Source organism: Trichinella spiralis (assembly GCF_000181795.1).
Source record: "Trichinella spiralis strain ISS 195 chromosome Unknown Scfld9, whole genome shotgun sequence".
Taxonomy (NCBI): domain Eukaryota; kingdom Metazoa; phylum Nematoda; class Enoplea; order Trichinellida; family Trichinellidae; genus Trichinella; species Trichinella spiralis.
This window is the reverse complement of record NW_003526948.1, coordinates 5,370,895-5,437,839: the sequence shown is the minus strand read 5'-3', so window position 1 is coordinate 5,437,839 and position 66,945 is coordinate 5,370,895. Positions and strand designations below refer to the sequence as shown.

Sequence of the window (66,945 nt, the reverse complement as noted above, 5' to 3'; positions counted from 1 at the left end):
TCCTTGAAAAATTTTTCAATAGTACATAAGAGAATGCAAATTCAGGCAAGTAATCTTCATATCATAAAATAAAAGGCTTTAAATTAAAAATAAAATGAAAATAAATTAAAAAGGTTATCATTCAATAATGAACCTTTTCAAGAAAGATAAACTGTAGGAACTCTTTGAATTACTGCAATCCAACATTCTAAGATTTTGCAAAACACATTAGGGGAGTCAGTATTATGAGCAGTGCTGTCAAACGTGAACGTTTTTCATAAAACAAGAATGCATATTACTAAATGGCAATATACTTGAAATAGTATATTGTGTCATGACTGTCTTATTTGTATACAGCAGCATGAATATAGGGGGGAGGAACGATTTGGGCGGCCGCCTCCACCCCCCCCCCTAGTGGTCACTGAATAATTTTTTTCACTGAAATAACTATTGATGACTGGTTTCAGCAAGTTTTTTTGCATTTAGTTAAATGATTGCCATGTGATGAATGAGAATATGATAAGCAACATAGACAATATTATCGACAATATTCGTTCTAAAAACCATAATGTATTATTCAAAAACAATGTTTATATTGATCGAAGACTTTAAAGTTTTATCTGCAGCTCAGAAACACACTATGTCCTTGTATCCGCCCCTCTCCCACACTGGATGTTCCCTGCATCAACGCCAATGTTTGTATATAAATCGTAACTATGTATAACTTACATAAACATATATGAAATTATATAAAATGAAATTTTTGTTGTGTAAAGTCTTACTGACACTTCGATAAAAATAAAACAGTATACAAAAATCATAAATTCAATCATGATACGATAACAATCAAATAATTGCATCATATACATACTGTAGCAGATGTGACAATCAACTCATGTTTTCAACATCTGAAACAGATTGAAAAAACACTTGAATTATCTGCAAATAATTCAGTTTGTTAGCATAATATTCAATGTAAGGTTTTTTATGATGGTAAAATTTCCGATCTTATGCTAAAATCAAACAAATTGAAACCTTAAACCTGCAAATTTCATACTGTACACATGATTTCCCAAATTGATTGAATATTAAAATCTGAATGAAAAGCAGTCTCTGAAGCTAAAAAAAAATCTCAGCTGATGTAAAAAAGAAATAAAATGCATGATGTGCACATAAGCAGTAATATGTTAAATACTTCAGAATTATTCATGCAGATTACTGAATTTATATAAAATTTTGTAATCATAATACATGAAATACATGTAGATAATTTATTTAAAACGCATGGCAGAAACTGCATGCACATAATCAACACTTCTTGAGTATTGTGAAGTAATAACCTAATCCATTGGTTACGTCCAAAACAATACATTGGCCATTTGATATTACAGAAATGTCAATGATTCATTATTACATGCATTTTTAACTTACTTCAGAAAAAGACTTGATCCCAAAGATGCAAAAGTAAAGGATGAGTTAAGCGATGTTATAACTATAAACGCATTTAGTAATTTCACGTTACTCATTTTATCAAGACTTCTATAACTGAGAAAAGTTTTTGTTGATTATAATATTCAATATTTTCTATGTTGTCTCTCCCACATACGTATGTGCTATCAGAAGTGTAACTGTTTTAACAAGAAATTTTTAGACTGTTAGTATACATTGTATTTTACAATACTTATTAAAAATATTAATATTTAATGAACATTACAACTGTTTTTCACTACATAATTGAATGGTAAGTTTTCAGGTCATCAGAGATGCCATTTATTGTCGTAAAGTTAGAACATTCATTTCCAACAGAAGGAAAATATGATTTACTGCTAGATTGATGTGTATGCAAGAACGCATCCCATTATTGGCTCTTGATTGTCACGTTACTGTAGGATACTGTATTACATTGATATATCTTTGATTTTCGTTTCTAATAATACATAATACTTCCCCAATACATTATGCACTGCTCATATAATACTTTAAATTAATCGAAGAATAAAACTCTTGTGCCAGTAAGAAAAGATTTATAATAAACTACAGTATGCCAATAAATTAATCTGCATTTTAAATTATTATCACTGTTACTATTATTACACGTCACATTTGTTGTTCTTTTTGTCTTATTTTTGCAACTTCTGTTCTATATACTGTTTTATTTATAAATGGAACTTTTGTGCACCTAGCTTATATTCTTATTTTAACTTATTCTGCTTTTGGAGTGATGTTTAATACTTTATATACATTTTTCATTTATTAATAATACTTCTTTGCAAATTGCATGTACAGTTAACAGTTTTAGTTGTACTTATATCTTATTTCGGCATGTTGTTTGTAGTAACATTGTCGTTATTTACTGATTTATATATATCATGGTAATTTAATTTTTTTTCTTGGAGGAGGTCAAATGGTAAGTCTGATGTTTGTTCTTGTTTACAATGCGTTGTTTAGGAGTGAATATGGCAACTGAAGAGAAGGCAAAGAAAGATAAGAAACAATGTAAATGCATGATTGGAAAAGGCTGTCCGGTGCTTCCGGGCGCTCACATATCCTTGAGTCGTATTGAGTTCACTCTGTGTGATATGTATCCTTTGGAAATAACCAAAGTGTTAGATATGCTGTGCAAATCTCACCACTGTAAGCAGTGCGAGGCGAAGGAAATGGCTATCGAGAAAAATAGGAAGCAGCGCGAAGAAGATTTAGCTGATGCTCGGGCTTCGATTTTTACCTCCTTTGGACAAATTCGATAATTTATTTTGACATGCAGAGTTTGAAATACATCCATGCGCATTTCTTTATATATAATTTATAATATTGTAATTTTTTAAAATATAAATTGAATAATAGCATATATTTTTTAATGATTATTGCGTTATTAATTGTCAAGTGAATGTACAATGATTTATTTTTTTATGAAATTAATTTATTTTTAAATTCATTTATCTACTTTCCCATGTTTCGTGTGCGTTCATTTATTGTGTTGCACGTTCGTTCAATAAAGTCTGTGTTTCTACCGGCTTATCCTGCTTTGTGTCGCGTTCAGAAGCGAACGTGAGTCGGATTGCTGTTAAGTGGTCATTGTTGATTTGACCTACCGCCGAATAAAAATTGCAATCCACTAGCTCACAGGCGAGGACGGTTTTGCCGCTAACAATAATGTTTACAATGAAATTTCAGGGTAAATCTTAAATTGCTTTTACTACGTGATGAATTAAAATGAAAATTAAATATTTCCAATAAAACATTGACAATTTGAAAACTTTTGTGTCAAGAATGTAATGCAAAAAATCAAAAATACACGATACTACACATTTTTAGATGCTTTCTTGGCTCTTTGATGGATTGTTGGCGTTAGGTACGTTGTCGGATTGTTGGGGTGTGGCCCACCCCACTTTAGAAAAGCACGTGTAAAAAGCTGGAAGTATGTTCAATTTTTATGAAATTTGTTTTATTGGATAGTACGAAGAATGCTGTACATGATGGTATCAAAGTTTTTCAATTTTAATAATTTTAAAGCCTTTTATTGGCAAAAAATGCGACAAATTTTTCGTTAAAAAATCGTCATTTTTCTTTTTTTTTCTTTGTGTGGCCTTAGTTTTTTAAAATTCGTGAAACAAATTACAAACTTGAGTACAGTACTATAAAAATGAAAATTGACAGAATGCGACGAAAAGAAAACCCCCTGGGGTGGGCTACACGCCAACAATCCATCAAAGGGTTAACGGTAAAACCATGCCACTTACTGATTGTGCACTATTTTAATCAATTCATAGAAGTATTCTCTAAAAATACAATTTCAAAATTTCAAATTTTTGATCCATGCCTTTTCTTTACACTTTAAAATTCATCTATATATAGTAATTCATAATCATAAGTTTCGTTTTTTGCTTTTTTAATTTTTTATTTGGTAATTGTTTAAGAAAATTATTTTAATTTTTTATTATCATAAAACGTTCGTAATTTTTTAATAGGATAATGAACTTCATACTGTAATACAGTAAAGTAAATTAGGATGGCGGGTATTCAGCGAATGTGGACAAATTTTGTTGACGTTTATTTGACAGCGTTGGCCTGTTTTCTTTGTTGTTGTCTATTATAACGGGAAACGACGTTATTCAGTTTGTTTCATTTTACCAGAATTTTGAGGTATTAAAAAATACTGTTTTTGTTTTCATGTTTTAAATTTTATTTTAACAATTCGTTTATATTTATAAGTCTGTGGAAAATGTTTTGTATTGTTCAATAAAGTGTAGTATAATTGTAATTGTAAATTCAGTAGTATTATTTTTTAATTCATTTATTAAATTTTTAAACTTTATTTAAAAGATAAATTTTATTCCAAGAGTGTTATATCTAGACAGTAAAGTATTTCATCAGAAGCAATCAAGGTCAACCGAAAATAGTGGCATTATTGCAAATGCTAAATTTCGTGTTTTTTTAGGTATATTGTTCGCATATACAAGAATAAGTCATTTCACCGAGGAATTTGCATTTTATGTGTGTAAGTCGATAAATTTAATATAGCATTTTTTCACATGCTTTAACATAATACTTTTTTTGCTTTTTCGTCAAATTACTTTTGATTAGGTATTGATAGTCGTGAGCATGTTGTTTCATTTATCCAAATAAGAATTTGATTATTGTAAAGGATCGGTAATTAAATTTATAAACTAGCCCTTCTTCAATGAATTCTTCATTAAGATAGCATTGAAGTTTCAAAAAAGGGAGTTGATCTTTAGTAAAGTATTATTTATTATGAACACATTGCAAAGATTTCTATTCTCCTATCATTCACATTTTCACTTGCACATTGCAACATGGAATTAGGATAGTTGTACAGTAAGAACTAGATGAGCAGGTATTGATTGATTATGGTTAATGGTGGTGCACAATGAACAATTTGGTAATCTCTTTGGTTGGCATTGTAAAATTAGGTGTTCGTTGTGGTCGAGCAGAGAAGTATACTTTCGTGGCTTGCGGTTTTGTTTTTTCTCATTCATTGCTACTGGCATCAATCGCGCTTATTTACCAACTGGTTTCGAAACTTTTCCCAACAGACTCTGCATCTGGTAAATCCGTCGAAGACAACGCTAGCGTTGTTGATCCTCGACTGACAATAATGGATGGTTTTTTTTATTCTTTTCACTTTTCGATTCTGTCATAATGATGCGAGATGATTCAGAGTTGAGAAATTTGGAGAAGGCATAATTTTGATTTGTGTCCGCTTTGAAACGGTGCAAACGGACGCGTCAATTCTCCGCGGGCTGCGAAAATTTGAAACTTTCGTATTCATTTTTATTTAAACAACTGTTTAATTTTTTCCATAGTTATCGATGCATGATATTGATGATAGGAAAAATGTCATTATAAGAGGGGATTTCTTTTTTGATTTCACATTGTTATGTGGATACTTGTGCGTGGACATGTATATCGACCGATTGACTGACTCCTAAGCCAATCTATATCTATTTATTATGCTTTTTCAGTTCAGGGCAGAATTATTTTTTTTAAGAAAACTGAGGTTTTTTTTCATTTCTATTATTAAAATTGTAAATTGTGATTAATTTGAAATGAATATAAAAAGAAGATGCAAAAGGTATAAAAAAAAATTTCAAACTACACCAATCGAGTAAATTGTTTTCGTATGTGATGCAGTTCAATTCAGCGAATAGATTTGTTATTTCTCATCTCCTGTCAAACCATCGATGCTAATAATAATTGTAATATTTTTGCAAAAAGTAACATCGCATTACGGTGTAGATTTGTGTTTGTTCGATTGATTTGTTCTTCTTGCTTGTTCACGGTGAGTCACGCGAATGAGAAAAAGTCGATTGCGCATAATTTGAGATTGAAAAAAAGCATTTTCCATTGAAAAACAGCTCAATTCATTTTATGATTTGAAAATTTTTTACTTGATTTTCTTTGTTGTTCATTTTCACCAAACTTCATCAGCATGATTATTATTATTAAATGAAATCATTTGTTCGTATATAACTTCTTTTTTTCCCAAATATATAATGCAATGATTTTTTGTTAAATGAATTGGTGTTAAGAGAATTGTGTTCATTGAAATGGAATTGAATGGACATTTTTCCACGCAATCGTTTTCATCATTGCTTATAATATACTACAACAGATCTGCTTATAAAGCAGGCGAGAGGAGAACAAGAAAAAAACATGGAATGGCGAAAGACGAAGAAAAAAATTGAAATAAGTTGCCATTTGGAAAATATGAGATTGCGTTTCAGAATGTTTCGATGGCGTTTTGTGTCGACTTGTTTGTTTTGTTTGTTAGCTTGCCTGCTTCTCAGCTTGGGACGTGAAGCGCAGAATGTTGAGAAGCAGAATCGACGACGAGAACGGCAGATTTTTTCCCACCGTCCAAAATTTCCGGCCGCATCTGCTCTTTCGTTTGCACTTGTGTGTTTGCAAGCCGGTGACAAATTGTCTCGTTTGAATTTAAAAGTCAAGCCGCTAAAAGCTTGCCAATTTGTCATCCCAGACCACCCTACTCAGTGATGATGGAAATGGGAATAACGTGATGTTGTTGTTGTTATTTTTTTGATTTGGTTGGTTTTCTCAATTCCCATGCATGAACAACATGCGCGCACGTGTGTTATTTATTTGTTTATTTATTTATTTATTTATTGGTGTGATGAAGTTTTCGTTGACGTGAAAATTTTCATCATAATAATAATGACGACGTCACTGATGTTATTTATTCCACGCGTTGCTTTCCTTTCGGTGTTGAATTCAATTTAGACCAAGTGGAGAAATTGCATTTTGCAAAAGAAAATTTTACCTGAGGATAAGTTTGGCATATTTTAATTTTTTTAAGCAGTATAATTTATTAGTTGTTGTTAAGGATAGAAAATGGGATTGGGGAGCATTTTTGCAGTACGTACATGCTTTACGGAGTGTAGATTTGTTGTCTATAAGTCAAGCATTGTTTTCCATTCAAATGTTGTTGTTGTTGTTGTTGTTGTTCTGATATGAGCATTTGTAACTTTCACTTTCAGCACTGGTGAATGATGATCTCTTGTTTGGTTTTTGACATCTCGCTTGCAGCTGTGTAGCGGCTGTTGGCAACGCGGAAGGGAAATTGCTAAATTGGTCCCAAGTTTTGCTTGTTTGACGGTGGACCAGTGCCATTAAGTGGGCGAGCGCTTTACTTTCTCCTAAACAGCCATGCTGCTTTCTGCTTCTATCCGCTTATCTTACGCTGCTTGTGCTGTTGCTTGCTTTTCCAATGTTGAGGTGAAGTGTACTGATTGATTGGTTGATTGATTTTTATTTATTATCATTATCATTATTAATCTTTATCCAAGTTTGATGTTTTATTATTGTGATGTTAATGTTCTTGGTCATCTTTGTTGGTCAAATCACAATAGTTGTCACTTTTGGAATTCAATTGTCCGCTGTGAAAATGCACGCACCCCACCCACGGCCGATATCATTTGACCAAATTGTCCATTCATTACCACTTCCATTATTGCCCGCTTGCGTTTTTGGGGACTTTATTTTATATCTTTTCTTTTTTATCATTACAGTGCAAATGATTCGCATCTTCCGCTTGGTCGTGTTCGAAATTTATTGATCAATTAACCGACCTGTAATTTATTCAGTTGGAACCGTTACCTTCGTTACGCCCGTGCGCCATGTATATATATACACATATGTACTTACTTGCGTTAATTTTCCATTTATGAAAATGCCCCCCTCCCTCTCAGTCTTTGAATAATCTTTTCTGCACTCGGCTTGGTTTGGGTTGGTTTGTATTTTTCTCTACTGTTGACAGAGAATTTATACGATAATTTTCATATATTTATAATCGTTTAGCTGATTAATTTTTTTCCATTCCAATTTCGAATTCAGTCACCGCTGTCGCTGTGCTGCCAACAACCATATTTATTTGCAAAATGTGAGATATTTCAAAATTCAATTTTCACATATTGAAAAAACATCCAAACCATCCATCCATCATGGTTGATGAATTGTTCTTCAATTTTTTTTCTTCATTTTTTCGAACGCAATATCTGTTGAATTACACTTTTGGACAAGTGTATTTTTCATAATTTGGGGTTGCTTTTCTTTACGATTGATATTCTTTCTGGTTTTTTATTCACTTCATAAAAATATGAAAAATGATCCGATCAAAGATAAAGATATACATTCGTGCACAACGAGATGTCTGTATAATATTTGTATGTACGTGATTTGATTAGTTGGTTCAATTTACCGAGTTGCAAATTTGTAAATCAATTTTTTTCAACTTTTATCAAGAATAATAGCAATTAATGTTGCTTTTGTTAATTAATGCTCGCGAATTTGATCAGGATTGTTCGTTTGACAAAAAGGGCAAAATTTATATTAAATTATTATTGTGCTTGGAGAGAGAAAGAGAGAGAGAGAATTTGTTTGTAGTCGTGAAAAGAATTTTCAATTTCCCCTCAAGTGATTTATTTCTTTTAGTAGTATTATTTTGTTCAATATATATATATATATATATATATACAAGTATAGCACATTTTTTATGGTTTCGATTTCGAAGCAATTGCTTGGCAAATGGTAATTCATTGTTTAATTAAATTTGACGTGTTGATTTTGAAGAAGGAAGCAGAGAGGGGTATAATTGGAAAACGGTCGGTTTTCATTGTTCTGTTCATTTAAGCACCAATTTTTGAATATTATCTACGCTAACACAGCTTCTGTTCTGTGTTCTGTGCTTCAGCTATTTCCCTCACAATGGCTCCAACGGCGGGCGGGTGTTCTGTTCTCTGTTGTTTCTGCTTTACGAATTTGGTTTGTGCATATTGCAAAAATCGAAAATTGCTACTTGTTCGCGTTTGACTGGCCAATTTGGTCGATAAATTTTTGCAAATTTCCTCCCGACCAAGCCAGACGCGTGCTTCTCTTTTTCCACATTGCCTTGTTTAATTGCTTGCAGCTTTGAACTGCGATCTGATTTCGATCCAGCCTCCTCCACCTCCTCCTCTGACCCTTGTTCTTCAACCAAAAGCAAGTGTGCTTTTGTTATCGTTTTTTATGTATTTTTTACGGAGGGTAATGAGAAACAAAATAACTTTATTTGTGGATTGTTTTTTTTCATTCTTTCTCTTTCGTATTTAAATTTAAGCACCATTATATTATGTATTATGTACAGGGTTGAGATTGGGTGGAAGATTCTGCTTTGGATGGATAATTTGGGAATATTTTTTAAAATTCCACCAAGCTGTTGTTCACTTGATCACATTCAGCGGGTTGTATGTTTCTCTTCCACCAGGCGAAGCTAAATTGTATATATATATATATATATATATATATATATATCGCCGCGTTGGGTCATTTTTGTCAGCTTGAGGATCAATATTGGACAGGCTTGTTGTTTTTGTCAACGTGCCGGGCTTATTTTCTGACCAATCGCCGGTCGCGTCTGCACGCTAATATATCTATTCTTTCACGACTTGTTAGGGCAAAATCACTTGCCTTTTTTTATAATTGTTCCCCCTCTCATTTACGCCATGTTCGGTAACGCAACGCGACGCAGAAATTTTTTCCATTCCTCTATCCTATTTATATGATATTCTTTCTTATTTATCCATCATCAGCTTGAAGTTAATCTTCTTTGAGCAGCTGCGACAAGCAGTGATTTATTATTAATTTTGTTTTTCTCCTTCATTATTATAATTATTATCACTATATTTTGATGTATTTAATTGAGCGACAACCCCTGTTTGTTAAGTGTATATGCTATGTTTCAGATATAGATTTTTTCCTTTTCTTTCTTCTTCTTCTTCCAGTGTTTTATTGTTAGCTAATTTTCGGGTAAGTAATAAACTTGAGACAAATAACAATGACGAATTGAAGATTTATTGCTTTTTCCATCGCTTCCCTCTACTGGTTGACCACCAATTGGAAACAGCCAACTTGATTGTGAATGATTTTTGTTCTTCACACCACTTTTTCTTCAACATTATTATATTTATTGCATTGGAAGAGAGGACGAAAAAAAAGAACAGCACAACACAACTAAGCAAACGCATTCAAACTTTTTGCAATATTATTCTTCGTTTTTATAATGCAATTTTTTGTATCAAATTGAAATGAGACAACCGTCGCAATTTATTATTTTAATATTTGAGTATTAATTTGGACAGTTTTATTTGAAAAATAAATTTTCTTTTGTTTCAGTGAATTTTGCTTCCAATAGAGAAAAATATGGACGACGTTGAATTGGGCAAATTGGAATTGTCACCAGCGACTCTGCTTATTACCGGAGTTGAATCGCACAAAGATTATGAAGAGGTGAAAGTGCCAAATAGATATTTATTATTAATTTTTAATATTTCTCTTTCCGGTCAGGTCCGGGTGGATACAGCATTTGGGAAGGTGAGCGTGTATGTAGTTGGCGACGGCAAGAAACCGGCTATTGTGACGTTTCACGATTTGGGGTTGAGCGGTAGGCGGTGGCGGCGATTTGTCTGTTTTGCAATAAATTCATCTGTTTTTTTTTAAATATTTTAGCCAATCCTTGTTTTCAAAGCTTTTTCCACTTCAGCGAGATGTCGGTAATTAGTGAAAAATTTTGCGTCTACCACATCAACGCACCAGGCCAAGAGGAAGATGCTGAACCATTGCCTGAGAAGTTGGTTTAAAATTTAAAAACTAATAATAATAATAATAATAATACTAAAACAAATTTCCACAACTGAGCATTGTATATTTATTTCCTTTTTAATTTTCAGCTATATTTATCCCACAATGGACGAGCTGGCCGTTGTGGTCGAAAATGTGGTTGATCATTTCAAGTAAGCAAATTGTGAATTGAATCATTCTTTGTATAAATACTAGTTGCTAGTTTTATTTCACGCAATATAATATGCTGCTTTTCTTTCATTCGATAATACGGCACTGTTGTTGCAGGTTGCTGTGTTCACAAATCACATTTGAGGTTGATATATATAGAAAAAAAAGATAATAATCATACTAGTAATAATTTCATCCATTGTATATTCATTTTAGTTCCAAATAAGTAACGATGGATAAGAATAATTAATAAATGCAGAAAGAAAGAAAAAATTGTTTACTTTTATTTATTAAAACGATGACGTAATAATAGTAATAAATAAGATTAAAATGGATTGGAGGGGGTGGGAGTTTGAGAGGGGTAGGGATGGAGGGAGGTAGAGGTTTATTGAGGGGGTTTTATGTTGTTGTTGTGTTAGTTTTATTATTTATATATTTTTGCTCTGATACAATTGGCAATAAATTATTCTTACTTTTTTTCTCAGCATCATCAGCTTAGGACGAGGCAAGTGTTTGTTTGTGAGCAAATGTTTTGCCGCGATTAGCATTCAATAATTTTATACACTAGTTATTCGAAGCCAGCTTTAATATGAGACATTTTTCAACGGCAAGAATGTTCCAATAGCAACAGGGATTGGTTTACTGGCTTATGATAATAAAAAGATTGAATTTATTGTTTTTTTTCAAAGTTCATAATTCTATTTGTTGCACTTGATTTCAATAATTTCCTCGGTCATTTTTGAACTGATGGCGATAAATCAGCTCAGTGTCACTGGCTATAATTATAATTCCACCCTTTGTTGTTTGCCTCCTGTTTCTGATTTTTGAAAATGCTTTTAATCTTTTTCAAATTTGTTCCTCTGATGCGATTAGATTTTCAGACAAGCGGAGAGTTTGTTTTGATCGCATCAATTATTAAAATTGATTTTTCCTTTTCTTTTGTTGTTGTTGTTTTTTCTTTTTGTTTCTTTGTTTGTTTGTTTGTTTTCAACTTGCAGTAGCTAACAACAGTTGCAAGCAGATGAGGGTGTGGTGGGTGAGAATTTTGACTGTGCGAAGAGACTAAAATTGTTACTGATTTTGACGGAAATTATTTTATTTTTTGCAAATATTTTCCATTTTGTTGAACATTTCAATTGAATTACAAGACGGAAACTATTTATTATTCTCTTCTCCATTTTTTTTGAATATAGTAATTAGTTGCATGTGTAAACAAGTCGAACAATATGTATATTTATTTATTTATTTATTTATTTATTTATTTATTATTGATAAAATGTATTCTCACATTAAAAAAATGATTTTCTAGGTTGAAAACGTTCATCGGTTTTGGCGTTGGAGTTGGGGCGAATGTTTTAGCTCGTTATGCGGTATGTATTTTGTTTTCTTCCATATTCATAATATTTGAAAGTGAATTTGTAAAGATGAAAAAGCAAATGATGAAAGTAATATTGCAATTTCAGCTGAAGAATGCGAAACGTGTCGACGCGTTGATTTTAGTCAACTGCGTTTGCACAGCACCTGGATGGATCGAGTGGGGCTATCAGAAGGCGAATATTTATTATTTGAAAAATCGCGGCATGACTTCATTGACGATTGATTATTTGATGTGGCATCATTTTGGGCGAAATTTGGATCAGTATTCGAGCGATTTGGTCAGCTCATACAAGCAGTACTTTTCACGATTGCATAATCCGCGTAATTTGGCCGCGTTTATTATGTCTTATTTGAGGTAATCAATCACAACCGGATCATGGGAATTTTATTCTAATTTAAAAATGCATTTATTACTGTTGGTTTTATTTTTAGAAGAACAGATTTGAATATACGACGTGAAGGACCCACCATTGAGTAGATATATTTTCTTTTAGCCTGTTTTTGTTCTTCTACTTATTTTTCTTATTGCTTTGCTTTTCCAGATGTCCCGTATTGCAAATAGTTGGAAGTGGATCGCCGCACATCAACGACACTGTAGAGCTGAACTCGAAACTCGATCCGACCAAATCCAACTGGATGAAAGTATATGAATATTTTAAAAAGCATAATTTTTTTTCTTTTCAATTTATCACTTTTGTAAACTTGAAAAAACCAACAGTCAACGAAATCACTTTCTATTCAAGGTATCCGACTCTAGTGGTTTGGTTTTGGAAGAAAAGCCGGAAAAAGTGACTGAAGCAATTTTGCTCTTTTTGCAAGGAGAAGGACATTGTATGATATTTGCATATCAATATATTTCTTTTGTTTTGTTCATTTCAATTTGTTCTCCATTGTTGCTTATCTTTGCTTTTTCAGTGCCTTCGTTGAGCTATCTGAAATGGCGTCAGTCGAGGTCGGAATCCATCTGCCAGACTAGGTCGAACTCGATCTGCGTTAAAGAGCCAGAATCTAGTCAAGTGCAGGGAAGGACGGAGGTTATTTTTGAAAACGAAACATCGAAAGAAGCATTTGCGGCTGCTTGAATTATGCTATTCAACAAAAGCAAACGAAGCCAACCAGAAACACCACCTTCACCACCAACAACAGCAACAACATCAATTCACAACTACTCGCACATTGCATACCATGCACACATACACACGCCTGTGTATGTGTGAGATTTGCATGTTTTTATTTTTTAAATTATTATTTCTCTCTGTATGTCGTCTTAATAATAATAATAATAATAATTTATAATTTGTTTTCAATCTTAAAGTAATGATTTATTCAGGGAGATCTTTTGTCGTGATTACTGTCTTTTGTCTTATTGTCTTGTTAATTTTATTTTAGTAGCACTCAGTAACACCTATATATATATATATATATATATGTGCATAAATGTAGATTTTTATTCACTGAGAATACCATCCATCATTCAATATCGTCACATATTTGTATGTTTTTATTATTTCAACAATTATTTCATCAATTGAAACGAAAATTCATATTGTTATTCAAAGTTTTTAAAAATATTTTTTAGCACTCAATTTGTTAGATTCGACAAAATTCTACGTATGTCTGTCTCTGTCTGTCTGTTTGTTTGTCTCTATGCTTGTTCGAATGTATTTTTCTTTCCCGTCGTGCTTTGTCGAGTGGCGTGCCAAGCAATTTTTATTTGCACGCAAGCCGTGCAGAAATGCTCTATCATCATCATCATTATTATTATTCCCATTTAATAATAATAAATCAACTGAATAAAACTGAAAAACAACTCTATGAAACTAATACAACACTCCCTAGCAACAGTGAGAATTAACGAAAATTTGCATTAACAAATTGCAATCATAATTTCAATAATATGTAAATTTATCAACAATTATTCAATTAAAATGCTAGACTGATTTATGTGGAATTAGAGAGTGAATAGTCGACTGAAATTTCCATAGCGGTTCTCCACTAACAAAATGTTTTGTTTAACACAGGTGAATAAATTATTTCTATGCATATATATCATTTTTTCTTTTTAATAATAATACGTTTTATTTATTTGTTTCCTAAAATTAAAATATTTTAGATTTTAGTTGATGTTTTTTGCATAAATAATAAACATAAAATGATACACATAAAATATGCAAGTTTTGAACGATTAAATTTCGTTGAATAAATTTAAAAATGCATTACATAAAATTATTGTTGATATTTCAAAATTGTTATTGTGATATAAAGTAATGCAAACATATAATTTGATTGTTTTTGACGTAACATGTTGAAAAGCAAAGCGATGTTATAAATTTAATTTTGATCTAAACGCACGTTTCAAGTTAACAGCTGTGATCAGTTGATGATTATTTATTAAGACATTTTTTGTTCAAAATGTACCAGAAATTGAATATGTTTTATTCATCACTTGCAGCGCATTTAATTTCTTCGCATCCAAACACATACAAACAAGTTTTTATTCGGTATTTCATTTTTTTTCTCTCATACATTTAAAGTAGTGTTGACTAAATGTTTGAATAAACTGAACAATAATGGGCATTTAGAATTGAGCATCTGTTTCGATATAGACTTAAAGTTGTTTAAATTTTATTAATATTTCAAAACAAAAATTTACATCTTTATTACAGTGTATAACACATTCATGAAAATACTTGTCAAAAATGCCAAATGATTACCAAAAATTTTTTATAATCCTGAAAATCAATGTTACGGTATCACTGTAGATTTAGTACTTTCAGCAGTGACAGATAATTTTATGAAAATTCACTATAAAAGCATTATTTTTTTTGTTTAAATTTCGAAAGACAAGTGTTGTTAAATTTCCAAATATATTTGAACATCATTTTTTGTACTTTCCAACTTTCTAACACTGCCACGTCAGTTTGGTCTCGTAAAATAGAAAAAAACATTTTTTATAAAAAAAAACTCCGTAATATAATTCATTCCATGTGATTATATTATCATTCTGGCGGTAGCATATTGAACTGAGAAATTTTCAGTTTGAAATGCTTTTGCTAGTTTGGGTAAATTGTTCACGTTACTAAATAACGCTCACACAATCCAAAACAGGCAAACAATTTTATTACCAGTGGTGAGGTGTTGTAATATGCTTTGAAAGTTGCTTTAACAATAGTTTTATTTTTAAACATTTGACCAATTCATTTCTGGTGAACTGGATTTAGTGTGTGTGTTGGGGGAGGGGTTTTATATTGGGTTTAAAATTTCTTCCTCTAATTACTAAGCAAAGCATTGTTTAACATCGCAATGACAACACTTAGCAGTAAACATTGACTCGAAAGTTGGTATTTTTAATTGCAAAACTAATTGCTCGCTATTTGCAAATCGTGACTCCGTCGCTATTGACGTAATCGAAAATATACATTTCACAAGCATTAATTAGCATTGATCAACTTTAAAAGCAAAAGCTTTCATTGTTCAGTTTCTTTCAATTTGCCGATATTCATTCAATTTCATTTGACAAATTTTCATGCTTTCTACCATCTGCTGCTGTTATTCTTATTATTATACGGCTGCCAGTATAGATTGACTAATGGAAATTAATAAAATTTCCAAAAAAAGAAACAAACGAAGTACACTAAACAACAAGATAATTCAGCTTTGCAAACAGTGCAACAATGACAAAATTTCTTTTGGCTGTCCAACGGGATTTTTCGCTAGTGTGTAAAAAATTTTTGAAAACTGATTCAAATATGTACAAAGAAAGAAAAAGTAGACTGTTTCACGTCATGTCGTGCATTTTATTCATGCTTATCGGAAATTTTTTCCCAAAATCAATATTTCTCTGATATTTAATTGCAATTTGTCCGTTCGGTTGCTTTGATATGTCGAAGAAGGTGATTATTGCACAGTTGATTTTTCTTCTTTTTCAAAAATTAGCCACAATTCTGCCGAGTAAAATTGATAAATTTAATTTATTGCCATTTTTCGGCAGATTTCAATTAGTAAATAAATGGGCAAAAGGTGAAATTTGCTGCTCAAAGTTGACTAACAAGTTGAGACCGATCAATCAAAATCAAAACCACCAATCAGCCAATGCAACTTGGCCGGCGAAACTTATTTACTACTATTCCACGTGGAATATTGCGCAAAATATTGTGAAATTGAGGTGTTGTCAGTAGACCGCCATTATGCTTTACTTGTTTGCTTATTTTGTTTGCTTGTTCATTTGCATTTAACAGTCCGTCAGCTTGGTCGAACTCGATCGGGACTGGCTTTTGCCAAACCGCATTTTGAATATATTTTTGTTTGCATTTTTGCAGCGCCACTCGACAGTCGATGCAGACAAGGCCACTGCTGCGGCTGTTCCACACCTGCAGTGGGTCTCTTGAAGTGAACATACGACGTCAACTTTTCCATTTGACTTCTACTTGGACATTGCAATCCGACCGCTTTAGCACAACTGACCACAACTGTAACGGCAAAGCAATGCAACAACAACAACAACACAACAACCACTATCAGTGTTTGGACATGACCAACGTCAATCCGCACATTTTGGAAATGGAATATGCGGTCCGTGGACCGTTGGTCACTAGAGCTACGGAAATTGAAAAAGAGCTCAGCAAGGTTTGACAATTTAATTTTTATCATTCGAATTCAATTAATTTATTCGCCAAAGTTATTCGCTTATTTTCTTTTCAACTTCAACGTAATAATTTACAATTTTTATGTTTAAATCACAAGTATATTGAAATTTTCAAATCATTCCGATCGGCAGTTGTGGAAAAAAAATACACTTTTCACACAACTAATCAAGCCGACATTGCAATTCTTAACAACAAGCACACTCGAACACGAACAGGTAGATGATAGACGGTTGCATGTCAAAGTGAAAAGTTCAATAACTATCTGATGTAAATTTGAAATTGATTTTCAAGTTTCAATAAAAATAAATTACCAACCGAATAAGGTAAAAAATTAATTTTTATTTTATTATTGTTTTTTTTGTCATGCAAAGTATTATTAGTTGATTTGTTTGCAAATTTAATTTGTTTTCGGCATTTCAGTTTAGTGCATTTTATTGACGTCAAATATTAAATTGGATCTCATAAAACTTGACTTGATTGAGTTGTCTTTGTCAAGTATACTCGAAAGGCACGACCAGAGATTTATTCATCTGTTTACAGACTGATGATTAAAAAATTTCATTTTTCTATTATTTTTTCCACTGATAAAATTATCTTACTGTATTTGTGTGAAAAATTCCACTTTAATCATTTTCAGTGTTTTCTTTTTTTGGTGTTTTTTTCAAGTTTGTTGTGTAAAATTTGTTAAATTTGTATGAATGGGGAATAAAGATAGATAGATAGATAGATGACCAATTTTTTTTCTTTACAATGCAGGGCGTTGAGAAACCTTTCAAGACCGTCATTCGAGCCAACATAGGTGACGCTCACGCGATGCTCCAACGTCCGGTTACATTCATTCGCCAGGTACAATTTTCAGATGGATATATTTAAATTTCATTTATCCAAGTCTTTCTCTCTTTCTCTCTCTCTCTCTCTCTCTCTGTATGTGTGTGTATTTTTCAGGTAGTTTCTGGATGCGCTTATCCAAAATTGCTCGAAACTGATCTGTTTCCTCAAGATGTCAAAGATCGTGTCAGACGTTTGTTAACAGCTTGCGGTGGTCATAGCGTTGGTACGTGAAAGAGAAAAGAGAATATCACATTTGTTTTTTTTACATATTTTAACAATGAATTTTTAGGATCTTACAGTGCTAGTGTTGGCATTGAGACGATTCGTGAAGATGTGGCAAAGTACATTTGCGAACGAGACGGTGGAATAGCTAGCAATCCGGATAATATTATTTTATCCAATGGTGCATCCGAATCGATTCGAGTCGGTTTTTTCTTTTATTTTTTATTTTTCAATTTGATCATTTCTGTTCATTCAGGGTTTATTGAAAATGTTCAACAAGTGTGATCAGAGTGGAAAATTGCCCGGGATTATGATACCAATTCCGCAGTATCCTCTTTATTCAGCTACGGTAGTTGAGTATGGGATGCATTTGGTGAGTGTTAAGCAGTGATCATTATTTTATTTACATAAAAATACAACTACTTAAAGTTATTATTCTGATTATTGTTGTTTGTCCGTCTGTTGGTTATAATAGATTGGATATTACCTCGATGAAGAAAATAACTGGGGTTTGAACGTGGGCGAGTTGAAACGAGCGCTGGAAGAATCCCGTGCCCATTGTAACCCAGTGCTACTCTGTGTCATCAATCCAGGCAATCCGACAGGTGATTTTTTCATACAGATTTTTTTCTGTTTTTATTGTTTGTATTTATCTATTACTGTACATTTTTAGGACAAGTTCTTACGAGAGAAAATATTGAAGAGGTTGTTCGATTCGCTCATGAAAATAAATTGTTTCTATTTGCTGACGAAGTAATCAACATTTTCCCTTGTTCTATGTGATCTTTTTATTACTATTTCCGAATTGTTTTTTTTCTTTTTTTTCGAAATAAGGTTTATCAAGACAACATATACGAAGCACAGTCCAAATTTCATTCCTTCAAAAAAGTTCTCATGGAGATGGGACCGCCGTACAGCAGCATGGAGTTGGCCAGTTTTCATTCTTCATCTAAAGGATACATGGGAGAGTGAGTATCACTTTCAACTGACAGTTGTTTCTTATGAAAATGTTCTACTCTTAGATGTGGTCTACGTGGAGGATATGCTGAAATTGTCAACATGGATCCGGAGATTTTGGCAATGTACAAAAAATCTATATCGGCCAAACTTTGTCCTTCCGTTCTTGGTCAAGTACTAAGCATTTTCATTCATTGTTATGATCATCGTATTTTTTGGTAAATTTTCTTCAATATCCAGATTGTTATGGATTGTGTAGTGCAACCTCCGAAACCTGGTGATTTATCATATGAACTTTTTATAAAGGTTAGTTGAAATTTTCAATTATTTTCAAATTAGCTATATGTATATTTGTGCAACTGTGCATTTGATTTGCAGGAGAAAACAGAAATTTTGAAAACTCTTAAAGAGAAAGCAACGAAAATTTCAAACGCATTCAATTCGGTCGAAGGGATCAAATGCAACGCAGTGCAAGGTGCCATGTATGCATTTCCGAGACTTTTTCTTCCAGAAAAGGCTATTCAAAAAGCAAAAGTGTGCCAATTTAAATTTGAATTTAATGAAAAAACTTTTTCATTTTTGCTTGTTTATTCCAGTCACTTGGTCAGAAGCCTGATTTTTACTACGCGATGAATTTGCTCGAATCTACTGGAATTTGCGTTGTGCCTGGTAGTGGTTTCGGGCAAAAAGAAGGCACGTTCCACTTCAGGTAGTTTTTACTTAATTAAATATGATCTCCGAATATTATAATCGAGCATTCTTCTAGGACTACAATTTTACCTCCACCAGATATTTTTGAAGAAATGATCCAACGCTTGACCGCTTTTCAAAAGAAATTTTTAGCTGATCATGGTGCCTGAAAATTACAATTCGCAATAATTTAGTGAAAGTGCCTTTCATCTTAAATTTTGATATCTGTTCATAATGATTTTACCTGGTTGATGGTGCAAACTGATTAATTTCCGTGATTCCTTAATGATCATTGTTGAATCAATACTTAAAAACAGGCTGCTTTTATCTGATTTTTCATTTCCGCTAAACAACATTGTATCGCTTTTTAAGAATAACAATTAATAGTTTACTGGTGAAATCAAATGCTGCGGTTGGTGTTCTTTTTCCTATTCTCTTTTCGAAAATTCAAAAATTTTTTGTTATTTATTGATTTTTTACTTTCAAATGATCCGGAATTGCTGAAATTGAAATGATGAATCTCAATCAAAAATAGTATACTCAGCAAATGAGAAGCAATTTCCAGCAACAAGCGCAATTTGCAAATAAATAAAACCTTCTTCCCAGATGACAAAAAGTAAAGCAACAAGCTGGATTATAATGATTTTAAGGCTATTTGTCTTCAAGTGAATTTTGTTTACACGCATGCATGCAAAAACAAATATTGAGAAAGGAATTATTCGATAAAATTATATTTTAAATAAAAAATAAAACTACATTTGAGTGGTTCTATTGAATTTTTGAATAATAACAAATGCTGATCAATTTTGCCCTTACTACAGTATTTAAAAATTATACTTGATTATCTTTAGACTGTAGTCAAGGAAGGTTGATTAGATTAACTTTTTGATGTTTCCGACAATTGTTCGGTTGTCAGAGTGATTTTTTGGATAGTTAAGCACAAACAGTGCCAATCGGTTAACATTTCAACACGGCTGAGATTTTGCCGCTGAAAAGCACGTTCATTTGACCAAGAATGTAGTAGATCAATCAAATCGCATTCATTCAACGAAACGACTCAAGAAGACGACGACTCATGGGAACAACGGGTCGATCGGATCAGTGCGACCAAGTTACAGGAAAAAATAGATTTCCGATCAGAATTGTAGAAATGTTTTTAGTTTTAGTTTTTGTTTTTTCGTCGGAAGTCCACTTTACTTGGTGAATTAATTAATTGCTATTGTTGTGCATTTAATGTGCGACTGAGGTGAACGGTCGTTTGAAAATGTAGCTTTTCAGTTTCGAATACAGCGAGAAATGGGGGAAATGAGAATTTGTGCGAGTTTGATTGGAAATTTGAGGACATATTCTGACAACTGACAAATAAGCGGCACAACTTTGTAAAACTGTATTGTTAAATTCGCGTTGACGATGAAAACAAAAGTTGCAACTGCAAAGTTTTGTACATTGAAAATATCCAACTGCGTGAAGAAGGTAAATTTATTAATTTTCAAAATAGTGTTCATTTGTTGAGTTAATTATGAATTTTTATTGCTTATTGATGAAGTTCATTATTCACTGTTGGGCTGTAAATGAAACGCAGCAGAAAGTAGGACGCACGGTTTGAATTGTTCTTGAAAATGCCTATACTGTGCGTTGCCATCGCACCTGTTCATCAACGTTGACGTTTTGTGGCGTTTTGTTCTTTTTGTTCTGTTTCGACAGACTGTCGTTGTTGGAAAACTTTGCCGCCCCACATTGTTCTGTTTGCGTGTAATATTTCAAAAGTTGAACTGTTAAAATCCTACTGAAGAATAAACTGTGATCAGTTGGCATGAATAGAAGAATGGCAGACATATCACGCCGTTGAGGTTGAGCCACAGTAAACAAATAGATTTATTATAAAATGCAAAAAGAAGATGAGAACTTTGCCCTCCATCACTTTGTTCCTAGAATTGTCATTTTTTTGCAACAGTTTTATGCATAAATTATAAATGGATGTTTTAGTGTATGGTTTTACCACAGAACAACGACAACAAGTGCCGGTAATTTTTTTGCTCTGCTGAATAAAAAGTATACTTTGTCCAAAGTCAGCATGATTGAAAAGTTGATCGAATGCTTTCGAATGGTGCTTGGATTGTTTCTGGTAACGGTAACGTGCGTGGTGCCGTTTACGTCCTCGTTGGTAAGCGCCACTTCGGCCAACACGTACGATTTCAGCGTCTTTCGCCTGCCGCAGTTTGAACTGCACGGCACTGAATATGGTAATTGTTCCCATTCCAAGTTGTTCAATTCAAATCACTGCCATTCATGAATATGCTAATATGGGCAATTTGTTTTCTCATACTCAACCAGGAACGCAAGATTGGCGGTTGTATTATGAAGCAGTTTCGGTAAATTCGCTCGAAAGAATCCGGAAGTGTTTGGTCGTCTGGTGGATGGATGTCGTTGTGGACGAGTTGCATTCACTTCTCAGTTCCAATCTGGGCGGCATTATTTTCGTCCTACCGGCTAATTTTTCCACAATGCTCGCCGAAGAGAAGAACGTGAGCGTTGCTTGTTTTTTCCTATAAACCTTGTTGAACTCACTTGCTCCATTCTGTTCGTTTTTGTTGATGCTTTTATGCAAATTCAAGAACGTGTTTCAACGTTTCAATTCCAAATTTGAGTGCACATTTTGTTTTTTTCTCGTTTTTGTTGATTTCAGTATCGGAATTCGATGGAAAGTTTAAGTTTGGATGAGATTTTTTTTTGTGTTTCAATTTAGAAAATGTATTTTAAAAAAGTTTTTTTTCTTTTAACGTTTTGATAAAGTAAACTGAGAATAAATTGTTATTTAAATGTTTAGAGATTTCTTCGATTTGAAAAAGCACTTTTAACACTGCCAACGAAAGTTGCTTTGTTCATCGCATTCGATTGCCCTGAAATTCAAGAAGTTATGAGGTTAGCGGAAGAACGGGCAAGAGTATCGAAAAGGAACCTATTTCACAGTAAGTTAGTTTTCTGAGTATTTTTTCTCAAAAACAAACAAACAAGCTTATTTTCTTTTAATTTATTCTTATTTAATTATTTGCTTGGCTTTGGTATTGATTCGTTGTAATCATGTGAGGATATTTCTGTTCGGTTGTGTTGTTGCATTTGCATTGATGATAATAAGCTGTGCCCGAATTTGAAATTATTTGTAAATTTGTTTTACAACAAATAATTCTGTTCTTTGTCTGTTCAAGAATTTATTTCCTTGTGTATTGGAGAAAATTATCGTCTTTATACTGGCAATCAAAACGACGCTATGTCCAACAGTCGTGTTCTGCAGAATATTATTGTAAGAATTTGTGCATATTGTCGTGCATGGAAATAAAAAATGTATTTTTTATTGTTGTTGGCTAATTTTTTTTTACAAATTTAAGGGAAGACTTTCGGCATTTGATCAACGAGAACATGTGACAACAATTGCCATAGTTGCACACTACGATTCATTTGGTTTGACTGCCGTATGTTAATTTATTTTTTTTTAATTTTTCATTCTTTCTCACTCCATTGTTTCCAATAATCAGTGCTCAGAACAAGTACGTTTTAGTTAAGTTGAGAAGACAAAGTATGAAATCAACCTTATTTTCTTTTTTTTGTGAGTGGTGAATTTTGTATTATTTCAGTGGCATTTCATTTTTTTTATTTATTTATTCACGTATCGATTTAAATTGCTTAGTGCGAGATGAAATTGCGATTTGTCAAATATTGCAATGTAAAATTGGATTGACCAATCCGCAGAATTTGTTTAAATTATTTATAATTGTAATAATAATACTAAAGTAACAATGTTGACAAGGATGCACTTGCTCGGCCCTGCATGCATTTGTGTTAAATAGCAGCTTAACTTGTAGATAATAGGTTTACTGGGCAGCACCGTGTGACAAGCTTAAAATTGTCTGTCTGTATATATCTTTTTGCCTCACTCTGTGCACTTATGCTTAGGCAACATTGTTCAATTGAATTTTATTGAACAAGAAAAAATTTAGCTAGTGAAAAAAAATTCACTTTTCAGATTAATGGCTGCTTTTTGCAGTTCATTTGCGAATGAATCCGTCTTCTTCTACTTCATATATTGGTATTAAATATTGCAACTGTGCAAATTTAACAAGCAAATTTTCATTGTGGTGGGGATTTCGTGGGAGACAGAAAAATTATACTTTAAATTATTTATCTTTTTTAAAAATCTATTTCAAATAAAACTTTAAAATTAAGTATAATTTTTAAAATATGAGAAGACCAAAAGAGAGAAGTAAAAAAGAAAAAACAATTTGAATGTTGTTTTCAATTTGCATGTGCACAGACTGATATATATGTTAGGAGAAATGAAAAAAGTGATTAACTTATTTCCATTTCAGAAAAAATCATTCGGTTATAATTCGAACGGCAGTGGTATGGTGGTATTGTTGGAATTGTTGCGTTTGTTTTCGAGACTTTACAAAACTTCCACCACACGAGCGAAGTGAATTGCTTGTTATTATTAAATTTTTTTTTTGCAAAATGCTCATTTCAATTTTTGTAGATTCAATTTGTTATTTCTACTCGCCGCCGGTGGCAAGGCGAACTATTTGGGCACTAAGCAGTGGATTGACGATTTGATTGAGAGGAGAGGTTGAATTAATTAATCGATTAATTGTTGTTCATTTTCTATTCTTTTTGTTTTGCTAATTTGCATACTTGCAGACAGGCATACTGCTGCACCGTTGATTGATTTTGCCATTTGTTTGGACGGTTTGATCAGCGAAGATTCCAAACTGTACATGCACGTGTCGAAAGTGCCGAGGCAGAATTCTTCGATGCATCGATTTTACCAGGTGAAAAAAATCAATGGAATACGATGAAACAAACAAACAAACAAACAAATAAATAAATAAGTAAACTTTCAAGATGCTCGAACAGTCTGGTAAAAATTACAACGTCAGCACGGCCATTGTGCAGAAGAAGATCAACCTGGGCGATGAGCTGTTGCTTTGGGAACACGAACGGTTCAGCTTGCGTCGCATTTACGCGCACACGTTGTCCGGCATTCAGTCGCCATTTGATCCAATGCGACGTTCGATTCTAGATCTGGAGTAAGTATGCATTGGATTTTTGTTTATTTGTTTATTCATCTCTTCTTTGTTTTGGATTATGCTGTTTTTTGTCATTTTTTTAAGTTCAGAGGGTCGTTTTGAAAAATTTATACCGATCGCGATGACAGTGGTCGAGGGCTTGTTTCGATATTTGTACGGTATGAAGAACGACTCTGTGGAACATTTCCTCGACGCAGAGGCGGTAATTGTGGCATGCATATGTAGACTGACTGGTGTTGTTGTTGTTGTTGGAATGATAATTTCTAGATGCGCGATCATTGGAAAATGTGGTTGGATTATTTGAAAACAATACCACGAAGCACACAATTGTTCCCCAACTTCACTCAAACTCAACTAGGTCGCGATATTGTACGCTTTTTTGAACATTTTGCTTTGGAAACATCGATCGGTGTTGTCACTTCAGATTTCAAGTTTGTCCTAATAATTAATAATAATAACTGCGCATATGTATAATTTCAATTATTTATTTATCCAGGCTTCCAGATTTCATATTTTACGATGGTTTTGAAGACGTTGTTCATGCACATCTGTATGGAAATTGGAACCCAATTATTTTCTTCTCCCTCTATATTTCATTGAATTAATAATATGTTTTATTTTTCAGAACGAAATCCGCGTTTTTCGATCTTCTTTCTTCAATTTTCATTGTCGGCTATTTGTGGATGCTGCACTTGTTAGCTTTGGTTAGTCGAATTTTTACACTAACTAAAATATACTAATCAACGATATTGTTTGTTTGTTTTTTTCTGATAGAATGTGCAACGCCTGTATTTGGCAGTTGGACGTCACGTGGGCTCATTGAAAGCCAAGCACCAATAGAATTGTTGAAACAAAAGCAAGAATATAGGCAGTTATTTTTTTCCTTCTTTTTTTATTCATTCTTATTGTTCTTATTGTTATGATTATTTGTTTATTGCTATTATTATTACTATTATTATTGAGCATATATGAATATTTCATACCGATATTTTTGATAACAGTTTAATTTTTTCTTCGATTTTTTGCTCAGGTTGAATGAAAGTGGGTATTTTGTAGAATTTAACATTACTTATTATTATTGTCTAATGAAGATCTTTTTTTTTCTATAAAAGCCGAATTTGAAGAAGAAAAGCATTTCAATTGAACATTGAATTGTTTTATAAATTGTGTAGTTTGGCGTTTTTGAGAGCTCGCTTGTAGAAGAAGAAGAAGCGGATGATAATGAGCGGTGTTGAGTGTGCGTGGAGGAGAGAGAATGACCAGCAGCTGGCTGGTCGGTTGGGCGAGAAGAGAGAGAAGTATTTTTGACTAGAAGTGAGGATTAAACTGTCAAGTGGAATCTTGGTGAAGTTTTGCTGGAACTCTGCTACTTTTTCCGGGTAAGTCGATGTTGGAAAATGCGATTACTGGGCCAGCTGCTAACGAGCCAATTGAATCGGTAACGCAATCAGAGAGAAGTGGTCGAACGCCGGTGCTGGATCGAATATTGATGGAACACAAAGTCGGCTAATCGTCTGTGCACCGGAAGTGGTGCCGAGAAAGAGGAGAGACGTAGAAATAGAGAGAAAGAGAGGCACACACACACATAGAGAGAGAGAGAGAGAGAGAGAGATAGGGACAAATTGAAGAAGGCTGACAACGTGCACAATTATACATACTTGCACACATATACGCACGCTAGAGCGGTATACTTAGTTGTGAATATCATGCGAGAGTCGACAGCTTGTCGACAGTGTACCAGCGGTGTGACTGGGCACGCTGTGGAGAAAGCAGTACTTTGGAGCTGTGCCCGGCTCGGCCGGTGAAATGAACGCTCGTGCATATGCTGATGGTCGTGGTCGGCGTCTGGCTGGCGGTTTCGCTGACCGCCGTGTTGGCTCCGAAGTCGGCCAGTCACACGCGCGTGGCGCGCATACCGGGCGACGTGGAAATCGGCGCCCTTTTCCCCATTCACCGGAAAATTGCCGGCACCGAACGTTGTGGCGAAATTTGGGAACAATACGGAATACAGAGAACCGAGATCGCGTTGAAGACCGTCGACGCAATCAACGACGACAACGCCCTGTTGGCCAATTTGAAATTGGGCATCAGCGTGCGCGACGACTGCTGGACCGAGCGCATCGCCATGGAGCAGACGATCATCATGGTCCGGGACGCGGTCGGCGGGCCCAACGCCCATTCCAAGCAACAACGCTGCTGTTGTTGTCCAGAAGACAAGCATTGTCAGGCGAACGACGGCGACGAGCCGACCAGCAACCTGGTCGCTGTGATCGGTCCGGGCAGCAGTGATGTTAGCATCGCGGTGCAAAATCTGCTCCAAGTATTCCACATACCCCAGGTCGGCTATTCGGCCACAACCAAAGCGCTCAGCGACAAGACCGAATTCAAATACTACATGCGCATGGTGCCTTCCGACTCTTGGCAAGCGAAAGCCATTGTCGACATTGTCAAATATTTCCACTGGTCCTACGTCGCAGTTGTCTACACTGACGGTACTTTACCATACACCCACCAATATATATATATATATATATATATATATATATATATATATATATATTGCCTGTGTGCGTGTGGATTTATTTATTTTGTTTAAAAATGGATATAGATGCAATTTGATTGTAATTTTTGCGGTGGGTTGCGAGACTTTTTCTTTCCTTATTCTTTGCAACACTTCCACAACACACCATTAATTAATATTCCTAGTCCCCCATGATTTTGTTGTACTTTGTTTTTTTTTGCAATTTTTCTTTTTCAGTAGTTTAAATATTAGCGGACGTTGATGACAATAGTGCAGTCCTGCATGATTATGCATGAAATTATAGCAAAAAAAGGAAGAAACAAAAAAAAATTTTTTTTTTGAAAAACTATTTCTCTAACCAACATTGAACTATTTGAAATGAAAAATTCCCTCGATTCAGTCATGCACTGCAAGGGTCAATTGAAATTTCGCGCATCATCGACGCGGGATGTGACTTTATTATTAGCTGCATGCTTGTTTGTGCTTTGCAAATGATCGAAGCTCGTCGTCGGCTTTGTGATTCTTCAACTTCCAAGCCGCAGTGAGTTGGTTAATTTGCATTTTACAAATCAGCGTCCTTTGTTGTTGTTGTTGTTGTTGTCGTCTCGCTTGGTCGGCTAAGCTAATGTCTGTTGCGAACGGTTCCATTTCATCACTGGCGGCATGCTGTTTGCAACTTACTCATCTGACCCAACTTGCAACTTTGCATGCTTTTCATTTTCGATCCAATCGATGCTTGTCGATCCAATCTAATGCAAGTTATTATTGTTATTGTTATTGTTGTTGGGTTTATTGCTTTGCATTTTTTCCCCTCTAAAATAATACTGTTATTTATTATTTTGTTGTTTTGAACATGTTAATTATATGAACAATTTGAAATTGAAAACCGGTGGAAATTATCAAGTCTCAGTTTTTTTTGTTCTTTGTATTCAAGGAAACTATGGTGAAAAGGGTTTTGAAGAATTGCAAAAAAATTTCGACAAAGAAGACAATCTCTGTATCGGTGTGGCGGAGAAAATTAAAAGCTTGGCACCTGCGGCAGACTACGACGCTCTGATACGTTTGCTTATGACTCATCGACCTCAGATTACCGTAAATCAGTGAATTATGAAATATATATTTTTTGGATTTACACTGAATGATTTTTTAATATTTTTTTTTCATCTGTCTGTTCTCTCGTCTTCCAAAAGCATCAACAACAATAATTAGTAATGTTAATCGTTTTTTTAGTTTTAAGTTTGCCGTTTAGGTTGCTATTTGCTTCTGCGAAGGAGATACAATCAAACGGATTTTCCAAGCTACTAAAAGGGTACGCGAATCTTTGCAGCCGGACGGAAACGACACTTATCAAGGTTTGCAATGGATAGGGAGGTAATGAAAAACATAAAAAAATAATATATATATATTTTTTCAACAATAATAAAATAATATACCACATTGAAGCAAATGCATTTTTTTTCTCGCATTTCCTTTTCTTTCTTCAGCGAAAGTTGGTCGGACAGGAAGGATGTGGTCGCCGGAGTGGAGGATGTTGCTGCCGGCGGATTTTCCTTTCGCATCTATTCTCCACGCATGACACAATTCGACAGCTACTATTTCAATTTGACACCGAAAAACAATTTTCGCAATCCTTGGTTCGTGGACTTTTGGGAAGAGAAATTCCACTGCAGTTACACTGAATCAACTCGAAATCTGTATCCGAAAATTTGTACCGGTAATGTTGTTGTCGACTTTTTTCTTTTCCCATTGCAGTTGTATTGAAATGACAAAACAACAAACAAAGCGTCCAAATGACAATGTTTTACTTATTTATCAATTGCTGTCTTTTCTGATGCAGGAAACGAAAATGTCAGTTACGGTTATAAGCCCGATCCAAAGTTGAGTCAAGTGACCAATGCAATTTACACCGTTGCCTACGCGTTGGATGCAATGTACAACGATTTGTGCAAAGGTTCCAAAGAGAAAGGCCTGTGCGATGCAATGACGCCCGTTGACGGAACTGTACTTTTCCAATACATGCTTAAGACGATGTTTCGAGATCCGTCTGGACAAGAGATTTATTTCGACGCCAACGGTGATCCTCCAGCTAGGTGAAAAAAGCTTTGTTCATTTGTTTGTTTCAACTTTGTGCAGTCAGTCAGTCGTTTCAGATATGATATATTGAATTACCAAGGAAAAGTTGCAAGCTATGTTACGGCCGGAGAATGGGATCATTCGTTTCACAGTGATAAATTCAATCATCAAAGTGGAATCTATTACAAGAGCAAATTGAGAATCGATCGGGATAAAATTCTTTGGCACAATCACATGTCCGGTTTGACGTACACGCCGACGGCGAGGTGCAGCTATGATTGCAAAGTTGGTGAAATCAAGAAAATTCAAACTTTGAAATGCTGCTGGATCTGCGTTCCTTGTTACGAAAACGAATACCTCTTGAACGAGTACGCTTGCAAGCGTTGTCCACTTGGCTATTGGCCGTTGGAGAATCGAACGGGTAAACAATACAAGCATGTCATGTGCATGATGACCACCGAGTGAATTGTATCGTTGGAATGAACAGAGAGGAGGGGGTTAAATTTGAAAAATTGGAGAAAGGGATTTGCGTTGAAATAAATTTTTTCCCTTTATTCGGCATAAACCAAAAAAAAAAATTTTTTCCTCTTTTCTTTTTCAGCTTGTTACAAACTTGAAGTCGAATACATGAGGTGGAGCGACGCGGAAGCGGTGGTCTGCGTTGTGTTCGCTTGTGTTGGGATTATTGCCACGTTGTTTACGATAATAATTTTCATTTTGCACAATTCCACGCCGGTCGTCAAAGCGACCACTCGTGAGCTGAGCTATATCATTCTGGTCGGCTTGTTGCTCTGCTACATGACCACGTTTTTCATCATCAGTCCGCCGAACATGGTCTCTTGCATTATTCGGCGTATCGTGCCGGGCACGGCGTTTTCCATGATCTACGGCGCGTTGTTCACCAAGACCAATCGCATTGCGCGCATTCTGGCCGCCAGCAAGAAGATCACTACCAAACGTCGCCGTTTTCTGAGCATCTCGGCCCAGGTGACCATCACCGGCTTGCTGGTGCTCGTCGAACTGATCACCATTGTTGTATTTTTGATTTTCGAACCGCCCAAAGCCGACTTCGACTATTCACTTCCGAAACGGGTGCTTTTGGTCTGTCGGACCAGTGGGTTGACATTTTTCGCGCCGTTCGGCTTCGACTTGTTCCTGGTCGGCATGTGCACCTTGTACGCGGTGAAGACGAGAAATTTGCCCGAAAATTTCAACGAAGCCAAATTCATCGGCTTCACCATGTATACCACTTGCGTGATATGGCTGGCGTTCATCGCCATCTATTTCGGCAGTGCCAAGAAGGACACCACCATGTGCATTTGTTTCAGCCTCAGCGCCACCGTGGCGTTGATATTGTTGTACTTTCCCAAAATGTACGTCATTCTGCTCAGGCCGGAAAAGAACGCCCGAAGCTATTTCAAAACCACAACCACGATTCGATGTCACTTCGGTTCCAACGCCAAGTCGAGCAGCAGCGATGGAGGCGGTGGCGGTGGCGGCGGTAGCAGCGGTAGTCGAATCAGCTCTGTGCAAGGATCTCAAAGAAAAAAGCGGTGGGCAGCTGTTCGTCATCGGACTCAAATTTTACACTCACCGGCGGGGTACTTTACCTCTTTACCTCTGTGACCACACGACCTGGTCGTGTGACCACTGCATGAATGTTTGCTCTTGCATTCGAAATGCCAAAGGCGGCAGACACTACTGTGTTTTTTTTCTTTCTTTTTCAAATCAGTTAGTAATTTCTTCTTAGCTCTTTTAAACTTGCACCTTGCACCACCGACACCACCACTTTGCTGTCTGTCTATTCGACAGCAGCTTCTGCCGCCTACCTACCGGCTAATTTTGGCACGGATGGGTTTTTGCACATGTGCACCAAATTTTATTTTTTGTTGCCAATGCCGACAATGATGAAGAGTTTATTTTTTGATGCTTTTTTTGTTTTTAATGCCGAACCAACTTTCAGGCGATACGTTGCTCGCAATGATTCTTACTCAAGCTACAGCGCTCAGTCGACTCCGGACCCAGCGGCCAGGGGACGTCGACACAGCGGTCGTTTTGCCGCCGGCGACGAGCTCACTTCCCGAGATGACCGAGAACAAGCGGACGAATCCGCTTGCAAGCCTGACGAATGCTCAAATGACGACTCACAACGTCTCCTCCGGTAAGATCCCTTTTACTTTCACTGATCAATTCAAATATTCTTTCACAAGAAAATCAATTATTAATATATTATATTTTGGTCACTTCACATGTGATGAAAAAGATCAAAAAATGAATCGAATATTACAGTTTTCTGTTGTATATATGTATGAAGTGAAATTTGTGCAGGGCTGTCGATGAGATGCCCAGCGTGAAAGAGGAAACTGACGACGATGGCGGCGGCGACGACGACGACGACGACGAACCAACGTCCAGTGAACATCCGGTAAGCAGCCGTAAATTTCTAGACAGAACTGGCAGTCTGTGGCGCCGATTCGACCCGTTCCAGCAGAATCCTCAGCTGAACCGGGGCTGGAGGTCGCTGCGCGTTCCTGCGGGCAGGAACGACGGCGAAGCGGCGCCAACGTTGCTTTTGAAAATCGCAGCCGAACGCTTGGACACGGTCCGTCATTTCATCGACGTTGATCCACTGGCGTCGGGTTCCACTGGCACAACTGCCGCTGTTGCTGAACGCCAGCCTCGTTCCAACGTATCCACAATTTCCGGACGTGCATCGTTCGCTCGTCGTAAAGGTTTTAATTTTATTTATCATTTTTAGATATTGTAAAAAAAATTAATCACTTTCGACTGAATTTTACTACCATTTACGCATGTACGCATCAATTGAACAGGTACTGGTCACGTGTGGTTCTCCTCATCTGTGGGTGAAACAGATGATGATGATGAAGAAGAAGATGGTGATGATGATCACGACAAAATGGATACTGATCGAAGAGGGACAGAAGAAAGGTTTTTGCACAGTCACAAGGATCGACTGGTTGTTTGTCGAAATTCTCAGCCGGAGAGTGGAGAAAAACAGACGGCGTTCAGCAACGGTGGATTTCCTGTGATCGAATTCGACGAAGTGGACATGCGACGAACGGTGGTGCTTGGGCGATCGACCAACAAGAACACCGCCGGCGAGGATCCACTCCCCCACAGGCGGCCCTGGGGACGCAAAGTGCGCAGCAACAGCGACACTATTGCCTGGCTGCTGCAGCGGCAAAGTCAGTTGTCGAATTTCACTTGGAATTTGACTCGCAGCGAAAGTGAACAACTGTTGGGCCCGGTGCGTGGGAACAACAGTTTGAAGACGCTTTTTACCAGAAAACCGTTCGCCAAACAGCAGACGAAAAGCATGCCTTGTCTCAGATTCGACGCGACGGTCGACACTGCTGGCACGGCGAAACAGCAGTACAGTTCGCCTGGATCGTCGTCGTTGGTCACTACCGCGTTGACTGGCTTCAGTCGAGCAGGTAGCATGTCCGGTTCTTTGTTGCTCAGTCCTATTGAAGAGCTGAGCAACAGCAGCAGCAGCAGCAGCAGCAGTGGTTCAGCAAAAAGTTCCAACGGTTCGTCTCCAACAAGTGTCACCGTCTCTGGCTATGATTTTTCAACAATTTCTCTTGTCTGATAATCAAGGTATTGTAATATTGTATCATATCTATGTATATATATACATTGTGTGTTCAATTTATATTCTATACACGCATACACGTAGACAACATGTATAGGTACATTGATTTATTTATTTATTTACTTTTATTTACTCTTCTACTCGGAAAGCTCTGCATTAGTTAAAGTTCACGTCTGACAGTACACCTCTAGCTTAGAATGGGAATAATTAAAGCACTACTACAATGTCAACATTATAAACCGCCTCCAGAACGATCCGGTGAAATTGGCTTCATTTCGTGACGTAAATAGCTAACGACAGGGTTGTGACCAACTAGACCTCCGATGATGCCATTGTAAATCTGCAACATCCATTATGATAGAGAATGAACAATTTTCGTGCAACTACTTTTATGGAAAAAGAAATTCATTGTTCAAATCTTACGTGCAAAAATTCGTCCATTTCAATTTCACCATTTTTATTCAAATCCACTTCATCGAGCAACTGATGCAAAACTTCCTCGTCAACTTGTTCACCAGACTCCTGAAATTGAATTGGAAAACCTTCATCGGATGCGGAACGGAAAAGACAATTTCCAAAGTCACCTCAAAATAACGACGCAAATCGTTGACAGATATTCCACCGTTGCAATCTTTGTCCACCATGACGAAACACTTCATCGCGGCACTTTTCTCCTCGTCTGTCAAATTCAACGGAGCCGCCTCCTGATAGGCTTTTTTCCGAGCCTGCTTGCCCATTTGTTGATTTATGAATTCCAACGCTTCGGTCTGCTGTTTCTGAATTGTGGACAATCAGCAACGGCGTGTGGCACGTCAACAGTGGTGAAAGTTACCATTTTCTCTTTGCAACTCCATTTCAGCTCTTTGGTCATCAGGTCGATGATTTTCGGCAACGCTTCTTCGGCCGCGTAGGTGTTCAAAAATGCCAAACGTGTACGGCGAGATATGAAATCCACGGCAGTGCAAGCGTATTCACGGACAGCGTAGAGGACCTGTTCGAACAGAGAAATCGACTTGTAGACTGCAACGATTTGTTTCAATTGTTAAGTGCAACTTCAACATGCTCACTTCGGCTTCGATGTACGGGAATTCTTGGTGCAAGCGACGTCCAACGACCGGATACCGTCGACCTGTCAGTCTGGCCAGTCGAGCCACATCGCAGGCTTTGTCTCCGTACGTGCTGGCCAAATGTTTGGCAACCTGTTTGGCAAATTATAAAATGTACGAATTGTCGACAATCGTCGTACGAGGTAAATAAAGTTGATTCCAATATTATTATTATACACCTACCTCCAAATCGAGACCGAAATCTTGCACCAGACGAATGTACATCAGATTGTCATATTCTTGACCTCCTTCGAGCATTATATTTGTCGTTACGCACTGTCGTTGCGGTTGGAGATTGTTCAGTTCGATCACTTTATCCACAGTCTCTTCGGCCATGCGACGATACGTTGTCCATTTTCCACATGAAATACAAACAAACACAAGTGTGAGAGTTCAGTGATGATTCGTAGTGCAGTAATTTTCCATTTATCCTTACCGGCTATGGTAACAAGTCCGGATGGACTGACTTCTATGATGTGATTTCTGGCCAAAGAGGCGGTGTCCTTTTTCGAAGGATCACGTACCAGCGGTCTCAGACCTGCCCAAGCACTCATCACATCTCCCCGACGAACTGAAACGTACCAAATGACAACACAACAGTCAGTCTCACATTTACACTACCAGTGTTGATGAGAGATATATTGTGTACACATATATGTAGAAGAAATTTAAATTTCATTTTCTTCCAAATCAGTCAATCAATCAGTGAAAAGTCATCACATCGCCTTACCACTTATGTCGGGTGTCAAATAACCTCGAATTTCTTTTAAAATAAAATCGACATCTGCTTCTGCTGGCGCTGGTTTATCAGTAATTGAACAAGGCGAATCTGTTGTACCGGCCAGGGTCATGTTCAACCAAGGCAAAAAGAAAATAACTCGGCCGTCGGATGTACTTGGATCCAAAAGTCCCGTGCTCGAAGGACTACAATTGTCATGTTTCATTTCAGTTTTTTTTTCTTTTCACTTTACCTGTAATAAGAAGGCAAAACTATATGAACACCCTGAGATGGTACGACCAATAAATCCGCTTTCGGATTGTCCATCAAACGAATCTGGTCACAGAATGCACCGGTTGCATTCACTACAGACTTTGCACGAATTTCCCACTGGTGCCCTTAAAATGTTGCTGTTAACGACAAAAAAGTTCCATCTTAATTCATACGCACTTCTCTTCTGGTGATTGTTATGTGGAAGTTAAATTTGAAAGAAAAAAAATACATATATACATATACGTATTATATTACCTGTCAAACAGTCTCGAACTTTCGCACCGCATACTTTCGTTACTCCATCAGGATCGGTTTTCTTCAGCAAATCTACAACCTCAACATGATTTGCACATTGTGCACCATATCGAATAGCGGTTAAAATCAACGCAATGTTCATTCTTGCATCGTTATGCTGGCCTAGAATGGTGGTGTTTTTTCAAAATTAAATATGATGTTTCATTTCGTATGCTTCTTATTGGTTTTGTAGAAATTTTCATAATCTGACCATCGTAATAGATGAGAGCTCCGTACAGAGAATCTTTCTTCAACAGTGGGAAAAGATCAAGAGCTTTCTGCTTGCTGATATAGTAAGAAGATTTCAGTCGACGTTTTCCAGCTACAAAATCGTACATCTTGATGCCCAAATAAAAGTAAGGAACTTGCCATAAGCTGAAACGAGAAAACATTACAAACGAAAAGAAGAGATTTCGTTGGAAATTTCGCTTGAAACTTACGAATAAATCGGAAGCATTATCGGCAAAACTGAAGACAAATGAGGTGCAACTTTGAGCAAATGGTAACGCTCAAACAATGCTTCTTTAACCATGCGATACTTAAAAAAAACAAGTGAACAACTTTTCACTAAAACAATTTTCAGTGAAAAAAAACTGTCACGAAAAGTCTACTTGTTCGATATCCAATTTTAAAATAGCACTCTGCAAGTAACGAACGCCACCATGAATCAACTTTGTGCTTCGGCTGCTCGTTCCTGAGCTGAAATCGTCCATCTCGACCAAAGCAGTTGACAATCCTAAAGGTATTTATTTCGAAATACAATATAAGCAACAAAATGCATTTCAATTTAAATACGTTTCGGTGAAATGGTAATCAGTAATTTCAAACTGAACTGGACAGAAAGAACATAAGTGAGTGTGAAATAGTACAAGATAATTGGAAACCAATTTTTCACTATTAAACAGTTGTTACATATGCTATTTGAAAAGTAAGTCCATCCCTGCGTTAAATACTAATGCAAAGTTCTTTCGATTAGTGCACATAAGAAGATATAACTAATAATATGATGACTTTGCAAATATATCAATCAAAATATACAACACAAATTAACTTGAAAATCAATAATGTTACAGTAAGTAAATAATTCTCACTAAAACTATTCTAGGCTAAATTTGTTCTGCCAATTTTTGCACGTCTTCCATGCTCAGTTTTCATGTTCAAATGTAAAATGAATAATCGAAACATAATCATCAAGAAAAACTTTTGGAATCCTTTCATGTTGAAGTACATTCACCTCTCGTCTGTGCATCAACAGCAATACCAGCACCAGTTGCACCGCCTCCAATTACTAGGACATCAAATTCACGGTTGGATTGCAAATGTTCAAATATCGATTTCCGACTTGGCAACTCTTTCAAACGCTTGTCTAAAGCCACATTCTTGTCTTCTACTTGAATCGACGCCTGAAACATAATTTCATCCATGCGAAATTTCACAAAATATTTCAATTATTAAAAGAAAAATCAAATTATTTCACTTTTCAACGTTAAGCCTACGAACACCCACTATGTTCGTAAATTCATTTATGGGAAAAATGCAAAAATCTTACTGCGCGCGTCTTCTCCGAAGCAAATGGATCGCTGTCACTCCAAATCCATCCCATCGCCGCTCCACCAACGGCAGCTGCCGGCAAAACATATTTCCAAGCGAGCATTATCTGAAAATATTATGTTATAAAACGGGCAGTAGAATTGATGCAATTTAATGAATTGTTTCTGAAGTCATAGCTTCATTATTTATTTATCATGTAAAAACGAATGTTCAGTTTTTCAAGCACGATACAATAATAATGTTGCTTATACTGCGCCAGAGTGATCAATCAATGAAAAGTTGGAAATGTTGATTTTGGAAAACCTGCGTGTGAAACTGCACTACCATGTATGCAAAATTTGCTTAAATAAAATTAAACAAACATACCTTTCTAAAATTCAACTGCAAAAGTAATCACTTTGAACAGATACTTCGGTTGTAAATAATAACAAATGAAAACTATCACAGTATGAAATCAACGAAGCAAGTATTATTAAAGTGTTTACTTCACGGAAGCTGAACTAGAATGTTTAAAGCAAAACAAGTTTGCATAGCTTTAAAGCAGTCCAGCGCTTGACAAATGGCGAGCAGTATTAAATTAATAAACAAATTAGCAAAAATATGGATTGCGCTATTTAACAATTTCCAATAATTTCAGGAAATCAGAGCACACGTCCATTGTAACTTTACTAATTTCACCGCTAATTATTTCTTCCAATAATTCATTGCATTTTATGCCGAAGCTATTTAAAAAGGAAACCACAATTATCTTATTTGCATATTATCACAAATATGTAATAACAGAAGAATGCTTCAGTACAAATTTTTTACAATATGTATTTTTTTGGTAATTTAAATTTCAAATTAATCACAACAATTATTAGTATCGTGCAAATATGTGTTACAAGCATTTTCAAAAGTTGCTGGTAAAATTATTTATGCTGTAAAAAACTTAATTCTACTTCTTTTAATTTTACAATAGATTTATAAATTCAATATTTACAAGTACTTTGTGTTTATTCAGTTAAATTTATAAAACTGCCCAATGAGCAATTTACAAAGTATGAACTTGAATATTCAGTTTTACAGTATTGACAACACTTTCTTGCTATAAACTTGGTTTACCTGCACTAGGCGAGTAATGGAGAATTATGATTATTTGATCAAATTGCTAGCGCTGGGAGATTCCGCTGTTGGGAAGACTTCATTTTTGAATCAGTACACAAATCATATCTTTCAAACTAACTTTGTCTCTACAGTTGGCATTGACTTTTTTGAAAAGCGAGTGGTACGCATTCGAGCTTCTTCTGCTTAAAAATTTTTCCTAAAATATCCGAGGTAGTGTCATGAAGAGAGTTATTCAGCCACTGTACATTAGAAATTCTAACATCTGAGTTTGGAATTCATTTTTATCGCGCTATATATTTGCCTTCGATTTTGTAATTCGTATTTCAGGTGTACAAATCACCGCACCATGAATTCGGTCGTGGTCAGCGGTTGCTTCTTCAACTTTGGGACACCGCTGGTCAAGAAAGGTTTTTCACTTTTGTCCTTTGTCGCATAATTTCACTATTTCATGGGCTACTGTTTCATATATTAGATTTCGAAGTTTGACAACAGCATTTTACCGTGATGCTATGGGATTTCTGCTGTTTTATGATGTAACCAACGAAGCGTCATTTCTGAACGTCCGAGATTGGCTTGCTCAACTGTCTGTGCATTCATACTGCGAAAATCCAGATTTTGTACTTTGTGCGAACAAAGTTGATTTGGAAGATATTCGCACAGTTTGTTTATGTTACAATATGTTTTTTTTTCGAAATAAACTATTTCATTGTTCTTTTTTCCTTTTTTGTTACAGATATCTACATCCGACGGCAAACAGTTGGCTGATGAACTTGGGTAAATATTTTCTGCTTAAAAAGTTTCCACTTCGTGCATTTGATTTTACACTAGGAAAAAAAAAGAATTTATTCTACTGTTTACATAAATCGACGGTTTGACATTGCAATGCATATTTGCTTTTTCAGAAAATTCTAACAGTATAGTTTTAAAATTGATTTCTCGTTTGCTGAATAAATTATTCTCTGGGCAATATTTTTAGTTGAATTACTTTTATTAAGCGTTTAGCGTTACTTTGATTATACTGCTCGAGCGGACAAATGATTTCTATTTTCACTTGTTTTGCTCGCGCATTCAATGGTAACTTAACTTTATTTATTTGTCTTTTGTCGAAGTGTTGATAGCTCCATTGTGAATCCTCTACCGTCTGCTTTTGGTTTTATTGATTTCACCAAATTCGTTACGTACTGTTTATTATACGAGATTGGTTTTTTTTCTTCATTTACATTTAAAAAATCCATGTTCTTATGTTCATAAATTTGCCCGTTTTCAAAATAATTGAATTAAATTGACATAGTGCACTGTATTATTAATTTTATTTTTGTTTTTATTAATCGACTACTGAAAAAATAATAAATTTGATCAATCAAATGAATTATATACTTGCACGATTTATATTTCGTTTATTTATTTATTTGTTTGTTTGTTTATTCAATTACAATAGATTGCACTGTCTATAGCGCTGGTAATAGACTGTTTCAAAGTATACAAATGTTAAGACTGTTTATTAGAGCAGATGGAAATTGTGGATATTTAACTAACATGAACGTCAGTTGGCATTTGGGTAAACGGTGCACGCATGTAGATTTCAGTAAACGTAGATTAAACTTTCATTTATCCCCGACGCTTTGTACAATTGAATCAATATATCGACCGGCGTCAATTAAAGAAAGATTGGTCAGTCGATATTTTTCTCATTGTCACTTTTGTGCTGCTGAAGTATGCTTTTTTTTATTTCTTTTATTAAATTGTATTACTTTTCATTTGCTCAACTTCTCACTGCGTTAGGCAAATGTTTTCAACTTTTCCAAGTTGAAATTCGATCTTCCATCTGCTCTCATATTACAATAGTTGGCGATAGTATTGTTGTTTAAGAATTTTTTTTAAATACTTTTCGCTAAGTATACCACAGGTTGAAAAATCATAGTAGTGCTATTATTGTTTTGAATAGTAATAATGCGGAAATATTGTTATTATTAATTTTTTTCTACTAATTATGAAGGGCACCGTATGTGGAAACAAGTGCGGCAACTGGTCTGAATGTTGAAATTGCTGTAAATACGTTGTTGGATTTGTTGATGGATCGAATTCAGCATTCGACTGAACTGCAACTTGCCAATGGTGTGGTTCAAGGTATTCGTTTTGGAGAAAATGCCTCAAAGACGCCCGGCCAACGTTGTTTCTGTTGAACGGTTAGATGTGAAAATTGTTACTTTTACTTTTTCATCCTTTTTTCTAGCTTTATTGTTTGTTTGAAAAATTTGTCTGCCGTCTTTTTGTTTATTTCTTTTTTCAGCTTTACAATTCTTTTATAAATTGTTATTCAATGGAAAATTTCGATTACAATATAGACACTTTATTGTGGGTATTAATATGAGGTTGTTTTGCCCACTTCGCTGTTCGATAATTTATACAATTTCAACATATCGATCATCGTGATGTGCTGTTTATGATTATGCTTAATAAAATGGCTATTGTTGTGGAATATTTTGTTGTCTATTTTCATGACAGTGCAATAATATTTTATCATTTAACTCAACTTGAACAATATTTTGAGCTGTTTACGATAAAGTGAAATGTTTAAAAACAATTTATATTAGGAGAAAAATGCACTTTTTCTTCTTCTTCTTTTGAGCGGATTAACGCTGGCGTATTGCTGAGATCCGAACTATCTGAGTATATATGTATATATTTGTGTGTGCGTGTGTGAAAGAAAAGACGACCTGTATAATAATACGACGATAATGTGATCTGTATGATTTGAGTTTCATTTTTATAAAATGTTTTACCATAGGATGCATCTCTGTAAGAAAAGTAAAATAAACTAATTTTAAAATTTAATACAATAATGGAATATTATTTTTTAAAAATGATATGAATTAAAAAGATTATAAAAGGCAAACGTGAAAAAGCAAACATTAAATGTGAAAAGAATGGTGAAAATTTAGTAACCAGAAAAATATAGAATTATAAAAAATAGAAATAAAATATGAAAAAAAACCATCATGTAGCATTATTGGGCTTCAAATATTGGTCAGTTAAAATATTCACCGTTAATATTGAACTCATTATTATTGAACCATTGATTAGAAACAACTATCAATCAGCCTATTTTAATTTAATTTAAATTCTTTTTTTAAAACAAATTCATTAATTCTATTACAGAAATTTTATTTATTTATTCAAAGCAAAATTTGTTTTTATTACGATTTTGATTATTGTACTTGCTTGTCATTACTGTGTTACTTACTTACTGTACTGAGAGTCAATAAAATTATTTGGTGGCCATTTGAACGACTGTTGAAATGGCTAATGGGTCAGATCCCATTTTATCTTGCTCGCTGAACAATAACGAACTGATGCAATGCTTGAACCAGCTGCAGATCGCCGACAATTATTCGACTAATTCGACATTTAGAACTGAAGTGTTCCTGAACCGTCTGTTCATGTAAATTTGGTTTGTTTTTTTCACGTTTATCTCTGTTATTTTGTCTTGTTTGCGCATAATTTATTGGTTGTATATAATTTAGGCGAGGCGGTTTGCGTTCATATTTGAAGCAGAAGGTTGTTCGTTTCCAGCATCGCTACAGTCCTTATCACGTTCCGCTGAGGAACGAGCAATGCGAATTGCTCGAGGATTTGCATGGAAAACAGGTGTTCGATCGTATTAAGGCACATGTTGCCTCTGAATTCCAAAAAATACATATTCTGGGACCGAAGAAATATGATATGAGTTGGTGGCCTGCGACTCTTCGTCTATTAGAAGGAATTGAAATCGATTCAATATGCTTTTCGAAGCAGGTGAAAATTGCCATGGAAGAGTATCCACATGGTTTCTATTCTCCAACGAAGTGTTCTTCTGAAGCCCGAACAATCGAACCTCTTAATGCATTTGAGCTTGCAGCATATGTTGAAGAATACCTATATTTTCCGAAAAAGATGTGCGCTATGGCTAGAAATATGTACGTTTGATTTCAGCTTTGTGAGAACTGTTCAGCCTTCATTATTGCTGCCAGTGGACGAATGAACAAGTTTACTGTTTCAGTTGTAATATTTTGGAGGTAAACAGAAGTATTGATCAATGTTTTTGTTCCGTTGCAGTCAAATGTGACAATAAAGCTTGAAATTTTCATGAAATAACCATTGCTCATTCCTGAACACTAATGTTGATGATATTTATTTTTTGTTGGAGCAACTGAAGTTTATTTCATTTAATCGTGATAAAAGTTACAACAACGAAACTGCTGTTGAAAGCAGTTGCTGCAAACGAGAAGCAAAACACTTTATTTCGAAGCCATTGAGAATGGGTGAATTGTTTTTTGCTGTGTACATTGCATTTATCCAACATCAAACTTAACATGTCAACAAGAAATTACATTCACGGTCGATAAAAACTTTTATTGTGCGGCATGTCTGCTAAATTTGGCAATCACACTGAACGTAGAAAATCAGCCCCAACATTTCGTCTTCATTAGCGAGTATTAAAATGTTCATTAATTATATATGTATGTGTGATTACAACAATTTGACATTTATAACGTATTTAACAATTTATAATTTAGAAATTAATAAAATTATTGTATAAAAATCTGTTAATGAAGAAACTCCGTTTCAAAATGAAGTAACTCAATCTAATATTGATTTTTATCTATTCTTAATACTAAAAATTTAATTTTAAAAAAAAATAATTAAAACGGAATATTTAGTGAAAAACGCTGACTGTTTCCAAAATAGCAATTATTTTCTTGATATCTTATAACATTGCCTAAGGAAACAGTTGTATTATTTCTTAAAAATTATAATAAATCTCATTTTAATAAACTATAATTTCACAGAAACTGTCAATTTAATGTTTTATTTCACATTTTAGAAATTTCAACAATACTGTAAAAGAAATGTAATAATAAAGTTTGGCTTACTGTATTTTACTTGCGATGAGCAGCTTCAGTATAGTTCGTGGTTGGAATGGCATGTTGATAGCTGTCTTAAACATGTTTAGCACATTACAGTACATTGTAAAGTTTGATAAGCTCTACATATGTACTTTATGAATAAAAGCATTCTTATTACTTTTTATTAAAAATGTTTCCAATCTGTTAGTTGTAATAAAAGTTGTTTGTTTTAGTTTACCGGTGGTCGATTGTTCGTGACAATGATACGCATTCTGCATGATCGAAAAGTATGATTTATATAGTTTTCTTTTATTTATATAGGTTGAAACTGAACCAGGGTATTTTTTAATTCCTCACGGCAGGAATAATTTTCGTGCAAACAGCTTGACTATGAATGTCAGTGAAAGTGGATAATGGAGCATGCAGATGCAGAAATATACATTTCTCGCTTTGTATTATATATGCACTTAATAAATGCTGTTTTTAGATGAAGGATTTTGTCACCCTGACAAGAATGGAATCTGGAGAAGATAGTTTTTTGCCCGGACAAAAACGCACCATTTATCACTTGATTACTCGTCGTGTGCCGCATCAGGCATTCTCTGAAGCCGTACTTCGTTACATGAATAATCTGTTTGTTATAGTTTTTGAAAATGTTACATTATTAATTTAATACGGTATTTTTTAGTCATTTACCATACAAGAAGGAATTGGTCGATTTTCAGGCTGGTAGAATTAGCCGTTGTAAATTTACCAGCGATGGTAGCTTGTTTGTAACAGCAAATCTTAGTAAGTGGTGATACACTTGAAGTGAGATTCAGAAGAATTCCATTTTCAAACTGTTTTAGGTGGTCAAATTGTTGTCTACGACACCCGCACAAAAAATTACACTAGAATACGACGCGAAGCTTACCATGATGCTTTTCCTGGGTTTTGTGACATGGATATAAGGTAATAGCTGTTTAGTGCATAATTCAAATTTTGTGCTTTATACTTGAGAGATAGATGGTGAATTGATTATTTATTTACAACAAAATGGTATACTTTTGTAATAATGAAGTTAAGAAATAAAATGAACACAGCTGAGTAGAATGTTGAGTTTTAAAGATGCGCATCTACTAGTGTGTAACAAATAAGTATTCTGTTGTAGCATTAGTTGTTTTCATATTTGTTTTATTTTTTGGTTAATCAGCGATTTTTCTATAGTATGACCATTATTTGTTAAATGACAAGTTATGATAAATGCAATGATAAAATGGCATGTAATTAATCGTTTCACACGAAATATATATACTATAGGTATTTTCGGTCAGTTAGTTACATAATGAAAATGTTGAAAAGTAACTAGTGGTAATTTTGAATAGATATGCACTGAGTGAATAGATAATTGTAGTTGCGATTAAAATTGATTGAATTTTATTTTTGTAGGTACGGTAATTGACATTCAAGTTCAATTTTTTAAAATTATAACTGGCTTTTAGTTTTTTGTTTTTACATCATCTTAATGATTTTTTTAAATCATTTTTACAGCAGATGAAATATATTTGCCTTTTAAAACAAGCGTTCTTGTTAAAAGAAAATGTATTTAGTTTTTGTCTTCCTTTAAGGCAACATTTGCAGTTAACAGTTTCAACTGAATTATAAATAAATCATTTAGAAATTGTACTATTTTTGTTGTGCTATTTTCATAAATAATTCGCAAAAATTTACTATGCTAAAGATCGATGTGAAATTGTTATTTTAGTCCATGCGATGCGTTTGTTGCCGGTTGCACGATTGATGGTAGAAGTGAGTTATTTACTGTTTGTTTGTTTGTTTTTGAATTAAGCATGTGTTGTAATATATTTTTATTTGGTTAGTTATGACACTTAATTTGTCAAAACCGGAGGAGAACATGGCTTTTTTATCAGTCAATCAGCAACAACAGCCACGATTGCACAAGCTCCATTATTCACCAGGCGGAAAAGCCATCGTTGCTCTTGATAATCTCAACGGCTTGACGTTCGTTGATCTGCAGTCGTTATTATTGACGCTTCGAACTGTGCCGCGCGTAATGATGATGCATAATTTTGTTTTTTTAGATTAATGAATTTTGTTACTTTGCAGCTTTGTGTAGCCTTCGATCGATCATCGTGTTTCTGCTTTTGTGACAAAGGTGGTGATTGTGTTTTTGTTGGAAGTGATAGCGGAATGGCGCGAGTGAATATTATTATGCTTTATATTTTTTGATAGTGCCAGTTTACTTTATGAACTGAGTTTCAGGTGCTTGATTTGCGTATGGAATTCGGCGAACACAAACCAGGTTCAATGACTATGCATTATTATGGCGAGAAGAAGAAAATTATGTCCGTCGATTCAAGGGTATCAATTAGCACTGTCGTATTTTATTCTTATATGAATTTGTTCGTTCTTGCTAGAATTCGTCATTTTTTATTTTTCTTTGTTTTAGATGGACGGAAGATATGTTGTGACACTGGCCAAGGACATGAAATTTGGTGTTTGGGATTTGAGATTGCCAAAGGTAGTACAGTACTTTTGTCCAAATGCTTTTTAAAGACTTTCGATTTTAGAGACCCGTTCACGATTTCGAGGGAAGCAATTCTTCTGGTTTGTTTGTTTGTTTGTTTGTTTTTTTGTTATACAAAGATTTAGTTCTATAAATTATTTGATACAGATTTATATAGATATTAAAAGCTGTGGAAACACTTTTTACAAATTAACACTGCTACTATAAGTTAGATTGGAAGCGTCCTTTTTTTTCTTATCTTATATTTTCTTTTCTTTCAATGCGTAATTAATTCAAGTTGCATTAACGTTTTAAACGTATACGATGCGACTGATGAAGGAAGATCCAGTAATAAAGCGAAATGTGTTTTATTGAATTAATTTTTTACATTTTTTGAAATTTGCGATGTTTTAGCTGAGCGCCCTCCGATTAACAACAGTGTTATGGTTACGTATGCACACTTTTCTCCTATTCTTCCAACTGATTTGCAATGCTATTTTTCGCCTGCTTCATTGACTGGTCAAAGATTTGTTTACAGTGGCAACGTAAACGGCAATTACGTGTGTAAGCTTGTTGCTTATCTTGATCTTGATGTGTTACTTTTTGCTTTTCTAACAAACAGTCACTTATTAATTTTTCTATTCAGTAATTGATCTCGTTACGGGAAGACGCCTTTACGGTAAACGAGTTCACTCCAGTCTCATCCAAGATGTCGCTTGGAATCCCAATTGCAACGAGATCGTCACAACTGGAGTATTTTTTGTTTCATTTTTTCTGTTCATATTGTAATTTCAAGTTTGACTGAATTTATATGTTTTTCACTGCTTTTAGTGGGATGGTAATATTTACCGATGGAAAAATTATGGTGTGCTCGAGGACGACTTCAGGGAATTGGAGAATTTCATTTATTGAATATTTGTGTATGAGTATGTGTGTGAGTCGGAATTTGATTCACACCTCCTTGCACGCTTGGTGGCGGTATGGGGAAAAAAAATTTTTTTTTATTCATTTGAAACTTCAGTGCACAACGATTCTATTATTTTTAAGTTAAATTTTTTACGAAAATCATGCTGATTATTACTGCTATTATTATTATTATTAGTATTATTAGTATTATCCACAGTTTCAGCAACATTTTTTTTACTTGGCAGCAAGTTTGTTTATTTCAATTTGTAACGTTTTCCAGTATGCTTTATAAATTCTACTTAATTGCTGAACTGTTTTTGATTTTAGAAATGTGATTTTTAAAAAATGATTGATTATTTGTTTTATGAAAATAGAATCGTTGAGAAATAAAACTGGGTTTCACATATGGTTCTTAATCATTGTGAAAAATCAGTAATTTGTAAAAGACATACATCCATTTTCGTCTTTTATAATCTACATTTAAATTTCAATTTTGTGTAAATTTAATTTTTTCGCCAACACTGAAGAAATTGCAATTGAAATTTTATACAATTTAAAATTACATCAACAATTCGACAATTTTCTTCATTTGACCAATGTGGTAATTGGTTAGCTCGACACCAATGCCAACTTGTAAGTATTGTACAAAGGGCAAATATCGTTACATTTCTTGTTTAACATCAAAAGTTGAAGTCAATTTTACAGCTTTTGTATGATTTTATTTTATTTTTGATTTGCATTTTTACAATCTGTGCGTTTTGTTTAGTTTTTGAGGTGAAGAATTTTCAGTGCAAATGAATCAAGTCGATAATCGTTTCACCGTAGGCATTTGCTTGATTTTTTCTACTTAATTACCCTATTCATAAAATTTTGCTAAAAATAAAAAAATCATCTTTTAATACAATAATTGTTGCATAAAGATGTTTAATTATTCAAAGTAAAATGCGGTTGTCATTAATACTTGAAAATTAGTAATGGATACTGTAAGTGCATTACATTTGAAGGTTCATTCTTTTGATTTTCAACAAGTGATGGCATCTAGATGTACTTTACATGGGGCGAAGACAGTTTTGCTGCATAATTTCCGCAATTTTTCGCTGTCAAAAGACCGTGTTTTATTGAATGCAACAAGCAAGCAAATGTACCGAGAAATGCAGCGACGTCTGCGGGAGATGGAAATTGATCGAATCGAAAATGCCACAAAAAATGAGCACACTTTTCCATTGTCTGTTGTTGCTGCGAGCGAACAATTATCTGCTTTTGCTCAGATTCAGGTGGAAGAGTTTACGCGTGGCGTGAACGTCTGCTCTGCCAAGCCGTCATCCGGTGACCTGGAGGCGGGCTCTTCTGCTTCGCAGTTGTGTTATCCGATGAGCAATTTTGAAAATTTTACCTTCACTTCTCTCGAGGAAATGAAAAAACAGTCAAATGTGAACGCAAAATGCGACCGTGGCTTCCACATCATTCGCGAAGAAGCTCAAGATGAATATCTGAGAGGAATAGCCGATGACGTGCCTGCGGATATGGAGCAATTTTTGGAACGATCGCGAAGTGCGAGACAGATTTTCTTGAAGCACGGTGGCAGCGATGCTGCCGTTGAAGGGATTTACTTTCAACATCCGCACCAGCAGGTCGGCGTCAAAGTTGGTAATCGGAAAGTGAAACCGCGCCGTGTACATGATGTGAATGCGGAAAATCTGCAAAAACCACCTAGCGAGCAGTGTTGCAGCGGTTGTGGTGCCCCTTTCCACTGCATCGACAGCTCGTTGCCTGGATTTTTGCCGCAAAAAATATTTGACACCTTGTACTCTGAACAGATGACTCAGCTTCTCTGTCGTCGTTGTCATCTGTTGAAAGAGCACAATTTCTTGATAAATGTCACCGTTTCATCGGCAAATTATGAAAAAATCCTTTCTCATCTTCGAATTTACCAAGAAGTGCTGATTGTTCTTATTGTGGATTTGCTGGATTTTCCATGCTCTTTGTTGAAATCCTTGCCTGATTTACTCGGCTCAAACAAGTCCATGATTGTTGTGGCGAATAAGGTAAGTTCACACAAGCGTATAGAAAGTTTATTTTTTTTCTCTGAGAATATTTAGTTTTATATGTAATTTTTAATTTTCAAATGTACATTTTTTGATGTAGATGTTTTTAGATTTGTAAGTTATTAGCAGTATTGTTGTTCATTTCAGTTACATTTGTAAAGTGTTCAATTAATTGATAAGTCGCGCGTCATTTAGGTAGATTTATTATCGAGCAACTTGGATCAGTTTAATGTTGAAAAAACTGAGAAGATGCTGTTTGAACATTTAAAAGATATTGGATTTTGTGATCACTTTAATGTCATGCACACTGCGGTTATAAGTGCAAAAACTGGATGGGGTGTGGAAAAGTTGATTTCATTTATCCAAAGAAAATGGGGTGTCAAAGGTGAATAAATATTGACAATGTGTTTTGTTTCTCACTTTTGTACAAGCATCTTTTCACAATTGATTAGGTGACATTTATTTGGTCGGATGTACAAATGCTGGCAAATCCACCTTGTTTAACACATTTTTGCAATCGGATATGTGCAAAGTTCAAGCGGTGGATTTGATCGAACGAGCTACAGCTTCGCTTTGGCCTGGTAATTGTATTTAAATTATTTTTCGTAACGTTGTTTAGGTGGAAAAATTATTTACTTTAGGGACCACATTGAATTTGTTGAAATTCCCTGTTTTGAATCCAACTGCCCGTCGTCTGGCAATCAGAGAGGCTCGTTTGCGTAGGATGAAGCGATTTGTATCTCAACTGAAAGCACGACAAGCAAATGCCAGATCAGCGAAGCGACAATACAATATACTGAACGGTATACAGTTTGACTGTGAAAAGTTTTTGAAAAAACAGTTTATGTTTATTTAAAACTGTTTTCTGTTGAAAATTGCAAAGATTTAATATTTTATTCAAACTTGAGCATTGCTTTATTGTTTCGTGATAAATGTACAATTTCTGTCTCGCCTGGGGCAGAGTGAGTGACCGTCGGGTTGCTGTTTTAGGATACATGGACATGAGTTTTAAAGGTGATGAAGAGAACAAATTATTTGATGGCTTAGGTTCTGCAAAAGATGACAGCAGAAAGAAAGAGATTTGGAATCCGGATCATCCGGATTTTAAAAATGGAAAATGGTGTTTCGATACTCCAGGAACGGTTAATAGCGATCAGGTGAAATTCATGTTTTGTATTAGCATTTCAAATTTTTTTTGATTTACTCGACAGACAGTGATTTTTGGAACTGAAAAATTTTCCTACAATTCACATTCCAGATTATAAATCTTCTGACTTTGCAAGAGCTAGTTTATACTATACCAAGAGCAGTGCTCAAGCCGAGGAAGTACTGCATCTATCCGGAAATGTCACTGCTTGTCGGAGGTCTGGCCAGACTTGACAGTTTGAACGATACACCATGCACCATCTTAGCCTATGCCAGTGATTATCTTCCAATGTTTGTCTTGAAGACCGGTGATGTTGGTGAATTTTACAAAAGAAATGTTGGCACGGACGTCCTGAAAGTAATGCTCATCTTTATTAATTGCGAATAAGTGGAATATTTTTTCCAAATAAACAAATTTACTTTCAGGTTCCTTGTGGTTCTTCCGAAGAACGACTGGCCGTGTTTCCTCCTCTTCTACCAAAAGTAATCAATTTCGCCGAATCAAATAAGAATTTCCACGAACGAATGGACGTTGTATTATCGTCAGTTGGATGGATATCTGTGAAATTATTCAATATTAGTGCTGATCAACAATTGACGTTCTGTATTTGGACACCGCATGGAAAAGGCATTTATATTCGGCCCAGTTTTTTGTAAAATAAACTGTTTTTCAAAGCATGCATAAAAGGATAAATTATCGAACAAATACGTCGATATAATGAGAAAATTTTTTTGAACTTTTACTAAAACCATGAATTGCATAGATCATATCACAATTGAATTAGTGATCACAATGAAAACGAAGTTGAGCTTTATTTTTGTTTAAATACAGTATGAATTATATTTTGTTATTCTTGTGTAAATAAAATGCATACATTCAAGTAATACTGATTTATTGTAGAATCAATAGAAAATGATAAAAGTAACAAATTTTAACCTTTTTTTAATGAAATAGTATAATTTATTTTTAGAATTTAATCAATGGGAAAAGAACTGCTGCAATGTGCACACTTAATGCAATTTACTTTCTTTCACCTGAGTCGTGAATTATATGTTAAATGTATAGAAGAAAAAGTATTGCATTGTATTGTGTAGATTTATTAACGCTGCAAGATCATTTATGTTTATAAATTGCCTGTGCCTTTGAAATAGAATACTATGAATTTTACATTTTGGTGTTTTTCTGTTTTTCATCGTGCTTTCCATATTGTTCTTTTAAAATACAAGTGGTGTATTTTATGTATTCTAGGTTCGTGTGCATCTGTACTTCTCACATGTGGCCTATTGTCTTGCGGTATTAAATATATCTGTTTTGCATTTCATGGTTAACGTCATTATATTTAGAACTTTGAAACAAAATTACTCATCCAGACTGTTCTTTCTTAGAACGTACCTTCGCAAAACACCTGATCAGGTAAAATTATCATTAATACATTTTAAATATATGATAAATTTGCAAATAATTATTATACATTGTCGCATAGTTCTAGTGAACTGGACTGTAAACTTGAATGAAGAATATTTACTAGTTAAGTTTAATTATTAATTCGGTTGTTTTTTATGTAAACAGAAAGTGAAATACCAGTTGAAATAAATAAGCGACAAGTGTGCATACTGCTTGTTGAATGTTAATCAGCATTTCAGCTTCACGTTTCTGATGAAGTGGTTTTGCGATTGTACCAACGTGACCGAATCGACGCGAAATTCTGGTCCTTGATTTACAATAGCCAAGATAAAAACTATATTATATCAATGCATGCGTTTTACATCATGACGTCTTTGGCTGTAGCATTTTCCGTCGGTTACCGATCGTTCATAAAAGATGAATTTGTTTTCGACGACATTCTCATGTTAAAAGCTTACAATCCATTCGGTTTGGTAGTTTTAGCGGTTGCACTTGTTAACTACTTATTCGGCCCGCCCATTCTGCGGCGTTTTCACGTGGTCAGAATGTACCGTTCGAAAAATGATCCGGATCATTTCAAAGTTATATGGATGAACTGGTGCTTTCGAATGAAACATTTCGAATTTTACAAAAAGGATATTCGTTTGCTTTCTACTCGTGCTTTTCAGAGTGTACTTGGAACATTCACCGCGAACAGTCGTCGATTCACCGTTTACAGATATTCTTTTCTCAGCTCGGATAACTCTTCAAGATTATTCTTATCCCAATAATGGTGAATAAACAATGCAAATTCACATCAGTTGCACCTGAATTGTATATTTTAAAATTTTTGCATAATGCAACGAAATATTGTCAAGCATTAATAATTGTTGATGTCCATCTGAGCAAAATTGCTATTGTTTCACATTTACTGCAGCTAGAAAGATTTGTTTACGCGGTTGAAATCTTTTTCTTTTTGCCAATTTTGTGGTCTACAAAGTCAGATGATTGTTTTTGATTCCTACTAAGCGACCAATAATTGACACGCCAATGAATTGCAGCGAATACGCGTTCAAATGTTGGATACATTTAGAAAGCAGAATTGTTACTGATATTTCATCTCTTATGTCGCATGTTTTGAAAATTCACCTTATGGATAAGGTGTTCATAATCTTTGCCGCATAATTATGTCTTGATCGACGTGTTAATTGAAAGCGATTGGAAATTATTTTGCAAAACGATTCTCGTCAAGAACAACAATTTAACTATTTACCGATCCAATCAATATTAATTTATAAGGAGACTGTTAGAATTTTGCAATACAACTCTGATTTTTTACATCAATAATCAATTTCAATAAATATATTTTCAATTTTGATTATGAAAATAAATTAAAATTATTGTACATTTGGCACTTGTTGTTTGGACAGTTTTGACTGTACCTTTTTTTTGTGAAGCTAACTTCTATTTCTCATCTCGCTCGCATCTCGTTGTTAATTAATTGCATCACAATTACTTCATGATAAATTTTATGGACACGGATATTAGTATATTGTTCAAATTATGCCACTTAATTTTTACAATTTTAGCAAACAATTTAAAACTTAAAATATCAAATAAAAGTAATTTTTTCATTTTTCCCATAAAGTTCATTTTTGGAGTATAACGTTTTTCTCGAAAATTGCAAAATGTCATGGGCTATAGACTTGGTTTGTTTTGAAAATCGGCGAAAACCCTTTTTTCAAAATTCGCTCTGTTTCTGCTTTTTACAAATTTCCATTGATAAATGATACTGTTATGCAAAGGTTTGGCGATATTTGTCCAGTAGTTGCAGAATAATGGACCTCTAAAGTTGGCATACTGCATTTCTCAATCTACAGTTAAACAAGCCACTATTTGGGATTTGTCGAGAACTATGCAACTAGGAACGGCGGGTATAAGTTTGTTGTATTTCTCTAATTACTTCAGGTCGATTGATACCTACAAAAGACCATTTTTCGATTCCAAGGTGTTTCTCGAAAATTGCAAATTTCATGGGCTACAGACATAGTTGTTTTTAGGAAAATCAGCGAAAATCCTTTCTTCGAAATTTCAATACATTCACAATGATTACCAATAATGTTATGCAAACTTCATTAAACATTACCCAATAGTTGTGGAATAAATGGTCTCTAAAGCAACCTACTGCCGATATTAATACATAGGAAATTTGCCCATCAGTAACTCTCTTTCAACGGCAGCAATGACAGCTAACTTCTGCACATGAGACATTTTTGATATTGAATCTATTACATTTCTACTAATTTATCGTATGTTTATGATTAATTGCATTCAATTTCTGGAATTATTGCTGTTAAATAATCATTAATTGCTGCAAATCAAAACGTATGCGTAGTAACTGTTCTGTTTGTTGAAAAATCCATTGTTTGTTGAATGCCGTATGGCGGCGGCTCAGTCAGATGCTTTGCTCTTGTGCTTGTTGTATACAATGGAGATTGTTCCGTGTTCGTTAGCTTATTGTTGCTAGCAGAAAAATCTATTCGACACTTCGCTTGTGTTCTATGAGAAATCGCTTCGATTCAAATCAGCATTGCTAATAGTTGCTAATCAGAATTTGATTAGATCGTTTACGCGCATCATCTACAGTAAAAGTGAATTCTTGCTAGCAGAAGAGGTCATGGAATTCATCTCCTAACTCTATAAATATATGTATACGTATATTAATTAACAATTTATATTTGTTTCTCAAGCAGTCTGAAGCAAGCATATAGGGCATTTATTGGGTATTGAAATCTGAGCCACAGTCATCCCTGTGGTAATCAGAAATTCAATTACCCACTTGTGCATGATTATCTTCTGCAGTGAGATTTTGCTAGCTTTATTTCTCACAACTGTGTAATATGAGCACTGTCATGGACCTGTGAAATGTTAGCGTAAAAGTGTCGAACTTGCTCACTTTTAGTCAAATCATTTTTTCGACCGTTTTATTTTAATATAAAAGTAATTATTGATGTACAATTTATTTACTTCTTTACTAATGTTATTCAGTAGTTTAGCATACATTGCAATTCAATAAATGCTTGATGTGTGGTTCAGAGAACTTCTGGCTTGTTATCTACATTGAAATTCTAAGGAAAGTGACTAAAATCAACTTGACTGCTTCACTAACTGAACTATTTGCTTTCAGCTGTACATACCATACATTATTATTTCAGTAAATGACAGTCGTTGTCAAAATTCAGTATTGGATAGTGTTCAGTATTTCACTGTGCTTACTATACTGGTGTTCATGCTTCCTACATGGAGATGAAAAACATTTTCGTAATCTCAATTTTCACAATTTTAACTTCCTTTTCAATTTTTGATGTTTTTGCACCTTTCTATTTTTTGATCAAATTTTGAAAATCCTTTCAATCTTCATATGTTTAATAATTCATACATTGCTAATTCATTTAATTTTATTAATTTTTCATGAATTTCAGTACTAAAACTTAAAGTTAACTAATTGGCGTTGCTCTACGTTAACAGTAGAAGTGAACGTTATGCAAATTTATTTCGCAATGCTATTCGCGTTGTAGTTGAGTTCATTGTTCGTTTGTAGTAAACGCAACTTGCTGATGTGCAATGACCGCGCTGTTTAGCGTTTTCTCTGGAATGCAGAATGAAGCAGAATTTATTTATTTCATTTTTATTCCTTTAAAGTAGCTTGCTATCAGCACGATGAATAGCTGGACATCAGCGACAGGAAAACGTCCATTTAGGTTTGTTGCGTTGTTGCGAGATATGTTACAATTGCCTGAAAATATAACTGAATCTGTTTAATATTTTCAATAAAAAATAGCGTAAAGCTAGAAAAATAAGTATGATGTTAATAAAGTATTGAACCTTCAAGTTTACTAACATTTGTTTATGTATTTCACATAAAATTCTCTGTACTGAGACTAATGTATTGTAAAAGAAACACGTGGAGAATATTTTAATCTTTGGTATTGATTTTCATTTCATTTACATTTTTTGGGTTCAGTTATGCTAAATGGAATAATTTTACGTGAGGGTTGTTTTTCAAATATTCCAAACACCCTTCTTCAAACCAAGTCAGAAGCCTATGCTAGTCCTTATTTATCATATTGACGTCAGATAACGTGCTTTCCTTTAGTGACATTTGAAGCAACTGTATTCTAGTGGCGCGAAGTGACTGAACATTTGGTAGTTTCACGTTTAATCTAAATGTCCATCCATGAAGCATGTTTTGGATTTTTGTGCTTTTACTTTTTTATCTTTAAAGTGATTTTTGATAATTTTAAGCAGCACAATTAGAAGTTGCACCCCAACGATGAAAGGACCTTTATTCAGGTCACTTGGTGTTCTCTATATTAATAATTATTAATTTAAAAGATAAATGAACACAAATATTTGATTATGAAGCTTTGTGGAAACAGATGCAGTACATGTATTTCTTTGAAACTTAATGAAAACTAGGCGTCTTTAACAGCTAATTAGCAATTTGTTTAGATCATCAGTACATCAATACAATACACTTATTTATTTTAATGTTTGTGCTAGCCGTTTATTTAATATTTATAGCCGTTTAATTCAAAATTTCAAGTAATATTTGCTCGATGAGATGAAAAAATAAAGATACGTTAAGCTAGATGGAACATTGCTACGTGAGATTTGTTTACCCAATAGCTAATTAATTTTTGCTGAAACCCATATGTGTTATCAGTAACGGTGTGTTTCTTTGCTTCACTGTCACGACTGGCAGTTGCGGCTGATAGCTTTCTCTTAGTTTATTATTGTTGGAATAAAGCTCTGAAGCTCATTTTCAATCACTGAAAAGAATTTGATATTTTTTCACTTGCATTATTTCTTATTAAATGTATATTTACTCATTTGGTTAAGTTTGCGTTCAATTTAAGAGCAGTTTATTATTATTTTTGAAAACGCAGTTTTAACATATCATTTGTAACTTTTACTGTATGCTGTAGTGAACATTTTATTTAATGTTTTGCACTTTTGCAGTTGTAAAGCACTGTGGAACAGATAGTATGAAACAAAACTAAACGCAAAAGTTATTAATAACCTCTGTGGGCGTTGATTTTCAAGGTTTCAACCAGGGAAGCTTCATCTGATCGAAGACATGGCTCAGTTTAATGAAGTTCAAGACAAGTCTACATGGGTGAGTGCTGTATTTGAATTCATCTACTCTTTATCCCTTGACGGAGCACAATTTTTGCATGAAATAATTTGAAGTGTCGCAGCATTTGATGATAAATTATTACTTGTTTTCATTATATGCTTAGTGCAGTGAATTTATTGATAGATGACTTCATTTGATTATGCTTATTGCATAACTTTATTCATTGGGAAAAATATAATTTTCTTCACTTCTCTGTATACTTGCACAGAAACTAATAACTGTTTGAAATAAGTAAATTAAAATTGCAAATTTTTCCAGAAAATAATTTGGAATTTTAAAATTATTATATTGTTAGCTTTTCTGTTATTGTTGATCAGAAAAACAAGAAGAATGAAGACATTTTCGAAAAGAATGGAATATTGGTGAAACTTCAATTGTGATATCTGTTCTATGTTTCCAAGGAAGGTTGACCAAATTCTTTGATATGCATATGTTGTTTAGGAAAAAGTTGGCAAGTATTAACATTATTCTGTTGTTAAGTTATGAAATCTTTGCGCAATCGATTCATTATTCAACATTTTGTTAGGGGTGACCGAAATTTGGATTAGACGCCGTAAATATTGCTACTGATTTCTGTTAGATTGTCTTGCTTTTCATATTACAATGTTTATTTTAGGAAAACAACCTTTTTGTATAATGAAATAAATGTTCTCACACTGCCTGATATAATTAAGTTGTACAATTCTGGTAATTATTAGAATGCCTATTTACAAATTTGTATAACCAGTGAACATTTTCACCAGAGAGAATCACATCATAATTTATTTTCTTAATTTATGTAATTTTATAACATGAAGAAGCGGAATTCAATACCACTATATTGTACACCTCCAATTCTTTAATTTAAACTAAAATTGTGCGTATCAAAGTAGTTCAAAGTTGATGTTTAAAGAGATCATCAATCCCTTTGAGCATATTGTCAGTCAGCATTGGTGTTCAAATCAGGGTAGACAGTTTTTCTTGGTTGCAGATAGACTTACCTGAAAAGTGCTCCAGTAAGTAAGTAAATAAATATTTCAGTGATCATTTTCACAGGAGAAAAAATTATTATTCTCTTTTAGAAATGGATATACTTTATAATTTAAATGCGACCAATTCATTGTCAGTTCAAATTTTTGCTGTGGTGATTACTTTGGCAGGAACGGTTGGTTTGCTGTTAATTTGTTCGTGGTGTGGTAGCAAGGATGAAAGCAAAGATGAAAATGCACCCCCTCCAGAGATGCTACAATTTGAGACTGATTGTTCGCGAACCTATTCCGCAACATACGCAACATACGTGTATGCGCTGCAACAATCTATTCCAACGATAGCGGCTCCGCAATGCCATATTGCGGTGCCCATGCCACCACCGGTATCTCCACCACCGATGGAATCTCCTGCATCGGATGCATTACCAGTTGTGACTGAAACTTTATCGCCTGAAGCAACCTCAGCTCCTGCAACTGTTAACAAAGTTGATCATGAGATACAAAGTTGGGCCCAGGGCGAGTCCGCGTTGGACACAATGGCTAATGTCCCATCCATTACCCGCAGTTATGCACAACGAATTCAAAATAGCTTAAATAAGACTTTTTTGTAGCTGCTTCACTTTTTCCTCTACTCACTAGCCATTTATTGCCTATTATTTCATCACATTTATTAACAATAAACTTCAGTTTTTTCCTATTTTTATGTTTCAAATATTCTTTAGCTCATTATTTGTACAAGCAAAATTACAGCCATTAGTTTTCGTGCTTTCCTGCAATGATATATTTCACCATGTATTGTATAATATAGCAAATGACTTTTGTCCGGTAATCAATGTTTCAGGCATTTTCCAGACAATATGTTTTTTTCGGCATTAATCAATTAGTTAATAATATTTTCTCACAACAAACTGCACAACTAAATTGCTTAAAGTGTTGGTTTTGAAGATTTATTTTTATTTCATTTTATTAATGGATATTTCTAAATTCAAAGCATTTAATTTCTGCAATTCCACAATTTCAGTACACATCTTTCTTTTATTTGTTATTTCACTGACATATATGCAAATTCCAGTTCAATGCCATTGAAGATGTTTTCAATGATTTTACATTTAATTTTCAATACGTCAATGAATCAATGATTTATACTAATGCTGGAAATATTTTTTTGAGAAACAGTTACACATGACTGGAATATGAACTGCAACGAAGCACTTCTGACAAAGCATTGTCCATTAAAAGGAAATTCTACCAAAATATTAAGTCGCTGCGTGCTTTTAATGATCAGCTTCAATTGGGGAAATACCTCTTTGATTTCTATATAAAAGTATTTTGTAACATGCTAATTTTATGAACTATGATGATACTTTTTCTTTTTCTTTTAGTTTATACATTTACGCATTCAAAACACATATCTTTTGAAATTTTATTTCAAAAACTGAATCTATTTGAAAATCCACTAGCGAGAAATCACAATTTGCGTATGGGAAATCATTTAACGCCGGCTCAGTGGAAAATCACGTGCCACGTTATGCTCATGTTGCGTAAGCTAAAATTGACTAAACCAGCGGAATATCAGATCAGAATGAATAAGAAACAAAACTACATCTGGGCGCGTTATAAATGCAGCTGCGAGAAGCAGGCGAGCAAAATGCTGTTTCGCGTTGGCTAATCTAGATGCTTTGCTCTTGTGCTTGTTGTATACAATGGAGATTGTTCCGTGTTCGTTAGCTTATTGTTGCTAGCAGAAAAATCTATTCGACACTTCGCTTGTGTTCTGTGAGAAATCGCTTCGATTCAAATCAGCATTACTAATAGTTGCTAATCAGAATTTAATTAGATCGTTTACGCGCATCATCTACAGTAAAAGTGAATTCTTGCTAGCAGAAGAGGTCATGGAATTCATCTCCTAACTCTATAAATATATGTATACGTATATTAATTAACAATTTATATTTGTTTCTCAAGCAGTCTGAAGCAAGCATATAGGGCATTTATTGGGTATTGAAATCTGAGCCACAGTCATCCCTGTGGTAATCAGAAATTCAATTACCCACTTGTGCATGATTATCTTCTGCAGTGAGATTTTGCTAGCTTTATTTCTCACAACTGTGTAATATGAGCACTGTCATGAACCTGTGAAATGTTAGCGTAAAAGTGTCGAACTTGCTCACTTTTAGTCAAATCATTTTTTCGACCGTTTTATTTTAATATAAAAGTAATTATTGATGTACAATTTATTTACTTCTTTACTAATGTTATTCAGTAGTTTAGCATACATTGCAATTCAATAAATGCTTGATGTGTGGTTCAGAGAACTTCTGGCTTGTTATCTACATTGAAATTCTAAGGAAAGTGACTAAAATCAACTTGACTGCTTCACTAACTGAACTATTTCCTTTCAGCTGTACATACCATAGATTATTATTTCAGTAAATGACAGTCATTGTCAAAATTCAGTATTGGATAGTGTTCAGTATTTCACTGTGCTTACTATACCGGTGTTCTACATGGAGATGAAAAACATTTTCGTAATCTCAATTTTCACAATTTTAACTTCCTTTTCAATTTTTGATGTTTTTGCACCTTTCTATTTTTTGATCAAATTTTGAAAATCCTTTCAATCTTCATATGTTTAATAATTCATACATTGCTAATTCATTTAATTTTATTAATTTTTCATGAATTTCAGTACTAAAACTTAAAGTTAACTAATTGACGTTGCTCTACGTTAACAGTAGAAGTGAACGTTATGCAAATTTATTTCGCAATGCTATTCGCGTTGTAGTTGAGTTCATTGTTCGTTTGTAGTAAATGCAACTTGCTGATGTGCAATGACCGCGCTGTTTAGCGTTTTCTCTGGAATGCAGAATGAAGCAGAATTTATTTATTTTATTTTTATTTCTTTAAAGTAGCTTGCTATCAGCACGATGAATAGCTGGACATCAGCGACAGGAAAACGTCCATTTAGGTTTGTTGCGTTGTTGCGAGATATGTTACAATTGCCTGAAAATATAACTGAATCTGTTTAATATTTTCAATAAAAAATAGCGTAAAGCTAGAAAAATAAGTATGATGTTAATAAAGTATTGAACCTTCAAGTTTACTAACATTTGTTTATGTATTTCACATAAAATTCTCTGTACTGAGACTAATGTATTGTAAAAGAAACACGTGGAGAATATTTTAATCTTTGATATGGATTATCATTTCATTTACATTTTTTGGGTTCAGTTATGCTAAATGGAATAATTTTACGTGAGGGTTGTTTTTCAAATATTCCAAACACCCTTTTTCAAGCCAAGTCAGAAGCCTATGCTAGTCCTTATTTATCATATTGACGTCAGATAACGTGCTTTCCTTTAGTGACATTTGCAGTAATTGTATTCTAGTGGCGCGAAGTGACTGAACATTTGGTAGTTTCACGTTTAATCGAAAAGTCCATTCATGAAGCATATTTTTGATTTTTGTTCTTTTACTTTTCTTTATATACAGATATTCTTGATACTATTTTAGCTTTCTGCCATTTTGAAAATATTTCATGAACTACGCATCCGGATCGACAATGATACTCTTGTCGTTTAAATGGATGAATAGAAATGGAATAAATGGCTTTTAAAATTGGCATATTGCCTATTTTCATGCGTAGGAAATCCATCAACTTTTTATGATGTCTTGAAAACTACGCAATGTGGAACAACCGGAATAAGTATGTTGTACTCCTCTAATTTCTGGAAGTTTCAAAAATTTCGTGGGCTATATACTTGTATTTACCGTGCATATCGGTGAAAAGCGTTTTTTCCAAATTGTACTTTTTTGCTAGTTAGACATTTACAGTAATAAATGATAATCTTATGGAAAGTTTCATTTTAAACGGCACAATCAATGTGGAATGAATGGCCCTGAAATTTGGAATATTGCATAGTTCTCAATACATTGGTTAGCTTCCCAGTGTTTTCGCAATATCTCGAGAAATGAGCAACGCAGTACTGCCGGAACCTCTCATTGTTTCTGATCGATTGATACCCATTAAGTCCATGTTTGCATTTCATGGTTTTTCTCGAAAATTGCAAAATTTCGCTAAGTAACAACGATGGAATGGCAATTTGCATAATTAGTATAACATGCATTCGCCCAGGGTGAAACTTCATTACGAATGCTAGGAAAATAAATAAATTCAAAACTGATGTCAAAGTATTCAGCTCATACATGGTAGTGCTTCGAATTTTCAGAGGTATCCACCAGTAAGTAGAGTGAAAATTATTCCATTCTTCTCAGAAAGTACTGCGAATTATAATCTAATTTGATGATAAGTGCAAGGAATTTGGTGCCAATTAAAGGTACTTAAATTTTTAATAACTCTCAATCGATGATTTTTTGAGAAATTTGATGAAGTTGCCGATTCGGGCACTTGAAATTTATAGAATTAAAAGGCTGGCATATTGCATGAAATTTGCTTTCTAATGTGATAATTTTGCATAATTCTTATCTCTGAATATAATAGGTTTCCAATTTGATATTTTTGGATAATTCTTACATGTGAATTGTAATCAATTAAAAAATTCAGTGAACAAAAGTTTTAAATTTTGAAATTATTTTGCTTCATGAATGAAAATCAGGAACAATTCTTATTAAAATAAATTCTTTTCTTTCAGGTGAAGCCATTGATAGTCCTGTTGGAAAAATTAATGATACCATTCCATATGCACATTTGTTGAACTTCTATTTTAAATTCCTTTTTATTTCGATACCGTTAAAATCCTATTTCAGTTTTACTCTTTTGACATATCTCAACAAATACGCGATCAGGAGCGGTGCGGATAATTTTATAATACTTAGCGAATAATTCTCTACCGATATAAATGAATTGTCTTAATTTTTGGAGAAAAGAATTTTTCTCAAAGATTGTAAAATTTCATGGGCTATAGACTGGGTTGTTTTTGGAAAAATCAGCGATAAATCTTTTTTCAAAATTTGGACCCATTTATTGTTATAGTTTCATATTGATAAACAAAACTGTTTTCTAGAGTTTGAAAGCAAACTACCCAGTAGTTGTGGAATTGATGGTCTATAAATTTGGAATATTGCCTCTCTTAATACATGGGTATGCTTACAACTTTTTTCGGAATATCTCGAGAAATACGCGACCAGGAACTGCCGGTATACGTTTGTTGTACTATTCTAAACGTTTCTGATCGATTGATGCCCATAAATTCCATTTTTTGAGAATAAGATTTTTCTTGAAAATTGCAAAATTTCATGGGCTATAGACTTGGTTGTTTTTGCAAAAATCAGCAAAAACATTTTTTTCAAAATTTGGACATTTTTTATTGTTATAGTTTTATATTAATAAAAGATTGTTTTTTGGACAGTTTTTCCGGAAACTGCCTAGTATGTTTCAGGATGCTGTAAGCGATAAAGAAACGTCAGGAATAAATTTTATTTGAAGAAAATGCTTCTCTTTGCTTGATTATTTAAACATTTGCGATAAAGCTATACAAAATCATTTTCCTTGCACACTTATTTACTCTCTATGTTTTACTTTTCTTCTTTTCCTTCCAACTTATATCGCATTTTTCTACTTTCGCTGTTTTCCGAAAAATAGCAAAAAATATTTCTTACAAATTTCAACGTTTGGTGAGTGGTAGATGTTGGCAGTAACAAATGACATTGTTATGGATAGTTTCATCGCCCACTGCACAGTACGTTTGGTATAAATTGCCTCCAAAGTTAGCGCAATGCGCCTATCTTAATAGGTAGGAAAGTTGCCAATCTGTAACTTCCTCGAAACTCAACAAGCATACGTGATTTTTAGCGTACGTAGCACTTTTAGCATTAGATTTGAGTATGCATTAAAATTCAACAACAACGATTATTACCTGATCGTATCCTTACTCCTATGGATTTTCACTATTTACCCAATCACCTCAGCCAGCGCAGAACAAAGCTTTACTGCAGTGAAATATCTTAAAAGTTATTTCCGGACTACCATGATAGAAGAGCGACTAAACGGACTTGCAGTAATGTGTACATTCATTCTGACTTTTTTATTGATATTAACCTGGTAATAAAAAAGTTCAGTTTCAAACGGAATCGAAACGTGTCGTTCATTTGAAATACAATTAAAATTATTAATTTGAAAGTTATTCTATCACGTGATTGAGATTCCAATTTTGTTTAAATGAAAAAAACGGCACTATTTTGTTCCTCTTCAGACTGTCATGTATAATAATACATGTACATGATAAATCTGTTGTATACTACATCCGCCCCTCTTTATAAAATAAACGTCTCTGTATATTTTACATTAAATGAAGGAATATAATTTCTTTTTACAAAACTATAAATATGCACTTTCAGTTTCATTTCAACTCGATAATTAATTCTCTGCTAATAAAGTGTGGTCCTACCGCACAAGATTTCACAAGCAATACACTCTATCTTACGGCATCCTCAACATCAGTTTATACTACTGATCATGCAATTTCAAACACATTATATTTATATGAAATTTGCGTATGACAAAGTAGGCAGAGTTTTGGATAAATAGGTTTAAAATAGAGAAGCCGTGGAAAGGAAGTGCATTTATGGCGGCTACTGAAAAATTGTATCTGTTAATCAGGTTGACCTTTTGTTGGACTGATGGGAGAATGTGAAGCTTGGCAGAAAATCATCAGCGTCTCATTGTGCACAAACAAGCACAAAAGGCAAAAATCACTAACGACATTGAAATATATCTGGAATTCAGGCATGAATCACAAAGCAATAAATTAAAAGTATAGGAAAATCTGCAGGTATTACTCTAACTGATAATAGTCTGCTTGGCTACACCACGGCTTCAATGTTGTCAGTGATATAAATACAAGTCTCATTTCACATCATTTGTCGTAATTTCAGCAGACAGTTTTATCTTATATAAGCACACATTACAAAGCGTAAAAAGAAAATAAAGCAGATAAAATGAGGAAAAATAAAAACATCTTTTAATATGAAGTTAAAGTATACTTCCAAAATAAAATCACGGAAAAATAATTAATAATTAAAGATACAGTAAGATACATTATTTAAATTGCCAAATTAATGATAAGAAGGTTACTAAGTAATACAGAAATGAGAGAAATGCATAGTTATTATTTTATTACAGTGCTGTTCGATAAACGGTGGCGGTGCGTGACCAAGGTGCAAGTGCAAGATGCTACATTCAGGTGAAAATTTAATACTAAAACGTATTTTCCTGATGTTTTGCTATGAATGCATGTATATTTAAGTATGTAAGCAATTATCAGCTTAAAGATGCGTAAAACTTAATTTGAAAGCAGAATTCTCATTTACATATAGTTGAACGTTGAAGGTTTTGAACAAATCTATATTTCAATTTGTTATTTTGCGTAATCGTCTAGATTTAACTGGAGAAGACAATAACATGTTCAATTTACACTTGTTTATGGCATTCAATTTCATACTGAACTGAGCAAGTCGAATATCAGTAAGCGTATAATGTTACCTATTATCGTATCAGGACAGAAAAATATTGTTTTCAATTTAATTTTATTATCATTTTATATTCTTTTCTAAATTTTTCACTATGAAGACATTAGATAAATCAAAATTTTTATATAGTTTATTATGCTTGGCATAGAGCGCAACTAGTGTGCTCAATCATTGTTTATTTTTCGTTGGCATTATGTTCTAATTCATATAAGAGTAGCATATCCAACTTACGTAAGCCGGCGTTTAGTGCTACGTGCGCAGTGTCTGTCTTTTATGCAAATTGGGCCATTTGAAAATTAACTTCATATTAGCAGTGCAACAGTTAAATTGACTTTGTTGACTAACAGAGGCATCGAAAGTGATGTTTGCTCGATCTATTTCTGCTTTAACTACTGAGTAAGGTGTATTATTAGATATAGAAGAATCTTATCTATTCAAACAAAGGCGTGGTGCAGTTTCAATTTGAATTTGCATTTTAATTTGTTTGCTTTTGAGCTTATGCGTGGCCTGCATAATATTTGTTCAACGAAATGAAATACGTTTCATACTTGTTAATCAATAGAAATGAACTTTATGTAAATTTTCCTGAGGCTACTATTAGTTGCTCTAGAAATTCATTTCAAATGATTGTAGGCGAACGATGTGCGGCGAACGAACAATGGCGTTTCCAATGCGATGACGGACGAAGAAGAACAATAAAAACGGCTTTGTTTTTTTATTTATTATAACATTATTTCATTAAATTAATTCTTCTATATTTAGATACAGAAGAATAGAAGATGAAAGTGGACATCCAGAAGACGAGGGTAAGTTTGGTAAGTATAATTTGATGAGTTAGGCTAATTAGTTAAAGTTCACTGAGGAGTTCTTGAGTCTGTAATTTATATAAACTCGAGCTGTAAGTTATCGAGCATTTAATTCAGATATTTGTTAATTAGTGTAATTCGACATAGATCATGAGTATTATTTTAATGAATTTGAGTGGCTTTCCGCATTTGAACGTTTTCATGTCCCATGCCTTTCGAGTTGAGTTTAGGGTTCATTTGCGGAAAGTGAAATGGTTGAATAATTTGTCGATCATTTCAAAGGACAAATTTTGAGCATAGTGAGTTTGTAGCACTGCTATAGTTTGAGTATTAGAATAAGTAATTGTTTGAGAATAGCAGTGCAAGGATAGGAGGAATGTGAGATAGGGTGGTGTGCAGGAGTTCGACGGGTTACACTGCACGACGCGACCCTAACCGTATCAAATGATCAAAGTCCATATTTTCAAAGCTCACCTCTTCCTCTCCCGGTTGCGGTACCAGAGGCCTGCCGCCTTGCTCGGATCCCAGCAATGGGATCTCAAGCAAGGTTTTTTTTCAGCCCGACCGCCCCCGCGCCGCCCCCCGCCCTCCTGCCCGTTAACGGGGACTTCCCTCGGCGGAGTCTCCTAGTCCCGTGCTGGCCAGAGACCGGTTTTAAAGAGATGACCCTGTCCATTTGTGTGGTAATGGACGTTGTTTGAAATCTTGTGCAATGGGATTTCAACACCTATGTGAATTCGTAAGACGTATCTGTCCTAGAGGCAGTTATGCAAATTCGCAATTGACGTAGTGCCGAGACTCTGTTTCGGTGCCAATCTAGTGGTGATCGTTACTCCCCCAAGAGGAACGGTAAGCGTCGCTATGCGTTTGTGTTATTGTCTCGCTGGCTCTGACACTTGGCCAATGATTGACATCAGATTTGCCGTCACACCTTTAATTAGTTCATTTGGCGTTGCACCTTTCATCAGTTTAGGCATCAAACATTTGAAATTAATCTCCATCGAGAGTTTCCCCTTATAATCATGCTAAATAGTTTAAATTTGTTAACATTTTATACATTAATTTTTTAATTTAGGAACTTAAATGATAAATAAAATATAATGTTCATTCATCTAATAATTGGGCAAATTCAGTTTTTGTTTGCATTACACTGTTTTAAAGTAGAAAAGTTTACCAGTTTTTCATTTACATTTCATCATATAAAACATTTTAATTATTCATTAATTTTGTACTGATAATAATATATTTTTAGTTTAAAGCAGTTTTTTACTTTAAAGAATGTAATGTCAAAGTAGATTTCTACTTTGAAACAGTGTAATGTAAACAGTTAAAGGGATGTAATGTAGTAAATATTAAATAAGCATAATTTTATTTATTGATTGATTATTGGTGAATTAGATATTGTTTGAATATAAATTTTTTACTTATTAAATGTTAATTGGGGTCCCCTTTAATTAGGCAAGGGCAAAATTAAACTTGGTATAAATGAAATAAACAATTAGCTTAGGCAAGGTGCAACGAGTTTAATCTTTTTATAAATAGGAAGTAATCTTCTATAAATAGAATGTTATTAATCCGTAACATGTAGGAAAACAATGTATTAAATATGAGATTAATTTTAATATGCTAATTAGAAAGTTTAAAATGCAACGTAAATGCAACACTGAGCATTTTAATTTTTAATTAGTTGAATAACGTCACTCGTAACAACATATTTCAGCAGTGAGAGTTTTTTATAAATGATTAACATACATGTAAACACAAAAGT

At 34.3% G+C, this 66,945-nt stretch overlaps 16 protein-coding genes across 16 annotated transcripts in view; 13 read left to right on the top strand and 3 right to left on the bottom strand.

The window, feature by feature from the left end:
• The window catches only part of Tsp_11209 (conserved hypothetical protein), a 2,052-nt gene extending 547 nt beyond the window's left edge, over nucleotides 1–1,505 (bottom strand). Inside the window, exon 1 of the mRNA XM_003372141.1 lies at nucleotides 1,411–1,505. Within this exon, the coding sequence (XP_003372189.1) occupies nucleotides 1,411–1,505 (95 nt within the window). The remainder of the gene's footprint in view (nucleotides 1–1,410) is intronic.
• A 909-nt stretch (nucleotides 1,506–2,414) lies between these two features.
• Nucleotides 2,415–2,726, top strand: Tsp_11210 (conserved hypothetical protein). Its single transcript, XM_003372140.1, has one exon. It carries the CDS (start codon nucleotides 2,415–2,417, stop codon nucleotides 2,724–2,726), a length of 312 nt encoding a protein of 103 aa, XP_003372188.1.
• Nucleotides 2,727–3,622: 896 nt separating this feature from the next.
• Tsp_11211 (hypothetical protein) lies at nucleotides 3,623–5,184 on the top strand. Its single transcript, XM_003372139.1, has 4 exons — nucleotides 3,623–3,700; nucleotides 4,303–4,417; nucleotides 4,911–5,102; nucleotides 5,159–5,184. The coding sequence occupies exons 1-4, from the start codon at nucleotides 3,623–3,625 to the stop codon at nucleotides 5,182–5,184; spliced, it is 411 nt and encodes a 136-aa protein (XP_003372187.1).
• Nucleotides 5,185–6,153: 969 nt separating this feature from the next.
• Nucleotides 6,154–6,495, top strand: Tsp_11212 (hypothetical protein). The gene has a single exon (XM_003372138.1). The coding sequence runs from the start codon at nucleotides 6,154–6,156 to the stop codon at nucleotides 6,493–6,495; it is 342 nt and encodes a 113-aa protein (XP_003372186.1).
• Nucleotides 6,496–10,737: 4,242 nt separating this feature from the next.
• On the top strand, nucleotides 10,738–13,241 carry Tsp_11213 (putative Ndr family protein). Its single transcript, XM_003372137.1, has 5 exons — nucleotides 10,738–10,784; nucleotides 12,092–12,152; nucleotides 12,246–12,514; nucleotides 12,702–12,801; nucleotides 12,903–13,241. Exons 1-5 carry the CDS (start codon nucleotides 10,738–10,740, stop codon nucleotides 13,239–13,241), a joined length of 816 nt encoding a protein of 271 aa, XP_003372185.1.
• Nucleotides 13,242–16,251: 3,010 nt separating this feature from the next.
• Nucleotides 16,252–19,675, top strand: Tsp_11214 (aminotransferase, classes I and II superfamily). The gene is made up of 14 exons (XM_003372136.1): nucleotides 16,252–16,313; nucleotides 16,479–16,785; nucleotides 17,562–17,651; nucleotides 17,751–17,859; nucleotides 17,926–18,059; nucleotides 18,115–18,231; nucleotides 18,334–18,463; nucleotides 18,532–18,611; nucleotides 18,703–18,830; nucleotides 18,881–18,989; nucleotides 19,056–19,121; nucleotides 19,155–19,349; nucleotides 19,412–19,524; nucleotides 19,582–19,675. Exons 1-14 carry the CDS (start codon nucleotides 16,252–16,254, stop codon nucleotides 19,673–19,675), a joined length of 1,734 nt encoding a protein of 577 aa, XP_003372184.1.
• Nucleotides 19,676–21,599: 1,924 nt separating this feature from the next.
• Tsp_11215 (hypothetical protein) lies at nucleotides 21,600–25,292 on the top strand. The gene is made up of 7 exons (XM_003372135.1): nucleotides 21,600–21,669; nucleotides 21,705–22,030; nucleotides 22,333–22,474; nucleotides 24,195–24,325; nucleotides 24,450–24,583; nucleotides 24,668–24,785; nucleotides 25,209–25,292. The coding sequence occupies exons 1-7, from the start codon at nucleotides 21,600–21,602 to the stop codon at nucleotides 25,290–25,292; spliced, it is 1,005 nt and encodes a 334-aa protein (XP_003372183.1).
• A 1,097-nt stretch (nucleotides 25,293–26,389) lies between these two features.
• Nucleotides 26,390–26,872, top strand: Tsp_11216 (hypothetical protein). Its single transcript, XM_003372134.1, has one exon. It carries the CDS (start codon nucleotides 26,390–26,392, stop codon nucleotides 26,870–26,872), a length of 483 nt encoding a protein of 160 aa, XP_003372182.1.
• Nucleotides 26,873–27,574: 702 nt separating this feature from the next.
• Tsp_11217 (nine Cysteines Domain of family 3 GPCR) lies at nucleotides 27,575–32,790 on the top strand. Its single transcript, XM_003372133.1, is given in 14 exon segments — nucleotides 27,575–27,645; nucleotides 27,678–27,862; nucleotides 28,039–28,196; nucleotides 28,354–28,475; nucleotides 28,589–28,818; nucleotides 28,942–29,194; nucleotides 29,255–29,598; nucleotides 29,779–29,954; nucleotides 29,999–30,554; nucleotides 30,569–30,908; nucleotides 30,928–31,032; nucleotides 31,141–31,338; nucleotides 31,506–31,909; nucleotides 32,009–32,790. 14 exon segments carry the CDS (start codon nucleotides 27,575–27,577, stop codon nucleotides 32,788–32,790), a joined length of 3,924 nt encoding a protein of 1,307 aa, XP_003372181.1.
• Nucleotides 32,791–34,207: 1,417 nt separating this feature from the next.
• Tsp_11218 (putative FAD dependent oxidoreductase) lies at nucleotides 34,208–37,393 on the bottom strand. The gene is made up of 10 exons (XM_003372132.1): nucleotides 37,355–37,393; nucleotides 36,734–36,841; nucleotides 36,419–36,587; nucleotides 35,796–35,920; nucleotides 35,625–35,722; nucleotides 35,396–35,559; nucleotides 35,146–35,307; nucleotides 34,871–35,015; nucleotides 34,654–34,823; nucleotides 34,208–34,470 (listed from the first exon to the last, which is right to left on the bottom strand). Exons 1-10 carry the CDS (start codon nucleotides 37,391–37,393, stop codon nucleotides 34,208–34,210), a joined length of 1,443 nt encoding a protein of 480 aa, XP_003372180.1.
• A 155-nt stretch (nucleotides 37,394–37,548) lies between these two features.
• Tsp_11219 (putative small GTP-binding protein domain protein) lies at nucleotides 37,549–40,025 on the top strand. The gene is made up of 8 exons (XM_003372131.1): nucleotides 37,549–37,561; nucleotides 37,599–37,640; nucleotides 37,890–38,002; nucleotides 38,170–38,249; nucleotides 38,315–38,501; nucleotides 38,576–38,616; nucleotides 39,348–39,494; nucleotides 39,839–40,025. The coding sequence occupies exons 1-8, from the start codon at nucleotides 37,549–37,551 to the stop codon at nucleotides 40,023–40,025; spliced, it is 810 nt and encodes a 269-aa protein (XP_003372179.1).
• Nucleotides 40,026–41,141: 1,116 nt separating this feature from the next.
• Tsp_11220 (conserved hypothetical protein) lies at nucleotides 41,142–41,808 on the top strand. Its single transcript, XM_003372130.1, has 2 exons — nucleotides 41,142–41,284; nucleotides 41,367–41,808. The coding sequence occupies exons 1-2, from the start codon at nucleotides 41,142–41,144 to the stop codon at nucleotides 41,806–41,808; spliced, it is 585 nt and encodes a 194-aa protein (XP_003372178.1).
• Nucleotides 41,809–43,215: 1,407 nt separating this feature from the next.
• On the top strand, nucleotides 43,216–49,988 carry Tsp_11221 (conserved hypothetical protein). The gene is made up of 14 exons (XM_003372129.1): nucleotides 43,216–43,361; nucleotides 43,417–43,517; nucleotides 43,577–43,679; nucleotides 44,810–44,927; nucleotides 44,991–45,249; nucleotides 45,649–45,798; nucleotides 45,881–46,019; nucleotides 46,066–46,168; nucleotides 47,145–48,185; nucleotides 48,381–48,570; nucleotides 48,827–48,988; nucleotides 49,176–49,342; nucleotides 49,444–49,689; nucleotides 49,758–49,988. The coding sequence occupies exons 1-14, from the start codon at nucleotides 43,216–43,218 to the stop codon at nucleotides 49,986–49,988; spliced, it is 3,156 nt and encodes a 1,051-aa protein (XP_003372177.1).
• A 1,251-nt stretch (nucleotides 49,989–51,239) lies between these two features.
• On the bottom strand, nucleotides 51,240–51,804 carry Tsp_11222 (hypothetical protein). Its single transcript, XM_003372128.1, has 2 exons — nucleotides 51,671–51,804; nucleotides 51,240–51,480 (listed from the first exon to the last, which is right to left on the bottom strand). Exons 1-2 carry the CDS (start codon nucleotides 51,802–51,804, stop codon nucleotides 51,240–51,242), a joined length of 375 nt encoding a protein of 124 aa, XP_003372176.1.
• A 4,051-nt stretch (nucleotides 51,805–55,855) lies between these two features.
• On the top strand, nucleotides 55,856–57,494 carry Tsp_11223 (OmpA/MotB). The gene is made up of 3 exons (XM_003372127.1): nucleotides 55,856–55,894; nucleotides 56,174–56,277; nucleotides 56,936–57,494. The coding sequence occupies exons 1-3, from the start codon at nucleotides 55,856–55,858 to the stop codon at nucleotides 57,492–57,494; spliced, it is 702 nt and encodes a 233-aa protein (XP_003372175.1).
• Nucleotides 57,495–64,994: 7,500 nt separating this feature from the next.
• Tsp_11224 (hypothetical protein) lies at nucleotides 64,995–65,878 on the top strand. Its single transcript, XM_003372126.1, is given in 4 exon segments — nucleotides 64,995–65,080; nucleotides 65,134–65,177; nucleotides 65,577–65,724; nucleotides 65,737–65,878. The coding sequence occupies 4 exon segments, from the start codon at nucleotides 64,995–64,997 to the stop codon at nucleotides 65,876–65,878; spliced, it is 420 nt and encodes a 139-aa protein (XP_003372174.1).
• Nucleotides 65,879–66,945: the final 1,067 nt, after the last annotated feature.

Bases quoted from the DNA above. Each gene is read 5' to 3' on its own strand.
- Tsp_11219 (XM_003372131.1), top strand. The intron at 38,502-38,575 runs GTTTGTTTATGT...TTTTTGTTACAG, and splicing joins ATTTGGAAGATATTCGCACA to ATATCTACATCCGACGGCAA. The intron at 39,495-39,838 runs GTCAATTAAAGA...CTAATTATGAAG, and splicing joins GAATCAATATATCGACCGGC to GGCACCGTATGTGGAAACAA.
- Tsp_11222 (XM_003372128.1), bottom strand. From the start codon at position 51,804: ATGTATCCAACATTTGAACGCGTATTCGCTGCAATTCATTGGCGTGTC. The intron at 51,481-51,670 runs GTAAACAAATCT...ATAATCTTGAAG, and splicing joins AAGAAAAAGATTTCAACCGC to AGTTATCCGAGCTGAGAAAA.
- Tsp_11224 (XM_003372126.1), top strand. From the start codon at position 64,995: ATGATTGTAGGCGAACGATGTGCGGCGAACGAACAATGGCGTTTCCAA. The intron at 65,081-65,133 runs GTTTTTTTATTT...TTCTATATTTAG, and splicing joins AGAACAATAAAAACGGCTTT to ATACAGAAGAATAGAAGATG. The intron at 65,178-65,576 runs GTAAGTTTGGTA...GGTGGTGTGCAG, and splicing joins TGGACATCCAGAAGACGAGG to GAGTTCGACGGGTTACACTG.
- Tsp_11221 (XM_003372129.1), top strand. From the start codon at position 43,216: ATGAAGGATTTTGTCACCCTGACAAGAATGGAATCTGGAGAAGATAGT. The intron at 43,518-43,576 runs GTAAGTGGTGAT...AAACTGTTTTAG, and splicing joins GTTTGTAACAGCAAATCTTA to GTGGTCAAATTGTTGTCTAC. The intron at 49,343-49,443 runs GTGAAATTCATG...TTCACATTCCAG, and splicing joins GAACGGTTAATAGCGATCAG to ATTATAAATCTTCTGACTTT.
- Tsp_11213 (XM_003372137.1), top strand. From the start codon at position 10,738: ATGGACGAGCTGGCCGTTGTGGTCGAAAATGTGGTTGATCATTTCAA. The intron at 12,515-12,701 runs GTAATCAATCAC...TTGCTTTTCCAG, and splicing joins TTTATTATGTCTTATTTGAG to ATGTCCCGTATTGCAAATAG. The intron at 12,802-12,902 runs GTATATGAATAT...TTTCTATTCAAG, and splicing joins CCAAATCCAACTGGATGAAA to GTATCCGACTCTAGTGGTTT.
- Tsp_11220 (XM_003372130.1), top strand. From the start codon at position 41,142: ATGGCTAATGGGTCAGATCCCATTTTATCTTGCTCGCTGAACAATAAC. The intron at 41,285-41,366 runs GTAAATTTGGTT...TATATAATTTAG, and splicing joins TTCCTGAACCGTCTGTTCAT to GCGAGGCGGTTTGCGTTCAT.
- Tsp_11210 (XM_003372140.1), top strand. From the start codon at position 2,415: ATGCGTTGTTTAGGAGTGAATATGGCAACTGAAGAGAAGGCAAAGAAA.
- Tsp_11214 (XM_003372136.1), top strand. From the start codon at position 16,252: ATGCAACTTGGCCGGCGAAACTTATTTACTACTATTCCACGTGGAATA. The intron at 17,652-17,750 runs GTACAATTTTCA...TGTATTTTTCAG, and splicing joins CGGTTACATTCATTCGCCAG to GTAGTTTCTGGATGCGCTTA. The intron at 18,612-18,702 runs GTAATCAACATT...AGGTTTATCAAG, and splicing joins TGTTTCTATTTGCTGACGAA to ACAACATATACGAAGCACAG.
- Tsp_11223 (XM_003372127.1), top strand. From the start codon at position 55,856: ATGGCTCAGTTTAATGAAGTTCAAGACAAGTCTACATGG. The intron at 55,895-56,173 runs GTGAGTGCTGTA...AAATTTTTCCAG, and splicing joins TTCAAGACAAGTCTACATGG to AAAATAATTTGGAATTTTAA. The intron at 56,278-56,935 runs GTGAAACTTCAA...TAAATATTTCAG, and splicing joins TCGAAAAGAATGGAATATTG to TGATCATTTTCACAGGAGAA.
- Tsp_11217 (XM_003372133.1), top strand. From the start codon at position 27,575: ATGCTTGTTTGTGCTTTGCAAATGATCGAAGCTCGTCGTCGGCTTTGT. The intron at 29,195-29,254 runs GTGAAAAAAGCT...CAGTCGTTTCAG, and splicing joins AACGGTGATCCTCCAGCTAG to ATATGATATATTGAATTACC. The intron at 31,033-31,140 runs GTTTTTGCACAT...ACCAACTTTCAG, and splicing joins GCTAATTTTGGCACGGATGG to GCGATACGTTGCTCGCAATG.
- Tsp_11218 (XM_003372132.1), bottom strand. From the start codon at position 37,393: ATGGACGTGTGCTCTGATTTCCTGAAATTATTGGAAATT. The intron at 36,842-37,354 runs GTTAAATAGCGC...TAATATTTTCAG, and splicing joins TCCTGAAATTATTGGAAATT to ATAATGCTCGCTTGGAAATA. The intron at 35,921-36,418 runs GTGAATGTACTT...AAATACCTTTAG, and splicing joins TGTTGATGCACAGACGAGAG to GATTGTCAACTGCTTTGGTC.
- Tsp_11212 (XM_003372138.1), top strand. From the start codon at position 6,154: ATGGAATGGCGAAAGACGAAGAAAAAAATTGAAATAAGTTGCCATTTG.
- Tsp_11215 (XM_003372135.1), top strand. From the start codon at position 21,600: ATGCTTTCGAATGGTGCTTGGATTGTTTCTGGTAACGGTAACGTGCGT. The intron at 22,475-24,194 runs GTAAGTTAGTTT...GCATACTTGCAG, and splicing joins GAAAAGGAACCTATTTCACA to ACAGGCATACTGCTGCACCG. The intron at 24,326-24,449 runs GTGAAAAAAATC...GCCATTGTGCAG, and splicing joins CGATGCATCGATTTTACCAG to AAGAAGATCAACCTGGGCGA.
- Tsp_11216 (XM_003372134.1), top strand. From the start codon at position 26,390: ATGAACGCTCGTGCATATGCTGATGGTCGTGGTCGGCGTCTGGCTGGC.
- Tsp_11211 (XM_003372139.1), top strand. From the start codon at position 3,623: ATGAAAATTGACAGAATGCGACGAAAAGAAAACCCCCTGGGGTGGGCT. The intron at 4,418-4,910 runs GTATATTGTTCG...TTGTAAAATTAG, and splicing joins TAAATTTCGTGTTTTTTTAG to GTGTTCGTTGTGGTCGAGCA. The intron at 5,103-5,158 runs GTTTTTTTTATT...GAGATGATTCAG, and splicing joins TCGACTGACAATAATGGATG to AGTTGAGAAATTTGGAGAAG.